This window comes from Caenorhabditis remanei, chromosome IV (genome assembly GCF_010183535.1).
Source record: "Caenorhabditis remanei strain PX506 chromosome IV, whole genome shotgun sequence".
In the NCBI taxonomy this organism is placed as follows: domain Eukaryota; kingdom Metazoa; phylum Nematoda; class Chromadorea; order Rhabditida; family Rhabditidae; genus Caenorhabditis; species Caenorhabditis remanei.
In genome coordinates this window covers 5,270,979-5,342,889 of record NC_071331.1, presented here as the reverse complement: position 1 = coordinate 5,342,889, position 71,911 = coordinate 5,270,979, and the positions used below count along the sequence as shown (strand labels likewise).

Sequence of the window (71,911 nt, the reverse complement as noted above, 5' to 3'; positions counted from 1 at the left end):
AATTTCGGAAGCTGTGAAATCTTTGCTCAAACGCTGTCCGGACATAATAAGAAGAGCTATTTGGATGACTGGTTACAACACTGAAACGGGGAAGTTTGAGTACAGGTAATTTGATTTATATTAATCCAGAAAAAAAAGAATCAACTGTTATCCACTCGGTTTTGAAACTAGTCATTATGAAAGGGAAATTTTAGAACAGGGCATCTAAAAATCCGACGTTTGGATAGTCAAACATCGATCCACAGTACGTTGATGAAAGTTTTACAGCTCTTCTGCTCGAGCTCTCGGAGAAGGAACGTCCAGGTCACAAGAGATCCCAAGTCGTCCGGGCCAAGCACCTCCTACCCAATCAAAAAGCAAACTAGAAGCAATAAACACTTCAAATCCTGTCAAAAGCCAACAAAATGGATCCTGCTCGAACGGAGTCGGACCATCAACCTCAGCCGCAGTTCCAGAAGTCCCACAATCTTCTGGAGCGCCGAAACTTGGATCAAGATTGCCCAGACGACCAGTCAGGGAAGACACGTAAGGGTTTTCTGTATTTAAAAATTTTAAAGATTTCTCTATTGAAAAAAACAAGTAATACAACTGTAATATTCATCGTCGTGTTCTCTGTAGAAACTTTGCTACGATACTGATACAGGAAAACGTACAGTATTGCTCATATTAAGTTTTGCTTTTTTCAGTTGAAAATGCCCCACTTTGAGAATGTGTCATAGTAAAACTAACTGCCCCATTTTTTGTAGTTGGCAACTTTTTTGTATGGACACCTCCTAGACAGTTACATATCGCCAAAGTAGTTTTCCCCTCAAATCGTCCAATTTCGGTGCAAAATAGTGCGATTTTTGAGGTTTTATCTAAAAATGACCATAACTCTCTAGGGAGTGTCCGTTCAAGAAAGTTGTCAACTACAAAAATGGAGCTTTATTTTTGATCTGTACGATTCATTAAAAACCTACTTGAGGGGACAATCCGAATTACCATGACACATTCCAAAAGTTGGACATTTTCAACTGAAAAATACCAAAACTTAATATACTTTTGAGCGGTACTGTATTATCCCGACGCGAATGCGGGAGGAATATTATCTGCTTTCCTGTGATAAAGAGAAAATCGAGATTATGAGAGAGAGACGCAGAGTGTGCAATTTAAAGGCGCTCACAATTATGAGCGAGGGTCTCACCGCGAACAGGGCGGCGAACAGAGAAATTTGAATCATTCTATGTGTGTTTCTAATGATTTGTCCCTCGTTACTTTTTGACTTTGAAGAGCTTTTCAATTTTTTTAGTACAACAATTCTTACTTGTCTTCCTCGACTCGCCAAAATGTTATCAAGGACTAAACAATTTGATTCAAAAATTGAACAGAAAAAGAAGAGACAAAATTTTTTAGTGTTTTCAGTGACGCTAGGACCACAGCTACCGTAAATAGGACACCGAACGTCATGATCTCACCGATAAGAACAGGGACAGCTCCGGTTCCAGCATCAATGAGCAGTCCAAGTCCTTCCGATAACCGACAAAATGGAAATTCTCTGAATGGTCTACCAGATGTTTCAGTCGCTTCACAGTCTTCTGAATCACCGATAATCAGATCAGGATTGCCCGTCGAAGCAGTCAGGTAAAATTTTTCAAATTTTGAAATGTTGAAAGCTGGTTGAAGTCCAAAAGTAACCCATGGGCGTGAAAAATTTTGAACCAAAAATATGACATTTTTGTTTTCAGTACCGCTAAGAAACCTGCTGGAAGTTCGACCCGGCTTCGAGGACGGAACAGCGAGTTCCAGCTACTGTAAATGGGTCACCACTCATCCCGACTTTCCCAAATCCGACAGGAAGAAACGAAACAGCTCCGGGAGCAGCAGAACCTGCAGTGAATAAGAAACGGGGACTCAATTTGGAAGCGTCCAGTCCGCAAAAGGAAAAAATGATGTAAAAACCAGGCTAAACATTTTTATTTTTGATTCCAAAATTTGAAAAATGATACCAAACCTGAAAAACAAAAACAAAAGATACTTTTCAGTCGCGCTTGGCGCCCATCTGGATATCAACTACCTCCAGCTGCCGTATATGGGACACCAAATCTAGCAAGAATAAATCGGACACTTCCAGTCAGTTGCCAACCAAACGGGAGTTCGCAGAATGGAGAAGGTGCATCAGGTACTTCGTCAAAATCTTCAGAGCCAACTACCAGCTCATCAAGCCATGCTTCAACTTCAAAGTCGAATGGAGTCAATGAAGCTCCTAGAAGCGTCGAACCAGTAGTATATAATTTTGGTAATTACCAACAGCAATGGGACGGAATAGAGTAAGGATTTTTTGTTTCTTTAGAATCAGAGGGACCCAACAAAACGTTTTCTTGTTTTCAGAAAGCAAAAACCTTCTGTATCTCGTCAAGAAGCAATGAAATCATCTCCGATTCTCTCGAATGAAGAATCTAGAACTGTCTCAGAGGACTCTCCACTTGTAGTAGATTCTGGTGATATTGCTGCGGCTCAGAATTCAGCAAGCTCATTCAACCCCGAGCCAGAACCGGAGCAAGATCTACCAAGGTTGTTGCTATTACAAACTGACAAGTAAGTTTTATAAGTGTATTTAGCAGGACCCTGAAAAATACTAATTTTCATTCTTTCAGTATCGAAACTAACTCTGCTGATAGTTCTGACTCACCTATGGACCAGGCTGATGATGCTAGAGGATCAGAAATTCGGAATATCCCAATCTCGTCCAGGAAACGACAAAATGCAGATTCCTCGCCTGCATTCATTGTCCCAAACCTGCCTCCCAAGAAATCGAACCCATTGAAACGACCAGCTGATGAGGAGAGGTAAGATTACTTCAAATTTTAGAAACAACCGTATTTTTTGTGTTTTCAGTGGAGACCGAAACTCATCATTGCCTTCGAGAGGTGCTGGGAAGCGAAAGGTGATCAAACCACGCGAATTCACACCTTACGAAGACAGGTAAGAATACAGAATTACGTCTCAAAAGACCACCATTCTTTTTCAGAAAAGGAAAATACGAGACAGGAGAGAGAAGTATGGAGGGTATGCTTGATAAGTTGAGAGAGCCGAGTGTTTTGATTTCCCGTGCATCATCACCGGATTCACAAGCACCTGTGCAACCGGTCTCTGGACCACCACCGGCAAAAAGGGGTAGAGGAAGACCACCGGGAAAAAAACAAAGGCAAGTGTTGAGAATCATCAGAATTGCTGAAAGTTTTTTATAATCTTCAGACCCCCAATCGTTACTGCTCCAATACCTCCTGCACCACAAGAGGAACAAAGAGAGTGAGTATTCCTTCATAAAAAAGTGGAAACTCAAAATGTTTCATTTTCAGACCATCCGAAGATAGCTGCATGCCATCTTCCAGATCCGTGACTCTATCAACTGCTGAAGATCTATTTCCTCACAACTTCACAATGTCTCGTGTCGTCGTTGCAGCTACGGATGGAGCACTTGGAAAAACTCCCGCAGATAAGAGGCGCGGAAGACAACCAAAAAGTGCTCAAGTTGACGTTTCACCGCGGTATCCAGTTTTGGCGGACGATCCACGGTAAGGTTCCCACAACTTTTCTGAAAATTTAGTTCTCAATGCTTCAGAAACCGTTCTTCCACCTTGACAACGGAGTCAATTGCATCTCATCAAGTTGCAAACCCGATTCTCCCGAATGAAGAATCTGGACCCTCTCCACTTTTAATAGATTCTGATGATATTTATCCGTCTCTGAATCCAGCGCACTCCTCCAACCCAGAGCCAGTACCGGAACCAGACCTACCAAGGTTGTCTCCATCAGAAAATGACAAATAAGATTAACAAGATTCAGAAAAATACCAACCTTCATTCTTTCAGTAACTCAACTGGAATTTCTGACTCATCTGACAAACAGGAGCAACCAGCAGGTGATGAGCAGGAATCAGAAACTCAGAGTATCCCAGGACCATCCAGCCCACCAACATTCGCTGTCCCAACAGTACCTCCCAACAAGTCGAATCCATTGAAACAACCAGCTGAAAAAGACAGGTCAGATTTCTTCAAAATTTCAGGAATAACCGTCATTTTTACGTTTTCAGCAAAGACACAAACTCTACAAAACTTACAGAGCCAAGTGCTTTGACATCACATGGATTGGAACCGGTCCTTGGACCACCACCAGGAAAAAAGGGTACCGTAAGACCTCCACCGATAATCATAGCCCATCCAACCTCTCCAGAGCCACAAGAGGAACATAGCGAGTGAGTTTTACTTCAAAAAAAGTGTTAACCCAAAATTTTCACTTCCAGATCATCCGAAGATATCAGCATGCCACTTTCCAGTTCTGTGGCTCCAGCAACCGCTAGGAATCGAGCACTTGAAAAAGCTCGAGCTGCGAAAGTAGCTAAAAAAGAAAAAATAGGAAATAAGAAGCTCGGAAGAAAACCGAAAGTCGATCCAGCTCCTCCAGCAGAAGCAGCACCGGAGAATCCAACTTTGGTGAAAGATTTACTGTAAGGATCACACAATTTTTCTCGAAATTTAGTTCTCAATGCTTTAGAAACCGTCCTTCCACATCGACAGCAGAGTCCATTGTATCTCATCAAGGAGCAAACCCGATTCTCCCGATTGAAGAATCTAGACCCTGTCCACTTTTAATAGATTCTGATGATATTGCTCCGACTTTGAATCCAGGACACTCCTCCAACCAAGAGCCAGTACCGGAACCAGAGCTACCAAGAACGTCGTCACCAAGGTATTTTTACAAGTTTAATAGGAGCCTAAAAATATCTTTTCAGTGTCGAAACAAGCCCTGCTGGAAGTTCTGACTCAATTCTAGAACAGGAGGAATCTGCAATTGAAGTTCCGGGATCAGCAGCTCAAAACATCCCGAGCTCATCAAGAAAACGGAAAAATGAATACCCCTCTCCAACAGTAGCTTTACCAAAACTGCCAAAGCCGAGTACTTCGACATCTCATGGATTGTCACCGAATTCACAACTTCCTGCAGCTACGGATGGAGCACTTGGAAAAACTCCCGCAGATAAGAGACGCGGAAGACAATCAACAATTGCTCAAGTTGACGTTTCACCGCGAAATTCAGTTTTGGCGGACGATACACTGTAAGATTCCAAAACTTTTTCTCGAAATTTACTTTTCAATGTTTCAGGAACCGCCCTTCCACCTCGACAGCAGAATCAATTGTATCTCTTCAAGAAGCAAAAAAACCATCTCCGATTCTCCCAAATGAAAAATCTAGACCCTCTCCACTTTTAATAGATTCTGATGATATTGCTCCGACTTTGAATCCAGGACACTCCTCCAACCAAGAGCCAGTACCGGAACCAGAGCTACCAAGAACGTCGTCACCAAGGTATTTTTACAAGTTTAATAGGAGCCTAAAAATATCTTTTCAGTGTCGAAACAAGCCCTGCTGGAAGTTCTGACTCAATTCTAGAACAGGAGGAATCTGCAATTGAAGTTCCGGGATCAGCAGCTCAAAACATCCCGAGCTCATCAAGAAAACGGAAAAATGAATACCCCTCTCCAACAGTAGCTTTACCAAAACTGCCAAAGCCGAGTACTTCGACATCTCATGGATTGTCACCGAATTCACAACTTCCTGCAGCTACGGATGGAGCACTTGGAAAAACTCCCGCAGATAAGAGACGCGGAAGACAATCAACAATTGCTCAAGTTGACGTTTCACCGCGAAATTCAGTTTTGGCGGACGATACACTGTAAGATTCCAAAACTTTTTCTCGAAATTTACTTTTCAATGTTTCAGGAACCGCCCTTCCACCTCGACAGCAGAATCAATTGTATCTCTTCAAGAAGCAAAAAAACCATCTCCGATTCTCCCAAATGAAAAATCTAGACCCTCTCCACTTTTAATAGATTCTGATGATATTGCTCCGACTTTGAATCCAGGACACTCCTCCAACCAAGAGCCAGTACCGGAACCAGAGCTACCAAGAACGTCGTCACCAAGGTATTTTTTACAAGTTTAATTTGAGCCTAAAAATATTGTTTCAGTGTCGAAACAAGCCCTGCTGGAAGTTCTGACTCAATTCTAGAACAGGAGGAATCAGCTGTTGAAGTTCCGGGATCAGAAGCTCAGAAAATCCCAAGCTCGTCCAGAAAACGACAAAATGCAGATTCCTCGCCAGCATTCGTCGTCCCGAATCTGCTTCCCAAAAAATCGAACCCATTGAAACGACCAGCCGAGGGCTCATCAAGAAAGCGGAAAAATGAAAAAGACCCCTCTCCAATATTAGCTGTACTAAAACTGCCAGAGCCGAGTACTTCGACATCTCGTGTATTGTCATCGGATTCACAATTTCCTGTGGGACCGGCCGCTCCAATGTGTCCTGCGCCACAAGAAGAACCTAGAGAGTGAGTATTACTTCCAAACAAAATGAGAACTCAAAATGTTTCATTTTCAGACCATCCGAAGATAGCTGCATGCCATATTCCGTGACTCTGGCAACTGCTGACAATCTTTTTCCTCAGAACCTCACAATGTATGGGAACTTATCCCGTGTCGTCGTTGCAGCTACGGATGGAGCACTTGGAAAAACTCCCGCAGATAAGAGGCGCGGAAGACAACCAAAAATTGCTCAAGTTGACGATCCACTGTAAGATTCCAAAAAATTTTCTGAAAATTTAGTTCTCAATGTTTCAGAGACCGCCCATCCACGTCGTCGAGTCATGCAGAACCAATTGTTCGAATAGACAGTCATCGTGAAGAGCGAGATTTGGCATTGTCAGATATTTACAAAATTTTTGGAGAAGAAGAACAGGAGTCCGACAACAATGAGGTACGGTGTTGAGCTATTTTAAAAAAATTTAGATTTTCATGATAAATTTGTGAAAATTACTGAAAATCGTGAAAATTACTGAAGACACCTTCAGACAATCTTAGTGGTCTGAATCTTAGTTTTTGAGCCGTTCATTTTTTCTAAAAATTTGATATTGATACTTAAACAGCTACTGAATGTTTGGTTAAGCAATTTATCGAAAGATTACTTCATATCAAACATAGAATGCTCAGTTTCAAAAATGTTTAAAAAAAACAAACGGAAGAACCACTTAATTCATTAGACAGTCTACAAAAAAACAGTTAAATTATGTACATTTTCTAAATTAATCAACTTTCTATAATAATTAAACAATAATAATTTTGAAAATTGTATTAAAAATAATCTCAAAATTTTGCAGACACCAAAAATTGAAACTTCCAAAGCACCCAAAGCAGCCAAAACATCCAGAAGAACTTCAGCGCCCAAAGATGTTTCTGTAGATTTGGTGACATTCCTTCAGAAAATGACACAAATTGTCATCCAGCCGATCCCAGTTGAAGTGTTAGCAGGACTCTACTGGGTACAGACACCAAATGTTGAAGTAGAGGGGATTCAGAGAGAGTGAGTTTTTGATTTTAAAAAGTTTGAAAAGTCAACTTATGTTTAAATTTCAGTATCGAAAAAATCTTGAACTCTATGTTCAACTTGGACATAGATGCCAGCACCAAGGCGCTGATCCTCTACATGACCCAAGCCCCTGTTCCCAAAAGACTCTTCGCTCAAATTTGCAAAGAAGAAGCGATAACTCTCCAATTTGATCACGAGAGGAAAATCTTCCAATGCCAAACAAAATCGATTGCCCTCACGCGTAATGTAAATGTTGAATTAGAGGAGTGGGATCCGACAGAGATGGAAGAGATGATGACGTTCATGCTCACAGAAGCACAAGCAAATGGGCAACTCACGTTGAATGATATTTGTAAAATGTATCAACAGTCGGTAATGAATGAGCGGAAAAAGAGAGCGGCTGAGGATGTGAGAATCAAGTGAGTCCATTTTTTCTCTAATGCTCTAATACTAAAAAAACTACCGTTAAAATTACGTATACAGTGGCAAAATTTCTGTGAGACATTTGAAAAACGGTCCAGGCAAACTTGTCAACCGGACCAAAACGTAACTCGCTTAAAACTCAATATTATGAGCTGAAAATAAACCTGAATGTAGATCTCAACGTGATCTACAGTACCGCTCAAAAGTATATTAACTTTTTGTTTTTTGACCATAACTTATCTCAAATAGGTCCGGTTGAGCTGAAACTTTGGGAAAACATTTCATGTAGAGTTTTCGATATATTTACACAAAATCTGGGTAAAAAATCATCTTCCAAAAGTTTTTTGCACAATTTTCGAAAATCTCGAAAATGCGAAAAATGGCATATTTTCGTTTAAATGACCAGTGTATCAAAAACAGGTTGTAGAAACAGGGTTTATGATACTTTTCTGTTAGATACAGACTAGTTCTTCAATTTTTGAGTACTGGTCCGCGAACCTAGGCATGCTTTCTATGTACCCCATTCCGGCAAAGTTAGGTGGTTGAGACAATTGGAGTTGTGAGGTTCAAACTACTGTGAAATAGTTTTTTTTTGTACAAAACGGTGTAGGTTTGCGTTAAGCTATTTGAAAAACAATGAAGAACAATTTAATAATACCCCGATTCTGATTAAAGCCCTCAATCAGTTTTTGGAGACGTTCAAATGTCAAATAGGGGGCCTCTGCAATACAAATCTGACACGTTCCGGAGTCAAATTTCATACTTATCTGAAACCTTCAATACCAAAACTTTAAAGACTTATTATTTGAGTATTTGTCAATATTCTGAACCATATTCTGAACCGCTTATTTTGTTGGAACGTATGTATACACTAGAAAGTAACAACGCGGTATCCATGTTATAACTGAAGCTTTTGCCTACAGTATGAAAACATAAGGCAACGTAAGTTAATACATTTTTGATTGTTGGAAATCTATGAAAGTCTTTTTTTCATGTAAAAAACTAAAAAAAAATCAGCTAGACACTATTTCTCGAGAAAAAAAGGAATTATAAAATATTGAGTTTTTTGAAAAATTATGTACTAGATTGCAGAGAGTCGGACAGCTTCCAATTACGAATTTGTGCTTCAGAATATGGTTCAGAATATTGACAAATACTCAAATAATAAGTCTTTAAAGTTTTGGTATTGAAGGTTTCAGATAAGTATGAAATTTGACTCTGGAACGTGTCAGATTTGTATTGCAGAGGCCCCCTATTTGACATTTGAACGTCTCCAAAAACTAATTGAGGGCTTTAATCAGAATCGGGGTATTATTAAATTGTTCTTCATTGTTTTTCAAATAGCTTAACGCAAACCTACACCGTTTTGTACAAAAAAAAACTATTTCACAGTAGTTTGAACCTCACAACTCCAATTGTCTCAACCACCTAACTTTGCCGGAATGGGGTACATAGAAAGCATGCCTAGGTTTGCGGACCAGTACTCAAAAATTGAAGAACTAGTCTGTATCTAACAGAAAAGTATCATAAACCCTGTTTCTACAACCTGTTTTTGATACACTGGTCATTTAAACGAAAATATGCCATTTTTCGCATTTTCGAGATTTTCGAAAATTGTGCAAAAAACTTTTGGAAGATGATTTTTTACCCAGATTTTGTGTAAATATATTGAAAACTCTACAATAAATGTTTTCCCAAAGTTTCAGCTCAATCGGACCTATTTGAGATAAGTTATGATCAAAAAACAAAAAGTTAATATACTTTTGAGCGGTACTGTATGTGTCTGAAATAATACGACTAATTGCTAATGTCACGCGGGTCGGGGTAGAATGGATAAAGTGCCAAAATCGCTCACGAATGACCCAAAAAGGCATTTTACCCCGGCCCGCGTGACATTAACGACTAGTCATCCGTCCCGTATCATTTCAGAGACATACAGTACTGGCCATAAAGAATGTGACACTTGCAGTTTTTAGTTGAAAATGGTCAACTTTGAGAGTGTGGCACGGCCTCCCTGATAGTCTCACAATATTCATTGTTTATGGATTGTATAGATCAAAAATATAGCTTCATTTTTGTAGTTGACAGTTTCTTTGTGCAAACACATCCTAAGAAGTTACAGGCAGTCAATGTAAACAGCTCAAAAATCTCTCCCTTTTAGTACTGTAAAACGGCAACAATTGCGAGAAATTTTTTTGACGATTGATAACTTCTTAGGATGCTGCCGTACAAAAAAGTAGTCAACTAAAAAAATAAAGCTTTATCTGTGATCTATACAGTCCATAAATAATGAATATTGTAAGACTATCAGTGAGGCCGGCTCACACTCACAAAGTTTACAATTTTCAACTAAAAACTGCAAGTGTCGCATTCTTTACTGTAGATCTCGCTGACATTTTTGGTTCTTTTTTTCGGCTCGTAATGTAGAGTTTTGAGCGAGTTGCGCTCCTGTCTCGTTTTTCAACTGTGTTCTAGAAAACTTTTCGTGTTTCTAAAGATAATAAAAACTCTCAAAAACTTTGTTAGCCAGTGTTTGTTTTCAATTAGAATCATAAATCTCAGTTCAACCAAGTTACGTTACGGTCCGCATTTGGTCCGGTTGATCGAAAAGTAGGAGTCCAGGACATTTCGAAACCTGACGTTCCTAAACTATGACTGGGATTTCCTGTTCTATTTCACCTGAATGTTCCGTTTTTATTAGTTTTTTAGTGTCGAATTGTTTCGAATTTTGTATCGAAATGTCTAGAAAGACATGTCGGCATGTCGTTACAATACAGTTTTGGGTATGTCTTGAAACCACAAAAAAGTAAATTACTTTTCGATTATCTAAGCTTTCAAAAAAAGTCACAGTTTCAAAATGGCAGTAATAAAAGTTGGCGATTTTCTGTACCACTAGTCTTCCTTACTTTCAGAGTAATCTCCTGCGTCACATGCGCCACCCCCACCACGTACAACTTCATCAACATCGCTGCATCGTTGATAATCAATTTCAAAATCCCACTGATGGATGAAGTGAAAGAAGTGTAAGTAAATAAAAAAACTGCCTATGAAACTAAAAATTTATTTTTCAGCATATTGAGTGGAGGTGAATTCCAATTGGATGATAAAGGGTACCTGCGTTTCTATAAAATGGGCCAGTTTGTGGCAGGCCAGGTGAATGATGTAAGTGATCTTAGTGAATTTAACATAAAACTGTTTTAATATTTTAGATGATGACAAACCCTGTTATCAGAATGAATTTGGAGAACTTGAAAGGGTTGATGAAAGCGTTCCACGATGGAATGGTGGAAGCAAATCTGGAATTTTTGAAAGATTTGATGGAAGAAGTCAACGTGAGAATGGAGAAGTTGGTTGGTGCGGAGGTAAGAATTAAAAATAATAAATAAATGAAATAAGTACTGAAGTCAAAAATTACAGACCATAAAAATAATGGAAGTGAGACAATCCCTGTTCGATGCAGTGAGAATGGTCAGACGGGAGGCAACGGAAGAATCAACTGATGACAACTCAATTTGTGTTGCAAAAGTTCTTCGGATCCTTCTGGCTACCGCCAACGTACTGACGGGATCTTTGGCTAAGGAGGTTCAGGTGATGGTGCAGAAGGTGGTGAAGGACTATGAGGTACATCCTGAGGTGAGGAGTTGTTTAGTTAGAATACAACATGTTGGAACTTTTTTTTCAGAAAATTCCGCAAGAAAAGGTGCTAGTGGCTCTTCGGGCAGTTATGAATCTCCGAAATGAATAAGGATTTTTGTACAACATCATATATTTTATTAAGTTAGTTATAATTAAATAATTTATTCATTTTAATTGTCTTTTATCGCTCTGTTATGTGTATATCAAGCCAGGTCAAATCATCTCATATCGATCGTCATTCTTATATTGTACGGGTTTTTTTGCATTACGTGTATATATATATTTCTCTGTCTTTCACGATTCATAAAATCCCCAATTTTGAAACTCGATTGTTTTTTTTTCATATTTTCTATTTATTTTTCTTGTTTTTTTTCTAGGAAACAATTTGTTTTTGTTATGATGTTTGTTTGTTTGTTTTTTAATCTGCATTCATGTTTCATTTTATTATCATAGTCATTAATAAAAATGTATTTTAATTTATTGATCTCCTTCTATTTTCCATCTAGATAGGAATTTAAAAACATATTGGACGGGATAATTGATATAAATATTGGAATACAATCCAATGACTGTTGGAAATTTCAACTTGAAAGTTCTGTTTCAGCTGGTTGACATGAAGCCTAGTATTCAGTATTACCGATATAAAAAGAATTGAAATATAAATGCACATACTATACGACAGAAAAAGAAAAACCATAGTTTGGAAACAATGCAGTATGGACAATATTAATACTTCTCATTTGTAAGCAGTCTGAAACGGACTAAAAACATTTGGTTCGAATCCTTGATGGGTTCAGGTGTAACCTTTGAAAATTTGGGTTCTCAAATTTCCACAGAATATTTCTCTCAATTTTCAGTAATAAAGACAAGTTTCAGAAACATGCATCGAATTATATGCTTAAGTTGACGGCATTGAGAAAGATACTAATTGAAAGGCAGTTTTTACTCAAATAAGTGTTAAATTTGAAACATACTTGTATAATTGGTCACCACCGAGTTTATGTGTGTCCTCAGTCATTATCGGTTTACAAATTCTAATTTATTTGGAATTTCGCGGAATGGTGTCCTAGTTAAAAAGATGAAATGCCGTGTTTTTGAGCTTTGCAACTGAAAAAGAACTGTAAATTATGTTTTCTGCTCCGAGACTATTTCGAACAAATTATACTCTGATGTTAATACCATCCTAATGTTAATACCATCCATTCATCTATTTTTATTATTGCAAGCTCTGAAAACAGTAATTTTGAAAAAAACACTTCGCATTCAATTTTATTACATTTCTCAGGGGTTTATTGTTCAAGATTATTGGTTAAAACATATATAACTTTTCCGCTTCAACTGATACATTTTTCTCCACGGTAATGAGAACATTGCTGTATTGTTTCTTTGAATGTTACACCCAGTAAACTTGTTTCATGAAACTTCACCACACAACTTATAAACAATGATTACTGTGAGAAGCTACACTAAAGAAGCTCAAAATTAACAGTAATTAACTACTTTAGAACCAAAATGTACTGTTTTGTACTGAATAGATGTAGTTTTAAAATTTCAGTTTCAAAAGTGCTTCACAATTTCCTCGTTCATGAGCTTTCATGGTTTCGTTGACTACTTGTTGGGGAGTGTTATTTTTTTCAAATTGAGTGATCAACAAAAAATCTGTCAGTTTTTGAATAAGAGCCAACCATGATATGCTTGAAGTTTTGCTTGAAGTTCCCCATTGAAAGACAACTTTCATTCAAATAAATATCAAATTGGAAACATGCTTTTTTGATTGGTCAATAGCGAGTTTAAGTATATCTCCAGTCAGATATAGTTGCAACATCTCTACAAACAGAATAACGCGAATAACATCCTCCATTCATCTATTTTTATTATTTCCAGCTCTGAAAGCAGTAATTTGAAAAAACCCTTTGAATTCAACTTTATTACATTTCTCAGGGGTTTATTGTTCAAGATTATTGGTTAAAATCTAAAAAAAAATGTTCCGCTTCAATTGATACATTTTTCTCGACGGTAATGAGGTGCAATGTTATGATTCTTTGAAACATCTTTGTTAAATTGTTCGAGTTTATGTATGCCATCAGTCTGATATAATTAGAAAATTTTTACAAAGTGTTTTTTAGAAAACGAATAGAGACGCTTAACACCAACATGCAACAAACTTTATTATTGCAAACTCTGAAAACAGTAATTTAAAAAAAAAACCCCTGAGTTGTTGAGTTTTGCATTCAAATTTATTACATTTTTCAGGGGTTTCATTGTTCAAGATCATTGGATAAAACATTTAAAATTTTCCGCTTCAACGATACATTTTTCTCCACCGTTTTAAGATGCGATATTAATTATATGTGAGGATGAAACAGAAAATTTACAGTAATGACCAAGTTTCGAACCAGTGTGTAAGTAAATTTCCCGGGAAAATTTTCTCGAAATTTCCCGTGAATAGTATCGAGACTTCTCGAAAGTATCGATGCTTTCTCGAGAAATTTTCAGTGATTTCTCGATACTTTCTCAATACTTTCGAGACGTATCGATACTTTTCCCGGGAAGTTGTACTTTGTCAAATAGTGCGTCTTTTTTCTTCAGTGTGCTTTGAAACTAGACGTTTAGAAACCGGTCATTTTGCAACCGAGCATTTCGAAACCGGCCGTTTCGCAACCGGACGTTTTGAAACGGTTGCGTATGATTATTTCTGTTTAAATCAGACTTACAAAATCTCGGACCGGATTCAAAAAATGTGCACAAGTTTTTTCCGCAAGATGTTTTCTTCTTTTGCTATTCTAAAGATCAATTTTTAATTATCTGCTAATTTACCATGTGCTTATTGTTAGGTTTTTAAGTACAATTGTTTGAACTGAGAAAAATTACACTGTAAGAAAAAGTATCTAACAACACTCGTTTTTTTAATTGTAATAAATCTACCATGAAACCATACAAAATAGTTTGAAAACCATAATTATTTTTCAACTCAGAATTAACTACCAGTTTTTGAATTATTTCCTATTCAAAATCACGTTCTCAGTTTGTCCAATTCAGTTGCAATGCAGAAAAGTAAGAACTCGATTATGTAATGATTCAGTTATTAATTAGTGAAAAGTTATTCGTGTTTCTGGTTTTCTATTTAAACTCAGTTTTTTTCGTTTAAGACATTCCCGCCCCAGCAAGTCAATGGTTTAAAGGAGTAACAGAATACTCATATATCAGTTGTCCGCTATAAGAGCGCTCCACCGAAACTGAACACATAAAAGAAAGAAAACAAGAACAGAAAAAAAGATGCCCAGTATTCGAGAGAATTTCGTTGTGGCGTTGCTGTAAAAGCTGTGGCGCATTTATAACAATGAATCAGATGTGAATCTCGAACTTATTTTTCTATGACTTCTTCGTATCTTCAACAAAACTGAATACCCTCCAAAGACACTAATGTTCACATTTTCATGAAACAGATATATAGACAAAAATGTAACGACTGCATTAAAATTTCGACCCAGTTGGTTTTTCCGTTATCCTCAAAATTTCCCGTAACTTTGGTGTTTTGTTTGCATTATTTTCTAGCATAAATGTTCAAGGCATGCTCAGGTAAAATGAGGTTACAAAGTTTTGAATACATAAAATTTCCCAAATTTTTCAAAATTCTAAACATGTCATACTGTCAACTTCCAACTAAAATCGGAACTGTGAAACTGAAACTTTTCTTTTGAAAAATTTTAAGAAAACAGATCGTCAAAAATATGGATAGTAAATAAATTTTCCTGTTTCAAAAATGAGAGAGTTGGGTGCAAGAAGTGACTTTTCCCATATGTACTTCTCAAAAAATAGTGTCTATTGCTGGATGGTTTAGCTACGATGCATATGTCAGGAGTAGATGTTTTTAATCTTCCAACTTTCACGGTGAATCAGAAACAGTTCCATTTTTTAGAATCTCTGATTTTTCACGTGTCATAGGCTAAGAACGATTTGTTTTTTTAAGCACTCTTGATAAAAACCACATCAAAAAAGGATGAGTTTATGCTAGTTGAATATTTTCGAAACACTGATATGTAGAAGGCACCAGAAGTTAGTTGGACCAAAAAAACTGAAGTCACTGGCTTTTTGTTGATTTATTCGTTCACTGAAACTGTAAACTAACTATATTTTTTTTAACTGGAGAATGACATGCATAAACTCTGATAATGGAAGCTGAAACTTCGCGAAAGATTATGAATCTTATTAGAAAACGTTTGGTCGTTCACTGAAAACAATTAAAAAATAAGAATGAAACAGAAAAAAATTGATAACTGATTTGAAATGCATGCAAGCCGCAATTGAAACAAATTTTGCACCTCAAACTGAAAACTTCAAATACTTTCTGTTGAATCATCTCTAATATTGCAGAGTATCAAAATTAAAAACAGTTTGAGGATATATAACATAAAAAATCTATTCATGCAACAACATGGGGTGGAAACAGACCAATTTTGGCTTGACCAGAATCTCTAAATGACACATCAATATGAATAGCAACAATAAATTCCTGAATGAGGCCACTCCTGAATGAAGAATAATCAAGACTTTTAGATTCTCAGTAACCGAAAAAAAGTTTACCGTTTTAGTTCATTGAGATACCGCATCATGTTATAAGGAGATGTTGAATTGATAAATTTGCTCTCAGTACTGGTAATTTAATCTGCACAATTTAATCGGACACTAGATATTCCAGTTTCCAATTGCATATTGAGGACTGGCAGCGTTTTGTTAGCTTTAAAGGTAAGCAGTTGACAATATTAGCTCCGACCAACATTTTGTGAAAAAACGAGAGTTTTGTCGCGTCCCTAGCTCCATCATATTACGCTAGTGACACGACTCATAGGGACACGGTCACCAATTCACCCAAACAAGCTCAATACGGAACAACAACAACTCCAATTCAAACTACCGTCAATGTTGTCTCTGCGTCTCCATCGCCGAAGCACTCTCTCGACGCAGCGACACACAGGAAACGGATGCGACAGTAATCTGAGCGGGTCTCGCCGCGCGCTCTCTGCGCTCTCTGCGTCTCTCATTATCATCCCCTCTCGCCCTTTCTCACCTTTAACCCTCACTTCTTCCTTTTGTTGCCGCCGCGAGTGCCGCTCTGAGGAGCGGACTCAAATACAATTGTAACCCTTGACCGTTGACTAGCCATCAATAAAGATGTCAATTGAATCACTTGTTACTGTTGTCTAACTAGCAAAGCATTCAAAGGTCTACAAAGCGCTCTCCGGATTCCGGGAATTCCAGTTGTTTTTTCCAAATTAAGAACCGCGTCGCTTGCAGTTTAAGCTCCGCCCAGAACTTCATGCGCTTGCGTGTTCCAGCCCGCGAATTTTTTTTTTGAAAATCCTTGTCGAAACTTTACTTTTTCGACAGTATAACTGTGATTTCTTGCTCTATTTCACCTTAATGTTCCGTTTTTATTAGTTTTTTAGTGTCGAATTGTCTCGGATTTTGTATCGAAATGTCTATAACGACAACGGCATGTTTTTATAATACAGTTTTTTAGTACCTCTTGAAACAGCAAAGTTATTTACTTTTCAATTATCTAGGCTTTTAAAAAAAGTCACAGTTTCAAAATTGCAGTAATAAAAGTTGGCGATTTTCTGTACCACTGATTTAACTTAATTTTTTAGAGTGATTTCGTGCGTCACATGCACCACCCCCACCACGTACAACTTCATCAACATTGCGGCTGGGTTGATGATCAACTTCAAAATCCCACTGATGGATGAAGTGAAAGAAGTGTAAGTAAATGAAAAAACTGCCTATGAAACTAAAAATTTATTTTCCAGCATATTGAGTGGAGGTGAATTCCAACTGGATGACAAAGGGTACCTGCGTTTCTATAAAATGGGCCAGTTTGTGGCAGGCCAGGTGAATGATGTAAGTGATCTTAATGAATTTAACATAAAACTGTTTTAATGTTTCAGATGATGACAAACCCTGTCATCAGAAAGAATTTGGAGAACTTGAAAGGGTTGATGAAAGCGTTCCACGATGGAATGGAGGCAGAAATCTGGAATTTTTGAAAGATTTGATGGAAGAAGTCAACGTGAGAATGGAGAAGTTGGTTGGTGAGCAGGTAAGAATTAAAAATAATAAATAAATGAATTAGGTACGGAAGTCCAAAATTACAGACCATAAAAATAATGGCAGTCAGAGACTCCCTGTCCGATGCAGTGAGAGTGATCAGACGGGAGGCAACAGAAGAATCAACTGACGAAAATTCCATTTGTGTTGCAAAAGTTCTTCGAATCCTTCTGGCACCCGCCAATGTACTGACGGGATCATTGGCTAAGAAGGTTCAGGTGATGGTGCAGAAGGTGGTGAAGGACTATGAGGTACATCCTGAGGTGAGGAGTTGTCTAGTCAGATTACAACGTGGAAAATTTGTTTTTCAGAAAATTCCGCAAGAAATGGTGCTTAGAGCTCTTCGGGTAGTTATGAATCTCCAAAATGAATAAGGATTTTTGTACAACATTATATATTTTATTAAGTTAGTTATAATTAAATAATTTATTCATTCTAATTGTCTTTTATTGTTCCGTTATGTGTATATCAAGCCGGGTCAAATCATCTCATATCGATCGTCATTCTTATATTGTACGGGGTTTTTTTGCATTACGTGTATTTGTATATTTCTCTGTATTTCACGATTTCTAAAATTCCCAATTTTCAAACTCGATAGTTTGTTCTTCACTTTCATATTTTTATTCATTTTCTTGTTTTTTTTTCTCGGAAAAAATTTGTTTTTGTTATGTTGTTTTTTGTTTGTTTTTTATTCTGCATTCATGTTTCATTCTATTATCATAGTCATTAATAAAAATGTATTTTAATTTATTGATCTCCTTCTATTTTCCATCTAGATAGGAATTTAAAAACATATTGGACGGGATAATTGATATAAATATTGGAATACAATCCAATGACTGTTGGAAATTTCAACTTGAAAGTTCTGTTTCAGCTGGTTGACATGAAGCCTAGTATTCAGTATTACCGATATAAAAAGAATTGAAATATAAATGCACATACTATACGACAGAAAAAGAAAAACCATAGTTTGGAAACAATGCAGTATGGACAATATTAATACTTCTCATTTGTAAGCAGTCTGAAACGGACTAAAAACATTTGGTTCGAATCCTTGATGGGTTCAGGTGTAACCTTTGAAAATTTGGGTTCTCAAATTTCCACAGAATATTTCTCTCAATTTTCAGTAATAAAGACAAGTTTCAGAAACATGCATCGAATTATATGCTTAAGTTGACGGCATTGAGAAAGATACTAATTGAAAGGCAGTTTTTACTCAAATAAGTGTTAAATTTGAAACATACTTGTATAATTGGTCACCACCGAGTTTATGTGTGTCCTCAGTCATTATCGGTTTACAAATTCTAATTTATTTGGAATTTCGCGGAATGGTGTCCTAGTTAAAAAGATGAAATGCCGTGTTTTTGAGCTTTGCAACTGAAAAAGAACTGTAAATTATGTTTTCTGCTCCGAGACTATTTCGAACAAATTATACTCTGATGTTAATACCATCCTAATGTTAATACCATCCATTCATCTATTTTTATTATTGCAAGCTCTGAAAACAGTAATTTTGAAAAAAACACTTCGCATTCAATTTTATTACATTTCTCAGGGGTTTATTGTTCAAGATTATTGGTTAAAACATATATAACTTTTCCGCTTCAACTGATACATTTTTTTCCACGGTAATGAGAACATTGCTGTTTTGTTTCTTTGAATGTTACACCCAGTAAACTTGTTTCATGAAACTTCACCACACAACTTATAAACAATGATTACTGTGAGAAGCTACACTAAAGAAGCTCAAAATTAACAGTAATTAACTACTTTAGAACCAAAATGTACTGTTTTGTACTGAATAGATGTAGTTTTAAAATTTCAGTTTCAAAAGTGCTTCACAATTTCCTCGTTCATGAGCTTTCATGGTTTCGTTGACTACTTGTTGGGGAGTGTTATTTTTTTCAAATTGAGTGATCAACAAAAAATCTGTCAGTTTTTGAATAAGAGCCAACCATGATATGCTTGAAGTTTTGCTTGAAGTTCCCCATTGAAAGACAACTTTCATTCAAATAAATATCAAATTGGAAACATGCTTTTTTGATTGGTCAATAGCGAGTTTAAGTATATCTCCAGTCAGATATAGTTGCAACATCTCTACAAACAGAATAACGCGAATAACATCCTCCATTCATCTATTTTTATTATTTCCAGCTCTGAAAGCAGTAATTTGAAAAAACCCTTTGAATTCAACTTTATTACATTTCTCAGGGGTTTATTGTTCAAGATTATTGGTTAAAATCTAAAAAAAAATGTTCCGCTTCAATTGATACATTTTTCTCGACGGTAATGAGGTGCAATGTTATGATTCTTTGAAACATCTTTGTTAAATTGTTCGAGTTTATGTATGCCATCAGTCTGATATAATTAGAAAATTTTTACAAAGTGTTTTTTAGAAAACGAATAGAGACGCTTAACACCAACATGCAACAAACTTTATTATTGCAAACTCTGAAAACAGTAATTTAAAAAAAAAACCCCTGAGTTGTTGAGTTTTGCATTCAAATTTATTACATTTTTCAGGGGTTTCATTGTTCAAGATCATTGGATAAAACATTTAAAATTTTCCGCTTCAACGATACATTTTTCTCCACCGTTTTAAGATGCGATATTAATTATATGTGAGGATGAAACAGAAAATTTACAGTAATGACCAAGTTTCGAACCAGTGTGTAAGTAAATTTCCCGGGAAAATTTTCTCGAAATTTCCCGTGAATAGTATCGAGACTTCTCGAAAGTATCGATGCTTTCTCGAGAAATTTTCAGTGATTTCTCGATACTTTCTCAATACTTTCGAGACGTATCGATACTTTTCCCGGGAAGTTGTACTTTGTCAAATAGTGCGTCTTTTTTCTTCAGTGTGCTTTGAAACTAGACGTTTAGAAACCGGTCATTTTGCAACCGAGCATTTCGAAACCGGCCGTTTCGCAACCGGACGTTTTGAAACGGTTGCGTATGATTATTTCTGTTTAAATCAGACTTACAAAATCTCGGCCCGGATTCAAAAAATGTGCACAAGTTTTTTCCGCAAGATGTTTTCTTCTTTTGCTATTCTAAAGATCAATTTTTAATTATCTGCTAATTTACCATGTGCTTATTGTTAGGTTTTTAAGTACAATTGCTTGAACTGAAAAAATTACAGTGTAAGAAAAAGTATCTAACAACACTCGTTTTTTTAATTGTAATAAATCTACCATGAAACCATACAAAATAGTTTGAAAACCATAATTATTTTTCAACTCAGAATTAACTACCAGTTTTTGAATTATTTCCTATTCAAAATCACGTTCTCAGTTTGTCCAATTCAGTTGCAATGCAGAAAAGTAAGAACTCGATTATGTAATGATTCAGTTATTAATTAGTGAAAAGTTATTCGTGTTTCTGGTTTTCTATTTAAACTCAGTTTTTTTCGTTTAAGACATTCCCGCCCCAGCAAGTCAATGGTTTATAGGAGCAACAGAATACTCATATATCAGTTGTCCGCTATAAGAGCGCTCCACCGAAACTGAACACATAAAAGAAAGAAAACAAGAACAGAAAAAAAGATGCGCCCAGTATTCGAGAGAATTTCGTTGTGGCGTTGCTGTAAAAGCTGTGGCGCATTTATAACAATAAATCAGATGTGAACCTCGAACTTATTTTTCTATGACTTCTTCGTATCTTCAAAAACAACATCACTAAATACCATTCAAGGACACTAATATTCACATTTTCATGAAACAGATATATAGACAAAGATGTAACGACTGCATTAAAATTTCGACCCAGTTGGTTTTTCCGTTATCCTCAAAATTTCCCGTAACTTTGGTGTTTTGTTTGCATTATTTTCTAGCATAAATGTTCAAGGCATGCTCAGGTAAAATGAGGTTACAAAGTTTTGAATACATAAAATTTCCCAAATTTTTCAAAATTCTAAACATGTCATACTGTCAACTTCCAACTAAAATCGGAACTGTGAAACTGAAACTTTTCTTTTGAAAAATTTTAAGAAAACAGATCGTCAAAAATATGGATAGTAAATAAATTTTCCTATGTTTCAAAAATGAGAGAGTTGGGTGCAAGAAGTGACTTTTCCCATATGTACTTCTCAAAAAATAGTGTCTATTGCTGGATGGTTTAGCTACGATGCATATGTCAGGAGTAGATGTTTTTAATCTTCCAACTTTCACGGTGAATCAGAAACAGTTCCATTTTTTAGAATCTCTGATTTTTCACGTGTCATAGGCTAAGAACGATTTGTTTTTTTAAGCACTCTTGATAAAAACCACATCAAAAAAGGATGAGTTTATGCTAGTTGAATATTTTCGAAACACTGATATGTAGAAGGCACCAGAAGTTAGTTGGACCAAAAAAACTGAAGTCACTGGCTTTTTGTTGATTTATTTGTTCATTGAAACTGTAAACTAACTATATTTTTTTAACTGGAGAATGACATGCATAAACTCTGATAATGGAAGCTGAAACTTCGCGAAAAAATGTGAATCTTATTAACGTTTGGTCGTTCACTGAAAACAATTAAATCATAAAAATGAAACAGAAAAAAATTGGTAACTGATTTGAAATGCTAGCCGCGATTGAAACGATTTTTGCACCTCAAACTGAAAACTTCAAATATTTTCTGTTGCATCATCTCTAATATTGCAGAGTATCAAAATTAAAAATAATCTTTTGATGAATAACATAAAAAATCTATTCGTGCAACAACGTGCAACAACTACATAAAGAGTTTTTGCAAGTCATCCACAAGCACTAGGTAGTGCACTGATGTTTACTTTTTAACAAAAAAATGAAACTGTCGGTATCACCACAACGATTTATCCGATAAGATACCTTCTGAAGTTAATGTGATATTCACTAGTACAAATTATTTCTTTCTCAAACTGAAAACTTCAAATATTTTCTGTTGCAGCATCTCTAATATTGCAGAGTATCAAAATTAAAAATAGTCTTTGGATCAATAACATAAAAAATCTATTCATGCAGCAACATTACTGGTGGAAACAGATCAATTTTGGCTTGACCAGAATCTCTAAATAACCTAAAAATTTGAATGCAGTCTCTTGTTGAATATATACTTTTAGATTTTCAGCAACCGGAAAAAAACTTTGCAGTTTCCGTTCATTGAGATACCGCATCATGTTTTAAGGAGATGTTGAATTGATAAAGGCGCTTTATCTCAGTACTGGTAATTTAATCTGCAAAATTTAATCCGATACTAGATTTTTTTTTTCCAATTGCATAATGAGCGTTTTGTTAGCTTTAAAGGTAAGCAGTTGACAATATTAGCTCCGACCTACGTTTTCTGAAAAAATGAGAGTGCCCCCTACGAACCTAATTTCCAATTGTCTGTTCGTTTTAACTTTTATTATTTCAAATGTATGGTGCTCCCGCCGGCAAACTGTTCAATCCAACGTTTTACAATTTTGTCACTGTTTCAAAAACATAACTAGTACTCACCCGACATACCAACTAGTATTGTTCATTGCAAATATTTTTGCGGCGCTGCTAAATTCTATTTTCGATCTACCTTTCCAAACGAATAACCAAGTAAACCCCACCCATAGATAAGATTTCATTGAAAACGTAATAAGTTATTTACAGAGTAATTTTTGGTACCTTGGACTTTTTCTTTTTCCTGGGATTCTGCGTCGTTAAAACAACCATTAGAACATTTTGAAACTTCAAAAATACTCTTCTCCCCTTTGTGTTGTGATATAGAAAAAACGAGTAATCTGTAAATTGTAAATGTAAAGTAAATTGAATTAATTGTTTTTTTTAATTAAAAACAAATACCGTTTCAAGTTAATTTTTTTACAACAAACTGTAACTCGGGATAATAGGATGTCATTTTGTTCTCTTGTAAAAATAGTTTCCTTAGAAATGTTTGCAAACTCGAGAAGAATGTTTGAAAAGAAACGAGAATTTTAAATTTTTTTCCTTGATGTTTCTTTTCTGACAGTTTTTCAGCGTGACATCAGTGTCTGATATAAGAAAAACTTAAACAAATGTTCGGTTTTTTGAAAATTTCATGAAAGTGCGATTAATTATTTGACTGGCTCGTTTTGCAAGGATTGAAGCAACTTTTAATTCTAGTGAAAAAAATTATTTATGCGTTTCATGAAACCGATTGTTTTACAATTTTGTAAAGAAGGAAACATAAATTAGTCATTATTAGTTTTTTTGCTAGAAACCAATAATTTATTGTTGCTACACTTGAACGAATTTTCGAATGAAATTTTGGGTTATAAATTGAACATATTTTTTAAACATCTATTTATTATAAAAACAGAGAAAAAGATTATCGAAAAAATTTAGTCTTCCCAAACCAACATTCGAAATTTCAGCTCATTTGGCAAATGAATAGAAGCCTTTGTCCAATCACGCCTAAATACTGTACATTTCTTCTTCCTCCAATCCCATGGAGTACTTAATTCCCTTGAATAGAATATCCTTGTCAATCACACTTCCTTTATCAACGTCTATATCCAGCTGTCCCAGTCTTCCATTTGATCCGTTCATCCATAATTTCAAAAATCTATTTAAATCTTTCGGTGCAAACTTCCAATACTTGTTAATTCTGATCTCTCGAGCATTCATCAAAAGCACATCATCCAATTTCACAGAGCATCCCGTACATAAAAACAAATTAAACCAATTTTGTCAGATGTTAGGTTACCACCACACATTGCGGAAACTGTTAGTTTTACTGTTATACAACCACTGTGAAACTGTTAAATATTCAAAATTTCTATATCGTTTAGTTTGCGAGTATTTCGGAATGCTGTTAGCTTTCCAAAACAGATCCAGATCTATATTAAAACATTTTAATTACAGTAATATTTTTTGATGTTCGTTGAAAGCGTTGTTTTGTGAGATCAAATTATCTACATAGTCTACAAAAATTATATGTATTTAGGTTTTTGGATTTAAGAAAGGAGTTTGCAAAAAAACCCAATTCTACAAGATTTCTCTGATACTTTAATTGTTTTTTTTTCCAAGTTTTTTTCCAAGAATATGGTCATTGAACACTAGAAGGATCACTCAATAAAACGGTATCATGAAACTGCAGAGAAATTAGAAAGAACAGAAAAATGTTCGAGAATGATATGCCACAAGCAATAAAATAAATGGAAACATTTTGAAACTGTAGAAAATGGGTGAAATCCGGAAATTGGGTTTCATCAAGGTAAAAAAAACCCGTCGGACAACTATAGTGAAATTGTTAGTAATTACAAAATCATCAATTACTGCATTTGTGGTACTGAAGTCTAGGCAACTAGTTGTTGCGCAACTTTTCCAACTGGAGCTTCATGTAAAAATTAAATCCTTAAAAACACATTGAAACCGCGACAATTTTCTTCCACAAGACAATAATTTATTCGACGAGATCAGAAAATACATTGTGACAGAGGGTTACGATTTTTATAATTACAAACTTGTCATTTTTTCATTCGATGTGTAGATAAAGTAGAGGAGGACAGAAGCAAAACGAGATATGATTCTACACAACTGGACAGAGAGAACTGGACAGAGAGATATTGAGACAGGGAAAGGAATGATGAGGTCTGAAGTTAGTGACAGTAATCTAGGAATAAATTATCAGTGGAGCGCACTTGCATGAAATTATGACGGATAGAATTGGTTATGATTGTGATTATGAGTATGGTGATGTTGTTGTTGTTGCTGTTGTGGTTGGAGCATCATTGCTGGGTGAGACATATCAACGAAATGGAGGTTATGCTGTTGGTGGGAGTTGTCGTGTGGATGGAAATTAGTGATTTGGTTCTTGAACGCAGGTCCCAGAAGAGTTTCCACGTCACCAGACATTGAATCCATGCCAGAGACGGTGAGGATCTGTCCGAGATCGTCGGCCCTGGAAAATTGAATGTTCAGTGGAGCGTACTTGCACTTCTGCTTTTTGCCAGCTGCTCGCCGCGCTCGTGTAGTAATGGTCAGCATGGATGCCTTTGATTCCCCCGAACGCATAACTATTTAAAAACTTACATCTCCATCATCGAATTCTGATGAACCTCTCCTGGCGACCAATCCAATTTACTTTGAATCGAGAGTGGTGATGGAGAGTCAGCGCCGAACATCGACGGAGCATTCGACATTCTTCTGAAATTCCTGGAAAATTTTTGAAATTTTTAAGCTATTAGATGGGGTTAAGGCTTACCCGTTAGTTTTCGCAACCATCACAATTTCACTCTGGATGTAGCCTCCCGGACTATCTGGGCCAATAACACGATGACGTTCCTCGGACTCGAAGTAGCGGAGCATCTCTTCCTTATCGATGTGGGGATACATGTATCTGAAAAAAGAAGAATGCAACTGCGCTCTACTGAGAAAAATGATTATACCTGATATCCCTAAGCTGTGGGCATGACGCGATTCTGCTAGCCAGGGAGAGCTGATCCAGATCCTTGGTGGTCAACGGAGCCAAATGGAACGGAACTTTCTGTCCCTCCTCATCACAAACGAATCCAATGGAAACCGCTCCAGTCTGGGTGTCGGAGAATCTCAGAAGGAATGAAGAGTGTGGTGACATCATCATGCTTTGAGAAGCGTCGTGCTTCGAAATGAATCCAATACACCATCCCTCATCCCAGTACTTCAAAAGTTTCTGTTTAATCAACTGCATAATTGAGAAAAACCATTCCCAGAAGGAGAACGCGAGCTCGTCACGCATCGCTTGTTTGGCGAATCGATGGAAAGTAATTGGCTTTTGATCGGCTACATTTGGCATCAACATTTTCTCACTGAGATACGCGAGGTCTGACTCTGAAAGTGGGCGACGGGCGCCAGTGAATAACTGGAACTTGTTACGGAGCATCAGAGCAAGATTGTCCCATGTGACAGCGGTGACATCAGTGGCATTCGGGTTTCTGCTGATTGAGGCAAAGGCACGGTGCCAGAGAATGGCCACTTGGGCGTCACAATCTTGGGAGCCATGGACTGTGACCATAATTGGAAGAGAGAGAGTCCACACGTCGAATTGCTCCTCCTAGAAATCAAAAGTTTGTGGTACGCACCAAAAAATCCAAAAAATTGTTTTAAAAAGTCAAAGTAAACCACCAATCACAAGTGCACTATATCGAGAACATTCAATTATTTTTACCATTCTCACTCCACTCGCCTTGCTCAAATTGCCCATTTGAAATGGAGTGATATAGAAGAGCAACGCGTATTTCTGATCGGTCGCCGCTTGCATATTGGCTGCACATTTCATATCGGACGCTCCTTTTGGTGGCGGCTTTCTATGGGCGATGCGGGTGAGCTTGGAGTTGTTGAACTTGGCTGCAAGATGACCTCTCTCGTCCATTGTCAGCTTCTCGAAGTCGTTGGAGATGGTGCCGACGGTCTTGTTGTTGCGGCTGGAAATATTTCATGACTTATCACCTCTGACATCGAATGCAATAGGTGCTAAAATTAAAGCAAGCTTAGGAAAACTGTCTGAAACAGTATTCAGTGCTGTATTATTTTTACGTAAAAATTCTTTTCAATTATTTTGTTACTGTTTCTATGTATTTCGGCTTTTTCTAAATTAAAATTTTGAATTCACTACTGAGAGATCCAATCACAGCACCCTGCGTTTTTCAGAATTCCGATTTGAGTATACAATGAAAAATGCAGTACATTGAAAGTCAATGAGACCGAGAAACTCATCAGAATTTGAAAAAAATGTGTTTGCCGAAACGGAAAAAAACGTTATTTTGGATGGAATACTTATAGGAGATCGCTAGAAACGTTTTACGGTTTCGAACAAATTTTAAAATAATTGTGAACTTGATTTTGATTAGTTTGCCTCTATTAAAATTTGTGTTCAACGTAAGAGATAAAAACCTAGAGCACCGCATGTGTGTGGTTGACTAACTTTCATATTACACAGGAGTTGTCTACCATTATAAGTGTACTATTTTAGTTACGTATAGCACTGGACGTGACAATTCAAATTTCATAAAAACTTTCTGAAACGGTATTCGAACAAAAAGGTAGATAACATTCAGTGCTGTATTATTTGTACGTAAAAATTGTTTCAGTCAGTTTGTTACAGTTTCTATTTCAACATATTACTATGAATTTTTAAAGTTCGATGTTGTGCGTTTGGGTTTTGCTTTGAGAATTTCGATTTGAGTCTACAATGAAAAAAGCAGTAATTGAGAGCAACTTGTGAAAAATGTGCATGGCGAACCCCACTGAGAAACTTAATAGAATTTATAAAATATGTGCTTGCCGAAACGGAAAGATATACATGGAATACTTATAGGACATCAGTAAAAACGTTTCACTGTTTCGAATAACTTTGAAATTGTTTGCGCATTTGATTTTGATCAGTATCAATGTTTATAGATTTCGAGTTAATATAAGAAATGAAACCTAGAGCACCGTCTTGTTGTTAGTTGGCTTATTTATTCCTCAGGAGTTTTCTATTGTCATACAAATTTTGATTTTTATCAGTAAATACATCTTTGATCATCTGTTAATAGCGCAGGAGATAAAACGTAAAGCACCATGTTTCCAGTTGACAAATTTATTCTACAGTCATATTTCACCGTTTCAGTTATGATCCACTTATTAGTCTGAAAATAAAGATACAAGTTTTAAAAACTGTCTGAAACGGTATTCGAGCAAAAATTGATATGATCACGAGTTGTACTAGTTTTGAATGTTTTTCAGTTCTCATGTTTCCGTTTCAGTTAAGGCATTTCATAAATGAATTTCAGTTGGTTCAGTACTCCCACGTGTCTCGTTGATCTTGTAAGAACTTTTTTATTAAAGTTTTCAACGAACTATACGCGGTCAGTGTTGTCAAAATTGCATATAACAAATTTACTGTGAATTTCATTAAATCTTTGAGAAAATGCTATTGCCAAAACCGTAAAATTTACACGGTATATTTATAAGCTTATAGGAGCTGTAACTGTTTCAAACAACTTCTAAAATATGTTTGCATTCGATTTTAATCAGTTGCAACTTTTTTTACGATCAATATGAGACTATGTTATGGAACATACGCTGTTTCAGATAAATGTTTTAAAATGAAAGTAACGAAAGCTTCGATTGGCGGGATGGACGTATTCCAAACTTTCAGTGATAGATGACGAAAACCCAGAATAAATATGAACCACAGCACAAAAATGTCATACAATTTATAAGCACTTTCATGTTTTCGTTTTAATTTTGTCATTTTATGTATCAGTTCAACTTGGTGTCATTGGTCTGAGAATTGTACACTGTAAATTCAAGTAACTGAGAAATTCAACACGATTTGCAAAAAAATAGACTGGAGAAACAGAATAATTTGTTGGAAACATTGAAAGTAGTGTTACATGCAACTTCCATATTCCGTTTCAAAACTTCTGAAAAATAGATCCCAATAATTTCTAGATAATTAGTGTCGACGTGATGCTAATAAAAATTTAGTGTTCAAAAAGTTGTAAAAAGTGTTAGAACTTTGAAATGAATTGATAACAAAAGAGGCACAAAAAATACTGAAAGAGAGAGAGATAATTTTCTTTTCGTTTTCAAAAAAGTTGTAATTAATAGTAAAATGGGTTAGGGCTATTTGGTGTCTTTCATCCCTACAACTTTTTCTCGAAATTCAGCGCACTCTATCAGCCCAGTGGGAGAAAGGGAGCCGGCGATGGGCTCGGGGTTTTGAGTGTTTTTTGAAATGTAATTATTGTTTTCAGAGCTCTTCAAATTTGTCACTGTGAAAGTACTCTATCTGGGATCCTTCTACGTACTGTGAAGTGTAAATGATGAATTATATGTTTTTATATAGACAATTTTCAGGGAGAAAATAATTATTTCCATGAAGTCCATCATCTCAATTTCACCGGTGGCGACACTGATGTGAGGTTATGTTTTAGAAAGCTCATGTTAGTGCTAACTATTGGATTTTCAAACAATTGTTTTTGATTAAAGCTATTCAGAGTTCAACTGTTTTCAAACCAACGCCGGTTTTTGGAGCAAAGAAGTAACCAGACTTTCAGATAGAAAATTAATTTTCTAGTGGACAAGCCGATACTCCGTGGCCTGATTTACCTGTAAACCTTAAAAAATAAAATAAAACTTATTGCAGCAAAATTGAGACAACAACCCAGTTGAAGGAAAAGAAGGTAAGTCTTTACAAGAACTTCAAGATGATTACTAATGAGAGATTAAAATAAATATTGTTTTTATGTAATTTTAAAAAAAATTTAAAGTTTCCTTTGAATTTTTGCTGTTTTTAGCATAATGTAACTTCTCTTATTTTCGCTCGCACTCCTATTATTTACTTGGTCCGTGTATGAAACCAAGCAATGTTTCTTATAATCTTTAAACAAAGTAAGGGAATAACAAACATTTATATTTTGCTTCTGTTTCATAACGGTTCTAAAAAACTTCGTATTTCATTTTTGTCGATTACTTGATTTGCTATTTCAAAATAGAATTTTTGTTTCATATTTTTGCAAGCACTTACAAGTTTTCTCACTAGTCAGTTCTTAGTATGTTCTTCTTTGGCCCATTTTCATAGACCAGTGTCTTGGCATATCAGGAAAAACAATTGCTCTAAGTATATCATGATTCATAAAGGTTTCTTCAGAAGATTAACGCTGAAACTGAACTTTTCTCATTGACACGATAATTTTCTGCTTCAAAAAGTTTTGAATTTCTACGAAACCAGAAAAAAGTGGTTGGTTCGAGAGAGATATCTTTCATTTTCTTCAAAATAAACATACAATGTTTTAGTTTCAATTTCATTCGCTTTATCATGTATTGTGTTTTATGCTGTTAATATGTTGATACAGAAGCAAAGATCATTTGAATGATTCGATTGAATGGCCAATGAAATGGAATGATGAGTTAGTAACCGGCACCATAACTCGATTGTCTACCAAATTGGAGACAACTTGAAACATTCAAACATCCACGTCTTACCGTCTTAAACTGCTTTCAGAAATAGTAAAAATGTCTATTTGAGGCAATAAAAAGTTGTTCCTTGTTTCAGCTATGGGCGTTTCTCTTGGTTGTTGTGAACAAGCATGTTTTTATATTCGATGGTACTATTGGATTTCTTTTCTTTTCAACAAGTTAAAAAATTGCCATTACAGTAATTTTTTTTAATATGTCCGTTGGTTTGTTTTGTGAGATCAAATTATCTTCTTACTACTACAAACATTATGTCCAGGCTTCTCGACATAAAACGTGAAATAGCAACAAAAAGAAACACAATCAAAGTTGTGCCCGGATTTTTATACTTTTAATGTTACTTTCCAGAGTGACAATGTGTAACGATAAGGCTTATGACTCGGAAAGGGAGGCTAGGTGTTTACAATTCACATTTAACAGATGAAAAGCAACGATCTCATAGTAAAAGTGGATAAGCGAGCAATTGGTAAAAGGTAATTCTGAAACTGGCTATAAAAATATGTCTTAGAACATCCAAAATGCACATGTGTTATTTTTTTTTTCTAATGATGATTACTTTTTTAAAATCATAGTGTCAGAGAGGGATCATGACTGAATACTTCAGGGATGGCATATTGAAAGATGGCATATTGAAACTCTACAAAAAATGAGTAAAACTAGAAAGTTTTCTTTTACAAGAATGAAATAAAACTAACTTTGGTGACGTGAGAAGGAATAAATGGATACATTTCTACACTGTCACAGGGAAACTCTCACTAGGGAAGGCCTCCAGGTGACCGTGGAGTTATGGGTCGTGAAATGTTCACATTTTCATGAAACAGATATATAGACAAAGATGAAGCGACTGCATTAAGCTTTCGACCCTGTTAGTTTTTCCGTTATCCTCAAAATTTTCCGTATCTTTGGTGTTTTGTTTGTATTATTTTCTAGCATGAATGTTCAATAAATGTTCAGGTAAAATGAGGGTACAAAGTATTGAATACATCAAATTTCCCAAATTTTTCAAAATTCTATAGTGTCAGATAATGTCATGCTGTCAACTTCCAACTGAAATGGGAACTGTGAAACTGAAACTATTATCTTGAAAAATATTGAGAAAACATATCGTCAAGAATATGAATAGTAAGTAAATTTTCATATTTTCAAAAATGAGAGAGTTGGGTGTAAGACTCATAAGTTTACTCTCGAAAGTGACTTTTCCCATATGTACTTCTCAAAAAAAAAAGTGCCTAGCTTGATGAGTTCGATGAGAAACAGTTCGATGTTTTAGGGTCCCTGAATTTCTTCGCGTGTTACATATTTAGAACGAGTGCCCAATATTTGTTACTCCCTATAGCAACCTGAACAAGAAAGGACGAGCCTACGCTGATTGAACATTTTCGAAACACTGATATGTAGAAGGCACCAGTAATTAGTTCGACCGAATAAACGAAAATCACTGGCTTTTTGTTGATTTATTTGTTTATTGAAACTGTAAACTACATTGTAAAACTGGAGAATGACATGCATAAACTGTGATGAAGAAAGCTGAAACTTCGCAAAAGATTATGAATCTTATTAGAAAACGTTTGGTCGTTTACTGAAAACAATTAAATCATAAAAATGAAACAGAAAAAAAAACTGGTCACTGATTTGAAATGCATGCTAGCCGCGATTGAAACGATTTTTGCACCTCAAACTGAAAACTTCAAATATTTTCTGTTCCATCATCTCTAATATTGCAGAGTATCAAAATTAAAGATAGTCTGTGGTTGAAAATCTATTCATGCAACAACATCACTGGTGGAAACAGATCAATTTTGGCTTGACCAGAATCTCTAAATGATCTAAAAATATGAATAGCAACAATAAATTCCTGAATGAGGCCACTCCTGAATAAAGAATAATCAAGACTTTTAGATTCTCAGTAACCGAAAAAAAGTTTACCGTTTTAGTTCATTGAGATACCGCATCATGCTATAAGGAGATGTTGAATTGATAAAATTGCTCTCAGTACTGGTAATTTAATCTGCACAATTTAATCGGACACTAGATATTCCAGTTTCCAATTGCATATTGAGGACTGACAGCGTTTCGTTAGCTTTAAAGGTAAGCAGTTGACAATATTAGCTCCGACAACTATTTTGTGAAAAAAACGAGAGTTTCCCCTACGAACCAAATTTCCAATTGCCTGTTGGTTGTAATTTGTATTATTTCAAATTTATGATGCTCCCGCCGGCAAACTGTTCGATCCAACGTTTTACAATTTTGTCACTGTTTCAAAAACATGACTAGAACTCACCCAACATACAAACTAGTGTTAATTGCACATCTCTAGTTTGAAACCTGCCTCTCATACTCTACTACAACTATTTTCATTAGAGCTGGGTATTATGCTTTCAATAAAAGTCCTTTCTGCGACGCTGAGAAAGGGGCGTGTCTCAGCACAGCCATTCTTGCAAATTCTTTTGCGGCGCTGCTAAATTCTATTTTCGATCTACGTTTTTTCAAAATTAATTATCAAGTAAGCTTCGTCCATAGATGAGACTTTGTTGAAAACGTAATTAGTTATTTACAGAGTAATTTTTGGTACCTTGAACTTTTCCTTTTTCCTGGAATTCTGCGTCGTTAAAACAACCATTAAAACATTTTGAAACTTCAAAAATACTCTTCCCCCCTTTGTGTTGTGATATAAAAAAACGAGTAATCGGACGCGTTGGATTAATTTTTTTAAAATTAAAAACAAATACCGTTTCAAGCTTATTTTTTTTACAACATAACTGTAGCTCGGGATGATCGGACGTCATTTTCACCATGTTCAGTAATGACGAATCTTCAATTAAAAATAATGTTTTTAGTAGAAAAGTCAAAACTTCGTAGACTGAGTTATCTTTAAACCAAATTACACTTCTCTAATAACTAAATAATATTAAATTTTTTGCAAAAAAATCCATGGCAGAAACCAAATCAATTGAAAAATTTTTTAAAATAAAATAAGTATTGAATGTTTTTCATGTAATAATAAATTCATGTTTTAAAATACTCTTTCTTTTAAATTTTTGGCTGTTTTTAAACGGCATCATAACTCGACTGTCTACCAAATTACGATTGCTTTATCACATATAGATATAATAAAATCATAAAGACAATAAAATTTCTGATCAATATTTTTTTAAATGATATAAAAGAACTGCTTATCATTATAAAAGTTACCCCGGTGGTTTATCAGTATGTTTTTTTTTATCAAAAAAGAAACTCAAAAACCTAATTTCTGATGATTCATGGTTACTTGGAGCCCAGGAGATTAACAAATTATTCATTGGATAAAAAAAATACAAATGTTTAGAAACAGTGGTAAAAATCAAGTTTAATGTTATCGCTTTGAACATAATTGTTGTATTATAATAGTTCAAAAAGGATTCAAAGCATTCAAACATCCACGTCTTCAACTGTCTTTAACTGTCTTTAGAAATAGTGAACATATTTATGAGGGGCAGTAAAAAAGCATTTCATTTTTTAAGCTATTGGGGTTTTATATCTAATCATTCCGTTTTTGTGATCAAGCGACTACGTTTGGCTGAATCATTGGATTTGTTTCGTATTCAACAAGTTAAAACATTTTATTTACAGTAAAATTTTGTGCACTATGTTCGTTGAAAGTTTTGTTTTGTGAGATCAAATTATCTACATAGTCTACAAAAATTATATGTATTTAGGTTTCTGGATTTAAGAAAAGAAATTGCAAAAAAACACAGTTCTACAAGATGTCTCCGAATTTTGATACTTTAATTGTTTTTTTCCAAAGTAGCAAAGTGTAACGATAGGGATCGTGGAAATGACTAAATTCACATTTGACAGATGAGAAATAAAAATGTTAAGAAACTGCAAAATCTGGAAAAATAGATGCAGAAGTTTCGCCAGGGAAAAAGTGTGACAAATAAAACATTCACTGCTTCATGTGATCCACTAATAAATTATTATTAGAATACAAACAATAGTTCGGCTTTGTTTTGACAATTGAAAATTAAGTTTAAGGATGCATAATGAGATGTGTTATTCATATTGCGAATCTTACTCTGAATTCCAGACGGATTTTGAAACAACAATGGAAAAGCGAACAAACGGCAAAAGTAATTCTGAAACAGACTGAAAAACAAACGTCCAAAAGTGTTCAAAATGCCAACTTGTTGTTGTGGGTGTATGTCTTTTAATATTATGCATCTTCTAATTCTTATTGAAAAACTAGAAAAAGATTCGGATATGCAAAATAGTTTATGACTTACAATGAAGACACTAAATTTAAAAAATTTACATGGCAAGCATCCATCTGTGAAACTGCACAAAATAACAATTTGTAAAATGATATTTTTAGTCACAGTGTCAGAGAGGGATCATGACTGAATACCAGGGATAAGACAATCAATCAAATAGGTATTTCATGAAAGCAACTGTGGATAGGCGTACAAACGGTAAAAGGCAATTCTGAAACTGACTGAAAATATGTCCTAAAACATCCAAAATACAAATTTGATGTTGTATTTTTTTCTAATATTCTTTAAACTGGGAAAATTTTCGAACCATATATGATATGCAAAATAATTTTTGGCTTTCGTGGTATGACAATCAATTATGAAATTTTCACCTGGCAACAGTCCATCTATGAAACTGTGCAAAAAATAACTAAGATAGTTACTTTAAATTACTGTGTCAGAGAGAAATCATGACTGAATACTTCAGGGTAAGACAATCAATCAAAGAAGAATATTGATACTCAAAAAAGGTAAAAATTAGAAAATTATGTTTCATCATTTGATAAAATATTCACACTTTTTTAATGCGTATTAAATTGTAAACTTTTTTCATAACTGAATTTTATAGATTCCTATCATCTGAGGTCCTGAAGTAATAAGGTGTTTTTTCGAAATTATTTTCAAGGAAGGTGTTGTGAACCGTTTGATAAGAGGACCATCATTTAACAAGCGGCTTTACAATTTCACACGTTATTGGTACGGATGAAAGAGAACTGACACACGACTTCATTTTTGAATTAAACTACACCCGGACACAGTAACTTGATTGAAAAACTTTGAGAAAGTAAAATCCTGCAGCAATCGTTTCCACGAGGGATCATTCTACAAAAAGGTATCATGAAACTGCAACGAAATTATAAAAAACACTGAAAAATGTTTGACAGTCTTGTCCAGTACGACATGCCATTTTCAAATAAGGTTCCAAAATTGAACAAAATTGAATCGTCTTATTGACACTGTGATACAATTCCATAAAAGAAGACATTTTGAAACTGAAAAAAATGGGTGATATCTGGAAATTGGGTTTCATCAATTGACAAAATAGACAATTTTAGAAAAAAACCCGTTGGATCAACTATTATTACTGTATTTGTGGTTTTGAAGTCTAAGTGATTGCATTGCTAAAAGCCTGGATCATGAAACTCTGCAAAAATGGAAAAAATGAATCATTTCAAACAGAAGTTAAAGCCCTATTTTTACTGGAATTTCACGTAAACCTCAAAAACTTAAAAACACATTGAAACCGCGAAAATTATCTTTCATAAGACATCATATGGTTTTTTTCTTAACTGACACTGTCAGACCATGAAAGAAGACATTTTGAAACTGAACAAAATGGGGGAATTTTAGAAATTGTGATTCACCATACAACAGATAATACACGTGAAATTATTAGTAATTATTAAATAAAGAGACGATCAAAATTCCAGAGTAGTTCTGATTTTCAATTTTTGCAGAGGACTTGAGACAACTTGAAAATTCTGAAGATTACAACGTATCGATAATGAAAGAAACTAATTCACGATATCATTTTGGAATAGAACTACATACAACCTAAAACAGAAAAATAACGTAATATATTAATGGTACCGACGTCTAGTACTGCATGGCTAACATCTTGGATCACGAAACCGTTCAAAAATGCAAAAAATTAATTATTTCAAATCAAAATTGGAGCGTCTGTAAAAAATTGGAGCTTCGGTAAAAAAAAAACAAATTAAAAACACATTGAAACCGCACCAATTTTCTTTCACAAAACAATAATTTATTCGACGAGATCAGGAAGTACATTGTGACTGAGAGTTACGATTCTTATAATTATTACAAAGTTGTCATTTTTTCATTCGATGTGTAGATAAAATAGAGGACAGAGGAGGACAGAAGCGAAAAGAGATATGATGCTACACAACTGGACAGAGAGAACTGGACAGAGAGATATTGAGACAAGGAAAGGAATGATGAGGTCAGAAGTTAGTGACAGTAATCGAGAAGAAATTATCAGTGGAGGGCACTTGCATGAAATTATGACGGATAGAATTGGTTATGATTGTGATTATGGGCATGGTGATGTTGTTGTTGTTGCTGTTGTGGTGGGAGTATCATTGCTGGGTGAGACATATCCACGAAATGGAGGTTATGCTGTTGGTGGGAGTTGTCGTGTGGATGGAAATTAGTGATTTGATTCTTGAACGCAGGTCCCAGAAGAGTTTCCACGTCACCAGACATTGAATCCATGCCAGAGACGGTGAGGATCTGTCCGAGATCGTCGGCCCTGGAAAATCGAAATGTTCTGTGAAGTGTACTTGCGGACCATCTCTCTTATGCCGACCACTTGCTTATCACCGCTAGGGGTCCGATTTTCTCTGAACGCATAACTTTTTTAAAGCTTACATCTCCATCATAGAATTCTGATGAACCTCTCCTGGCGACCAATCCAATTTACTTTGAATCGAGAGTGGTTATGGAGAGTCTGCACCGAACATCGACGGAGCATTCGACATTCTTCTGAAATTCCTGGAAAATTTTTAAATTTTTTTAGCTATTAGTTGGGGTTAAGACTTACCCGTTAGTCTTGGCAACCATCACAATTTCACTCTGGATGTAGCCTCCCGGACTATCAGGGCCACCAACACGATGACGTTCCTCTGACTCGAAGTAGCGGAGCATTTCTTCCTTGTCGATGTGGGGATACATGTATCTGAAACAAGAAAAATGCAATTGCGCTCTACTGAGAACTATGACTATACCTGATATCCCTAAGCTGTGGGCATGACGCAATTCTGCTAGCCAAAGAGAGTTGATCCAAATCCTTGATGGTCAATGGTGCCAAGTGGAACGGAACTTTCTGTCCCTCCTCATCACAAACGAATCCAATGGAAACCGCTCCAGTCTGGGTGTCGGAGAATCTCAGAAGGAATGAAGAGTGTGGAGACATCATCATGCTTTGAGAAGCGTCGTGCTTCGAAATGAATCCAATACACCATCCCTCATCCCAGTACTTCAAAAGTTTCTGCTTAATCAACTGCATAATTGAGAAAAACCATTCCCAGAAGGAGAACGCGAGCTCGTCACGCATCGCTTGTTTGGCGAATCGATGGAAAGTAATTGGCTTTTGATCGGCTACATTTGGCATCAACATTTTCTCGCTGAGATACGCGAGGTCTGACTCGGAAAGAGGGCGACGGGCGCCAGTGAATAGCTGGAACTTGTTACGGAGCATCAGAGCAAGATTGTCCCATGTGACAGCGGTGACATCAGTGGCGTTCGGGTTTCTACTGATTGAGGCGAAGGCACGATGCCAGAGAATCGCCACTTGGGCGTCACAATCTTGGGAGCCATGAACGGTAACCATAATTGGAAGGGAGAGAGTCCACACGTCGAATTGCTCCTCCTAGAAATCAAAAGTTTGTTGTACGCACCAAAAAATCCAAAAATTGTTTTTAAAAGTCAAAGTAAACCACCAATCACAAGTGCACTATATCGAGAACATTCAGTTATTTTTACCATTCTCACTCCACTCGCCTTGCTCAAATTGCCCATTTGAAATGGAGTGATATAGAAGAGCAACGCGTATTTCTGATCGGTCGCCGCTTGCATATTGGCTGCACATTTCATATCGGACGCTCCTTTTGGTGGTGGTTTTCTATGGGCGATGCGGGTGAGCTTGGAGTTGTTGAACTTGGCTGCGAGGTGACCTCTCTCGTCCATTGTTAGCTTCTCGAAGTCGTTGGAGATGGTGCCGACGGTCTTGTTGTTGCGGCTGGAAATATTTCATGACTTATCACCTCTGACATCGAATGCAATAGGTGCTAAAATTGAAGCAAGCTTAGGAAAACTGTCTGAAACAGTACTCAGTGATGTATTATTTGTACTTAAAAATTACTTTCAATTATTTTGTTACTGTTTCTATTTCGGCTTTTTCTAAATTAAAATTTTGAATTCACTACTGGGAAAATCTATTCATTAAACCCTGCGTTTTGATAATTGCTTTCAGAATTCCGATTTGAGTCTATATTGAAAAATGCAGTACACTGAAAATTAATGCCACCGAGAAACTCATCAGAATTTGAAAAAAATGTGATTGCCGAAACGGAAAAAAACGTTATTTTGGATGTAATACTTATAGGAGATCGCTAAAAACGTTTTACTGTTTCGAACAACTTAAAAAATAGATGTGAACGTGATTTTGATTACTTTCATATTACACAGGAGTTGTCTACCATTATAGGTGTACTATTTTAGGTCCGTATGTAGCACTGGACATGACAATTCAAATTTCATAAAAACTGTCTGAAACGGTATTCGAACAAAAAGTAGATAACATTCAGTGCTGTATTATTTGCATGTAAACATTGTTTTAGTTAGTTTGTTACCGTTTCCATTTAGGCATTTGATTAGGCATTTGATTACTTCCATTTAGGCATTTTGATTATTATTGATTATGTATGAAGTTTTTTAGATTCAGTACACTCAGTGATCTGGAACAGTACTTTATGTAATTGATTCTTCTTCGAGTTTCCAACCTTTTCACTCATAAGAATTTTAAAAAAAAGTGACCGCCGAAACAGAAATGTTTGCACAGAACTATCAACTTATAGGAGATAACTAGAAATGTTTTACTGTTTCCAATGAAACATTTTTTCGTATGATTTTGATTAGTACCAATCGTTTAATTTTAGTTAGTGCCTAGACCACTACGTTTCTAGTTGACAGATTTATTCTTCTATTGTCATATAAGACAGGCCGAATTTGAAAATTTCAACTTTTGAAGGAGAAGTAGCGGTTATCTCCCTAAAGATGTGAAATTATCACAGATTTTCTTAGCATATCAGAATTTATAAGAAAAATGGAGATAATCGCTAAATTTCCACATGTATTGGCTAAATTTCCACATTTTCGAGAAACCCTGAGTTTCGCGGAAATCAGATAATAAAATCAGGTTAATGCTGAAACTCTAAAACCAGTCATCCCCAAAATAAAAAACAATGTTTACAAAATCAGTTTATTCACGTGAAAAAAAAAGTTCAATCATAAAATCACAGATTGGATGCGGGGAGGAAATCTGGGGAAATATAAAAAACACAAAAATTGAAACGTGAACAAAACAAAACCGTGAACTAATCGTGGATTCCCATTCTGGATGCTCGCATCCAGAATGGGGAAATTGAGAAAAACTAGAAAAGTTATAGGCGTGAACTATAAAATGTGGATCCACATCTGGTTTCACGAAATGGATGTGGGGAAATTTAGAGAAGACCAAGTAGAAAGACGTTGAGAATCATGGGGCTTTTCACAGAAATACTCTTGTAGACCTCTGAATATACTTCCGTCTAGCCAACAGTGAATTTACCATTGTAAGACTTCTGAAATAGAACATTTAGTTACGAGAAAGGTTTTCTAACAACTAACCTTTTGTAAAAAGCCTTTGTCTCAGCAGTGCTTAAATTCAAAAACTGTCAAATATCCATAAATTCACGATTAAATCTGAAAACGTATTGAGAAGATTATATCCGTCACCTGCTTTTTCGAATAGTTTAGGTTATAGAGTCGACAACAATGTATCCAGATAAAAATAATTGAGAAGTAATAGAATATCCACACACGACGACATTGAAACTTGGTAAAATGAATAAAATACAACAACAGGAAAAGGTCACGTGGATTTTTTACTGCAAAAAGCGAGGATTCGGGTTTATCCATTATTATTCGTGACCTTTTCCTGTTGTTGTATTTTATTCATTTTACCAAGTTTCAATGTCGTCGTGTGTGGATATCCTATTACTTCTCAATTATTTTTATCTGGATACATTGTTGTCGACTCTATAACCTAAACTATTCGAAAAAGCAGGTGACGGATATAATCTTCTCAATACGTTTTCAGATTTAATCGTGAATTTATGGATATTTGACAGTTTTTGAATTTAAGCACTGCTGAGACAAAGGCTTTTTACAAAAGGTTAGTTGTTAGAAAACCTTTCTCGTAACTAAATGTTCTATTTCAGAAGTCTTACAATGGTAAATTCACTGTTGGCTAGACGGAAGTATATTCAGAGGTCTACAAGAGTATTTCTGTGAAAAGCCCCATGATTCCCAACGTCTTTCTACTTGGTCTTCTCTAAATTTCCCCACATCCATTTCGTGAAACCAGAATGTGGATCCACATTTTATAGTTCACGCCTATAACTTTTCTAGTTTTTCTCAATTTCCCCATTCTGGATGCGAGCATCCAGAATGGGAATCCACGATTAGTTCACGGTTTTGTTTTGTTCACGTTTCAATTTTTGTGTTTTTTATATTTCCCCAGATTTCCTCCCCGCATCCAATCTGTGATTTTGTGATTGAACGTTTTTTTTTTCACGTGAATAAACTGATTTTGTAAACATTGTTTTTTATTTTGGGGATGACTGGTTTTAGAGTTTCAGCATTAACCTGATTTTATTATCTGATTCCCGCAAAACTCTTGGTCTCTTTAAAATCTTCAAAGCATGTGGAAATTCAGCAATATTTCTCATATTTATTGAATTTCAATCACCGCCTTGAAATGGTTGGGAATCCACAGATTAATTGAAAAAAATGGGAGTTCTTGTTTAAAAGATAAAATTTTCAAATTCGCCTTGTCTTATATTATACCGTTTCATTTATATAATTTCAAGCCTTGAATATAAACGTAGTATTGATGCTGCTGGCCAATTAACAGAAACAATTTCAATTCGATAATAAAATTTTCCTGGCAAACTTCGCCATACAACCTAGCGATCAACAAAAATTATTTCAGCATGTCTCAATGAACCACAGCACAAAAATCTTGAACTAATTCTAAGCATTTTCAGCTTTCATGCTTTCGTTTCAATTTTGTCATTTTATGTATTAGTTCATTGAGCCGATACTGTCACTGGTCGGAGAGTTTAGATTTAAGTTTTAATAACTGTCTGTAACGGTATTCCAACCAAAAAAAGATAAAATTCAGTGTTGTTAGTTCTGAATGTTTTTCAGTTCCCATGTTTCCGTTTTACTTAAGGCATTTCATAAATGAATTTCTGTTTGTTTAGTACTCTATTGGGGACCAATTGGTCTTGTAAGAACTGTGATTCACATTTTCATAGAATTCCATTGAGGATTCCACCAAAAATTGAGAAAAACTATTGCCAAAACCGTAAAATTTACATGCTATATTTATAAATTTATAGGAGTCGTAACTGTTTCAAACAACTTCTAAAATATGTTTGCATTCGATTTTGATCGTTTATAACTTTTTACGATCAAGATGAGACTATTTTATGGAACATACGCTGTTTCAGATAAATGTTTTGAAATGAAAGTAACAAAAGCTTCGATTGGACGTATTCCAAACTTTCAGTGATAGATGACGAAAACCCAGAATAAAAATGAACCACAGCACAAAAATGTCATACAATTAATAAGCACTTTCATGTTTTCCTTTTAATTTTGTCATTATATGTATCAGTTCAACTTGGTGTCATTGGTCTGAGAACCTGTAAACTCAAGTAACTGAGAAATTCAACACGATTTGCAAAAAAATAGACTGGAGAAACAGAATAATTTGTTGGAAACATTAGAAACTGTTTCAAACAGCTTTTTAAAAATGCGTGTATTTGATTTAGATCAGTGCACGGTTATTTCCATCTCGATCAGAATGAAAGTGTCACATGGAACACACACTGTTTCAGATATATAATTTGTAATGAAAGTAATGAAATTTTTGATAGGTTAAATAGGTTAGATGTCGCCATAATACAAAATGCCCCACAAAAAAGTGATTTTCAAAAAAATTCCAGTACACTTTTTGAATCGCATTTTTGGTTTTCTACAATGATACGTTTTTACAGAAAACTATTCACCGAAATTTGTAAGCAAAAACTTTTGACGTCCTAAATATACAGTCACGGCCATAATCTTATTCCGCAAGGGTTTTTGAGCCCTAACTTCTTTAAAATTGGTCGGATTGCCCTGAAACTTTGAGGAAACATTTATTGTAAAGTTTTTGTCATATTTAATGAAAGTTCAGGGTGAAAAATCATGCTTCACAAGTTTTATGTAAAATTTTCAAAAATTTCGAAAACTCGAGAAATCACATATTTTCATTTCCATGACCGGTGTATCGAAAATAGAGTGTTTCATTAGTGTCTATGATAGTTTTTTAATGTAAACAGACTTGATGTTCATTTTTTGACCACTGGACTACTACTCTTGGCTTGCTATCCATGTCTCCCGGCTGTCAAAGTTTGGTAGTACTAATATACGGAGATTTACACTTCAAACACCTGTAAAACTTGTATTTTTGTAGAATACAGTATAAAAGTTTACCAATGTATTGAAAATAATGTGGAAAACATTTATGTAACATTTTTACCTCGATATGAATCCCTAAAAACAGTACTAGCCATGAAGAATGCGACACTTGCAGTTTTCAGTGGAAAATTGTCAACTTTGTGGGTGTGACACGGCCTCCCTGAAAACCTCACAATATCGATTGTTTATGGACTATACAGAACAAACTTTTAGCTTCATTTTTGTAATTGACAACTTTTCTGTACGGGCACATCCTAATAAGTTATCAATCGTCAAAGAAATTTCTCGCAATTTTTGCCTTTTTTCAGTGCTAAAAGGTGAAATTTTTGAACTGTTTACATTAACTGCCTGTAACTTATTAGGATGTGCCCGTACAGAAAAGTTGTCAATTACAAAAATGAAGCTAAAAGTTTGTTCTGTATAGTCCGTAAACAATCGACATTGTGAGACTATCAGGGACGCCGTGCCACACCACAAAGTTGACAATTTTCAACTCAAAACTGCAAGTGTCGCATTCTTCATGTGTCGCAAAATTTTACATAAAACTTGTGAAGCATGATTTTTCACCCTGAACTTTCATTAAATATGACAAAACTTTACAATAAATGTTTCCTCAAAGTTTCAGGGCAATCCGACCAATTTTAAAGAAGTTAGGGCTCAAAAACCCTTGCGGAATAAGATTATGGCCGTGACTGTAAAAGTTATTTTGCAAAAAAATGTTCTGCATCGTGCAGTTCATTTATGTGTTCGTGCTACAGAGCGTATAGTCGTCCAGATAAACGCAGTACTTTAATTCAAAAACACTATTTCAGTTAGTGTATCAACTCATTCCAGTGACGATCTCATTTTCACAGATCACTGTTTTAGTTTGCTCTAATAAACAAAAAGACGTTTTTCAGTTAATAGTAGCTACAATTAAATTCATTAAAATCACTCACATCTCTTTATGTGAATCATAGTCGGCACTCATTTGCTTGGCTTCATCCTCTGCAATGATTTTGACAGAGACATTTGTGTTACTGAGTTGTTGACGAATTCCAAGTTTGTCACCAATCAGGAGACGTACCTGAAATCGGTTTCAATAAGTTCATAAAATTACGGCGCTTTAGGTAAAGCTGATCTGCATATCAGTTTTTTTACTAACCTCCGTAACAAACTTGTGTTGAGTCTTCAACACGGGCTCCGGTTGAACCGACACAATGAAGCTTTGTGATACCAACATGAACAACAACTTGTTCATCTGCTCACTGATCACAGTCAACTTTTCGATGGTCGACTGTGCCAAACCGTCATTGAGCTGTGGAGCACGACGGAGCAAGTCACACATCCAACAAGCGAACATGTTCAACTGCCAGTTGTGCTCTGCGAGGAACTCGAATTCCATCTGGATCTCATCCAAAAACGAATCACGCTCATCGAATGGGACACCGATTTGGGCGAGCTTCTGGGCATTCTTCCAGTTGAATAGCTTATCGGTGATCAGTTGGGTTTGGAGCCCAGTGGCAATATTAGTGCCGTCATGCAGTTTTTGGACGATTTCACTTCTCTTCTGACCCAATAACTCGTACAAAGTGGTCGCTCGTTTCTGCATCTCTGCCATTGACTGCTTCGCGGCGAACGCTTGTTCGGCTCTCTGATTCTGCTCGAGCTGTTGAATAGCCACTTGCAGTCTTTGAAGTTCACCGAGTTCGTTGACGAATCGGCCTTGGAGATCTTTATTCTCTTCCCAGAGATGGTGGCATGCCTTTGAGGTATCGGTGAGAGCTGCTTGCAGCTCCTGGGTCGATGGGCCCATCATCTCTGAAAAATTAGATTATTTTGGTGGTGGAAGGATTGACTCTAATGGAATTGATAAGCTATTCGGTTTTAGCAAAATATTAATTCAAAAAAACAGAAATTAATATTAATCTTATATTCTTAGAAAGGATTGATTCAGAGTGAGCAGTAGAAATGATTTTGAAAAAATGTCAGATGGTTTATGTTTCAGATATTACTTTTAACTTAAAAATTTTGTCAGAGAAAAGTGTACAATGGATATTTCAATGCAATTCAGGAATGCGGATTCGAATCCTTAGAATATCGAAGACTATTAGCTGATTTATCATTTATTTACAAATGCTTAGTTACAAAGGACGTCGAAATGCCGAATCATCTGTTCTATACTTATCCGAAGCTGAGCCATTTAAGGAGACACAAATACTATGTCAGAACTACTCTCCCGAACAAATATAAATGTTTTTCCCAATATCTATCCATTCGATCCCTTGCTTGTTGGAATTCTCTTCCTGAGAGTATTTTTATCTCTATCCCTACACCTGATTGCTTTAGAACTCGGCTTCGTGCCCTTCCATTACAAAACTATCTTACTCTTAGCGATCTTAATTACTAGTTCTTATCTGCTCAGCTCTCTACCCTTGTCTCATACCCTCTCTCCCACCGTATTGTATTCACCACTCATCACATTCCGGTTTCTTGCCTCATTACCCAACAAAACAGCCCGGTCTCTTCTACGTATCCTTCTTAATCTATCCTTGTATTATTATCTTCTGCAATTGTTCCCGACCATCCACCACCCTACATAAACCTCAAAGGTGATCGGAGTAGGAATGCGAAGTAGCTTTAGGATTCTCACAGCAATCCACTTGGACACCTTGTCTAAGGCTCTGAGCACCCAAAAGCGAAGGCATAATATCTATCAAAGTAGCTCTGTTGTTGGGTCGGCCGCTGCCAGGCTTCCCCTACCAACGAGTGAAATGATTGTCTCAGACGTTGTCTTACCTTCCTCCGGTAAAATCGCCCTATTTCTTCTCCATACAATCTCATTAACTGGTGGTCTGGCCCAATTGCTCATTATCTACGCCCCCTCGCTTCCTATATTATTTATCTTCTACCATACCTTCATTCTTCTTCCTATCTGTTTAAATCTTCTATAATTATCGTACAGTTTACATTCTTCTTAGCCCCTTCACCTCTATTCATGTATTTCTCCGGTTATCTCCCTTTTACTGGTGTAGCATAAGTGGCATGTTCCCTCCTACAATAAATAAATACAAATAAATAAATACAAAGAGATATTAAAAAACCATTCGAAGAAAGAGCAAAGTATTGTGGTAAAAGCATTCGCGAAAAAACCTATTCTGAAAAAATAAAACAGCAGTATCAATTATTCCCACTCAATTACCAGAAAAAACTAAACTTTTTTCTTTAAATTCTTTCAAAATTCATTGAGTATGAACTCATCGGAACAAAATTTGTTATGTTTCTGTGAATAGACTTGAGGAGGATTTAAAAACAATCTTACTACCGTTCTCCCAAGGTACAATAGTTAGCATAGTTAGTTGAAATGGGATGAATCGTTAGTGGAAAGAATGCTTTTTTTTCTAAATAGAGATCAGGGATCAGTCAGCAAATTAAAACAATTCACGAAATAGAAGCTTTCCTGAAAGCATTTGAAAAACTTGGATCATTTCACTTGACAATGCTCCGAGCAAGTGAGATAATAATAGAAGTTCACAAAATGAAATAGGCCTCAATAGCTTCGAACCACTATATGAAAAAATCAAACAAATAATAACTACATAAAGAAACAGGGACTAACATATTTAGTAAAAATTATTTCTGAATTTTAAATTTTAGTCAGAAAACCTGGAATAGCAAGACAGGTGGTTTGAAAGAATGAAGGAGTTTGATGTATCAACCCCAGTTTTTTTCCTTTCGAATTTCAAACCTTCCAATTTAAGAAAAACAATGTTTCAATTGGTCATCATAGTTGGATTTATATTGTTGCAGGAATTTAACGAATAAAATAATGGAGTCTCACTTGAAACACCAAAACAAGGTTCGATAAAATCAAATTCAAGAATTGAGCTATTATTTCAAAAAGTAGCTTAATGTTCTAGGCAATATCTCAGGGTCAGTAAGTTCTGTGGAAAAAAATAGACTGGTCACGGGCCGGGCCGGGCCGGGCCAAAATCAGAAAAAATCTCGGCCCGCTCGGCCCGTTTTGAAACATTTTGTGTTTTTGAACTTTTTTTTTGGAAATTTCAGGTATGCATGACAATTTAAGCATTTTTACTCTTTTTTTCGGAAAATTTCAAAAAAAATTGGTAAAAATGGGTACCCATTTTCGAATCCGGGCCAAGAGAAATTTCGGCCCGGCCCGATTTTTGACAAGTCTGAAAAAAAACATTTTTTTAAATAAAATCCATTGAAACTTAAAATGTGTATCATTAACAGTTCAAAATTGATTCATGACATTTTCAAACATCAAAAATGAAAGTTTATAAAATACCAAATTTGTTTTTAAATTTGTTGAATATGGATTTCCAGAATAAAGCCTGGTCCTACTCACTTCTCCTCAAAAATTGTAGACTCCTTTCTAAGAACTTCCTGTGTGTTCCTCAGAAACCCACTGACTAGCTAGAAAAACATGCTAATGGAAAAATAGATCAGAACATTGAGGAGAAATCTACTTATCAGACAGAGAGCAGTAGAAATAAAACGAAATTAGGAAAATATCGTAGAGAAAGTTGGAGTGGAGCGAAAGAGGAAAATACTAGAAATATAAGAAAATGCAAAAACCATACGTAGAGTTTGAAACAGTTGTCCAAAAATCTTGTAAGACGATACATTTCGCAAATTTACCAATCAGGTATGTTTTCTTAATATTTCTAAACTTTCTGTCACGGAAAATATTTCGAAATTTACTGATTAGCATCAACAACATACAACTGCATGAAAAAATGAATCAGGTAACACAGTAAATGAAGAAACAGGGACAAAAATTTTTTAAACCGAACAAAGTATTCCATAATTTTAGTTTAAAAACTGGAATAGCAAGATCGGTGGTTTGAAAACTTAAAATTTCAGAATTGTTGACATGCCGATGTCAGGATTGATCACCCTAAAAGAGATAGAAGTTTCAGTAGAACTTGAAACATTAAAAAGTTATCATGTAAAGTGATCAACCCCAGTTAAAACAAGTAATAAAAGACATAATGAAACAGTGACAAATCTTCGAAAACCGGGAAAAACAAGGTTTCAGAACAGATCGGTGACACTAAAAATTAAAAAATGAGGTGTTTGGAACAGTATAATCAACCCCAGGTTTTCTCACTTCGAATTTCGAAACTTCCTATTTTCAAAGAAAAAATGTTTCAAAATCTTTATGAAGTACGGTACCCAACCCATCTCATAATGGTCATAATCCCCAGTCGGAAAGCTTCTAGAATGCTATCAAAAAAAATTTCGAAAAGTCGAGCGATTGCTCAGAAAAAAATACCACTGTTTAATGTAAACCTTATAATTGGTCATCTTAGTATTGATATTATTTTCATGTGTGCCACAAAGACACTGCATTTATAATTTTAGTATGAAGATTACCGACACCAAAAGAAAGTTTAAAAAATAAATTGAAATTTGAGGTACCGTTTCATAAAGTCGTTTTAAGTTCTAGAGAAAATCTTTGTGTCAGTAACTAATTTTTTTCTAAACATGCCAATGGAAAAATAATCTGCTTATTGAAATTTGTAGCAAAAATTCAGAAAATGTTTTTTAATGAAGAAAAAACATTGGCTTGGGCATGCTTAAGAGAGACTTTCTCTAGTGATCAACCAAAGGCCAACAGCCCATGGAACACATCGGCCAAACGCAATTAGCTCATTTGGTTTTTTAATATTATGGGTCCCCATGATGATGTTATGAAAAAACCGTACAGCTTTTTAGGCTCCGCCCCTTTTGACATATAGAAAAAAATCGTGGGAGTGAAAAAATTAATTTTTTCCCTTCAACTGATTTTTGGACAAAAAGTTTAGAAATGAGTTTTAGGCGTGTTTTTGAACATTTTTTGTGTTGACAACTTTCGAAAAATCTTTTGGTATCATTTGAAAAAAAGTGATTTTTTGAAAAAATGTTCAGTTTTTCGCATACCCCCAACAATTTTTCCACGGGATGTAAAAAGTTTTTTATTGCAGTTTAATTGCCTTCAGACCGTCCAACTTCATGCCAATTTTTATCCCGAAATTCCGGCACCTTTTTTTTCTATGAGCAAAAATGTGTGTTTTTTCACGAAATTTTCACGTACCCCCCTCCATGGAGAAAAAATGAAAGTTTCAAAAATGCAAGAAACTTTGTATATAAGTTTATCTGATTGTAATTAAAATGTTCACAAAGTATAAAAACCTATAATACAGGTTCTCCGATGTTATGAGACCTCGAAAACTCAATATCACTATATTCAGATGGAGCTGTAAAAATCAGATGTTTTACAGAATTTCATCAATTTATAACTTTTAATATTATTTTATTTTCAATTTTCATAGATTTTCATCATTTTTCTAAGAAAGCAAGTTATCAGTCACGTTTTTCTCTGCTCGGTGATCCAAGCCTATCAGTGCACAGATACAATCAACTTGTTGCAGACATGCGTGGAGTGTAAAGATCTACGTAAACTTATAGTAAAACTCTAAATAAAAAAGTACTAGTGATAGAAATGCAAGTAGAGTCAAAAGAAGAGCAGAAAACTACGTTGCAAAAGAAAGAAAAATCATGACGTTGTAACAATTTTTCACAGTAATCACCAATGGGCAACTAATGAATCGTTTGCCTATATCATTGCCACGTAATTGCCAATAATAATGTCATTTTCAAGTAATATGGAATCTTAGCTTTGAACCATTTTACTGCCGAGAAAAAGGTATCGTAGAGAGGATACAGAAATACGAAAAAGTTCAAGAATCACCGAGCAGAGAAAAACGTGACTGATAACTTGCTTTCTTAGAAAAATGATGAAAATCTATGAAAATTGAAAATAAAATAATATTAAAAGTTATAAATTGATGAAATTCTGTAAAACATCTGATTTTTACAGCTCCATCTGAATATAGTGATATTGAGTTTTCGAGGTCTCATAACATCGGAGAACCTGTATTATAGGTTTTTATACTTTGTGAACATTTTAATTACAATCAGATAAACTTATATACAAAGTTTCTTGCATTTTTGAAACTTTCATTTTTTTCTCCATGGAGGGGGGTACGTGAAAATTTCGTGAAAAAACACACATTTTTGCTCATAGAAAAAAAAGGTGCCGGAGTTTCGGGATAAAAATTGGCATGAAGTTGGACGGTCTGAAGGCAATTAAACTGCAATAAAAAACTTTTTACATCCCGTGGAAAAATTGTTGGGGGTATGCGAAAAACTGAACATTTTTTCAAAAAATCACTTTTTTTCAAATGATACCAAAAGATTTTTCGAAAGTTGTCAACACAAAAAATGTTCAAAAACACGCCTAAAACTCATTTCTAAACTTTTTGTCCAAAAATCAGTTGAAGGGAAAAAATTAATTTTTTCACTCCCACGATTTTTTTCTATATGTCAAAAGGGGCGGAGCCTAAAAAGCTGTACGGTTTTTTCATAACATCATCATGGGGACCCATAATATCAAAAAACCAAATGAGCTAATTGCGTTTGGCCGATGTGTTCTATGGTCAGTTCGAGAAATACAGACATTGTCTCTTAAACAGTAACAAGCAAAATATAATTATGATAATATCGCAAAGAAATTTAGGAGACATTCCACTCATACTATACAAATTACCGTAAATACTGTATTATAACGGCACCTGTAATAGAACGGCACCTGTATAATAACGGCACCCCGCCTATACTCAGGATTCATAAATATGATTATCCCGGTGGTATTTCTTGGTTTTGATTAGAAGCAACGTGCTTAGTAACTTGTAAATTAACAAATAGAACGTCCAAAAATGTTTTTCCGTTTAATTTTAATGTTTCTGAAAGCACAACATACAACGTATCGATAATGAAAAAAACTAATTCACGAAATCATTTTGGAATCGAACTACATACAACCTGAAACAGAAAAATAACGTAATATATTAATGGTACCGACGTCTAGGACTGCATTGCTAAATTCTGGATCACGAAACCGTGCAAAATTTCAAATCAAAATTGGAGCTTCAGGTAAAAATAAAACAATTTAAAAACACATTGAAACCGCACCAATTTTCTTTCACAAGACAATAATTTATTCGACGAGATCAGGAAGTACATTGTGACAGGGGTTACGATTTTTATAATTATTACAAAATTGTCATTTTTTTATTCGATGTGTAGATAAAGTAGAGGACAGAGGACGACAGAAGCGAAAAGAGATATGATGCTACACAACTGGACAGAGAGAACTGGACAGAGAGATATTGAGACAGGGAAAGGAATGATGAGGTCAGAAGTTAGTGACAGTAAGAAATTATCAGTGGAGCGCACTTGCATGAAATTATGACGGATAGAATTGGTTATGATTGTGATTATGGGTATGGTGATGTTGTTGTTGTTGCTGTTGTGGTTGGAGCATCATTGCTGGGTGAGACATATCAACGAAGTGGAGGTTATGCTGTTGGTGGGAGTTGTCGTGTGGATGGAAACTAGTGATTTGGTTCTTGAACGCAGGTCCCAGAAGAGTTTCCACGTCACCAGACATTGAATCCATGCCAGAGACGGTGAGGATCTGTCCGAGATCGTCGGACCTGGAAAAATGAATGTTCAGTGGAGCGTTCTTGCAACCCTTCTCCTTTTTGCCAGCTGCTCGCCGCGTTCGTGAAGTAATGGTCAGCATCGATGACTTAGACTCCCCCGAATGCAGAATTTTGTAAAACTTACATCTCCATCATAGAATTCTGATGAACCTCTCCTGGCGACCAATCCAATTTACTTTGAATCGAGAGTGGCGACGGAGAGTCAGCGCCGAACATCGACGGAGCATTCGACATTCTTCTGAAATTCCTGGAAAATATTTGACATTTTTAGCTATTAGTTGGGGTTAAGGCTTACCCGTTAGTCTTGGCAACCATCACAATTTCACTCTGAATGTAGCCTCCTGGACTATCCGGGCCACCAACACGATGACGTTCTTCGGATTCGAAGTAGCGGAGCATCTCTTCCTTGTCGATGTGGGGGTACATATATCTGAAATAAAAAATAATGAAACTGGGCTCTATTGAGAACAATGACTATACCTGATATCTCTGAGCTGTGGGCATGACGCAATTCTGCTAGCCAGGGAGAGTTGATCCAAATCCTTGATGGTCAACGGAGCCAAGTGGAACGGGACTTTCTGTCCCTCCTCATCACAAACAAATCCAATGGAAACCGCTCCAGTCTGGGTGTCGGAGAATCTCAGAAGGAATGAAGAGTGTGGAGACATCATCATGCTTTGAGAAGCATCGTGCTTCGAAATGAATCCAATACACCATCCCTCATCCCAGTACTTCAAAAGTTTCTGTTTAATCAACTGCATAATTGAGAAGAACCATTCCCAGAAGGAGAACGCGAGCTCGTCACGCATCGCTTGTTTGGCGAATCGATGGAAAGTGATTGGTTTTTGATCGGCTACATTTGGCATCAACATTTTCTCACTGAGATACGCGAGGTCTGACTCGGAAAGCGGGCGACGGGCGCCAGTGAATAGCTGGAACTTGTTACGGAGCATCAGAGCAAGATTGTCCCATGTGACAGCGGTGACATCAGTGGCATTCGGGTTTCTGCTGATTGAAGCGAAGGCACGATGCCAGAGAATGGCCACTTGGGCGTCGCAATCTTGGGAGCCATGGACGGTAACCATAATTGGAAGAGAGAGAGTCCACACGTCGAATTGCTCCTCCTAGAAATCAAAAGTTTGTGGTACGCACCAAAAAATTCAAAAATTGTTTTAAAAAGTCAAAGTAAACCACCAATCACAAGTGCACTATATCGAGAACATTCAGTTATTTTTACCATTCTCACTCCACTCGCCTTGCTCAAATTGCCCATTTGAAATGGAGTGATATAGAAGAGCAACGCGTATTTCTGATCGGTCGCCGCTTGCATATTGGCTGCACATTTCATATCGGACGCTCCTTTTGGTGGTGGTTTTCTGTGAGCAATGCGGGTGAGCTTGGAGTTGTTGAACTTGGCTGCAAGATGACCTCTCTCATCCATTGTCAGCTTCTCGAAGTCGTTGGAGATGGTGCCGACGGTCTTGTTGTTGCGGCTGGAAATATTTCATAACTTATTAGTTTGCCTGTAATAATAATAGGTGAAAATGTTCTTAATCTTTGGAAAACTATCTGATTCACTGCTGTATTATAATATTTGTACGTAAAAATTATTTTCAATTATTTTGTTACTGTTTCTATTTCGGCTTTTTCTAAATTAAAATTTTGAATTCACTACTGGGAGATTCATTCACTCCACCCTGCGTTTTGATAATTGCTTTCAGAATTCCGATTTGAGTATATGAAAAATACAGTTCATTGAAAATTGACACCGAGTAACTTATCAGAATTTGAAAAAATGTGATTGCCGAAACGGAAAAAAAACGTTATTTTGGATGGAATATGGAGATCGCTAAAAACGTTTTACGGTTTCGAACACATTTTAAAATAATGGTGAACTTGATTTTGATTAGTTTGTATCTTTTTTGAATTTTTGTTCAACGTAAGAGATAAAAACCTAGAGCACCGGTTGACTAACTTTCAAATTACACAGGAATTTTCTATTGCCATTTTAGGTATACTATTTTAGTTACGTATAGCACTGAACATGGCAATTCAAATTTCATAAAAACTGTCTCAAACGGTATTCGAACAAAAAGTATATAAAATTCAGTACTGTACCATTTGTACGTAAACATTGTTTTAGTTAGTTTGTTACAGTTTCTATTTCAACATATTATTATGAATTTTTAAAGTTCGACATTCCGATGTTGTGCGTTTGGGTTTTGCCTTGAGAATTTTGATTTGAGTCTACAATGAAAAAAGCAGTAATTGAGAGCAACTTGTGAAAAATGTGCATGGCGAGCCCCACTGAGAAACTTAATAGAATTTATAAAATATGTGCTTGCCGAAACGGAAAGATATACATGGAATATTTATAGGATATCAGTAAAAACGTTTCACTGTTTCGAATAACTTTTAAAATGTTTGTGAATTTGATTTTGATCAGTATCAATGTTTATAGATTTTGAATTAATATAAGAAATGAAATCTAGAGCACCATCTTGTTGTTAGTTGGCATATTTATTCCTCAGGAGTTTTCTATTGTCATACAAATTTTGATTTTTATCAGTAAATACATCTTTGATCATCTGTTAATAGCGCAGGAGTTAAAACGTAAAGCACCATGTTTCCAGTTGACAAATTTATTCTACAGTCATATTTCACCGTTTCAGTTATGATCCACTTATTAGTCTGAAAATAAAGATACAAGTTTTAATAACTGTCTGTAACGGTATTCCAACAAAAAAGATAAAATTCAGCGTTGTTAGTTCTTAATTTTTTTTTCAATTCTCATGTTTCCGTTTTACTTAAGGCATTTCATAAATGAATTTCTGTTTGTTTAGCACTCTCATTGGGGACCAATTGGTCTTGTAAGAATTATGATCCACATTTTGAAGGAATTCCATTGAAAATTCCACCAAAAAATTGAGAAAATGCTATTGCCGAAACCGAAAAAATTACATGGAATACTTATCAACCTATAGGAGCTGTAACTGGTTAGAACAACTTCTAAAATTTGTTTGCATTCGATTTTGATCAGTTGCAACTTTTTTACGATCAAGATATGTTATGGAACATACGCGGTTTCAGATAAATGCTTTAAAATGAAAGTAACGAAAGCTTCGATTGGCGGGATGGACGTATTCCAAACTTTCAGTGATAGATGACGAAAACCCAGAATAAATATGAACCACAGCACAAAAATGTCATACAATTTATAAGCACTTTCATGTTTTCGTTTTAATTTTGTCATTTTATGTATCAGTTCAACTTGGTGTCATTGGTCTGAGAACTGTACACTGTAAATTCAAGTTACTGAGAAATTCAACACGATTTGCAAAAAAGTAGACTGCTGAAACAGAATATAAAAACATTGTAAACTGTTTCAAACACCTTTCTAAAAATGTATGTATTTTATTTAGATCAGTGGGCAGTTTCCGTGACTTTCTCCAATTAAAAAAGGAACGTGCCACCACGATAATTCAAAGTGAACCTACGCAAATGCGCTCTTTTGAGAAAAATCGCTTACCTAAATTTTTTTGTTCAGACTGAAAAACTTAGACAAGAAATAGTTTTAAGGAGAAGTATAATCGAGAAAGGCCAATTTTTTGGAAAAACAAAAAATATTAAAAAATTGCAATTTAGGCGTCAAATAATATTACCAAAATGTAGTCTCAACAAAGCGCGTTTGCATAGGTTATGATTGAATTACCGTGTGCCACATGAAACACAGGCTGTTTCAGATATGTAATTTAAAATGAAAGCGGTGTAATTTTTGATTGGTTGGTAAGGAAACCAAATCATTTTCAAAATTAGTTTTTCTGTATACTGTTTCCAGTAAACATTTTGAATAGCATTTTTGGTTTTCTGCAATGACCACCTTATACGGGAAATTATTCACCGAAGTTTGTAAGCAAAAGCCTTTGACGTCCTAAATATAAAAGTTATTCCAACGAGTTTCAAAAATGACGTTCAGTGTTTAAAAAAAAATTACAGTAAAATGTTCTGCTTCGTGAAGTTCATTTAAGTTTTCCTACTACAAAGTATATAGTCAGTAGTAAGGCTTCCATTCGGTCCAATTTTTGACCGACCTGACCGACCGCCGACCCGACCGACCCCCGACCGACCGATCGCCAACCTACGCGCCATAATCGACGACAATTTTTGAAAAGAAATCCAGCTGAAAACAGACATTTTTCCGGGCAAGGATGACGAAAAATGAAATTAATTTGGAATAATTTGAACAAAATTAGTACTTCCAACATTTTTTAATACCAATTTTCGGTCATAGTACAATTTTTAATGACCACAGGTTTATTTTTCCGATTTTCAAAAATCACTCGAAAAAATTTATGAAAAAAATAAACTAAATTTAAACTTCCGCCGATAAATACGCAAACACTTCACGCACAAATGCGGACCTCGGTCGGCAAGGTCGGTCGGTAGTCGGTCGGGTCGGCGGTCGGTCGGCGGTCGGACCGAACCCGACTGGACCGAATGGAAGCCTTAGTCAGTAGTACTTTATTTCCGTTTGTATATCAACTCATGATAATGAAAGTTCCTTATCCGGAAGTCGGAAGTCGGGATTCCATGCAAGTCTTCTCCACGATTACCTTTATTATCTCACGTTAAAGTTTTTATCTCATTTTTACACAAATCACTGTTTCAAATTGGCCAATTAACTCAACCTAAATATTATTTTTCAATTTAACGCCCGTATTTATTTTTCGAAAATCTGTAATAGAGGGATATGACCTTCTAATTTTTCAAGCACTGTCCTTCTAGTAAAAAAGTACATCAATAAAAATTGTTTTTTTTTTGTTTTTTAGACGCGCTTTCAGAATTGAGAACTTTGCTGATAACTCAAATAACTCACATTTCCTTATGCGAGTCATAGTCGGCACTCATCTGCTTGGCTTCATCCTCTGCAATGATTTTGACAGAGACATTTGTGTTACTGAGTTGTTGACGGATTCCAAGTTTGTCACCAATCAGGAGCCGCACCTGAAATCGGTTTCGATAGGTTAATAAATTCAAGACGTTGTTTATGAATCTAATCGATATATCATTTTCAGAATTATTTACCTCCGTTACAAACTTGTGTTGAGTCTTCAACACGGGCTCCGGTTGAACCGACACAATGAAGCTTTGTGATACCAACATGAACAACAACTTGTTCATCTGCTCACTGATTACGGTCAATTTTCCGATGGTCGACTGTGCCAAACCGTCATTGAGCTGTGGAGCACGACGGAGCAAGTCACACATCCAACAAGCGAACATGTTCAACTGCCAGTTGTGCTCTGCGAGGAACTCGAATTCCATCTGGATCTCATCCAAAAACGAATCACGCTCATCGAATGGGACACCGATTTGGGCGAGCTTCTGGGCATTCTTCCAGTTGAATAGCTTATCGGTGATCAGTTGGGTTTGGAGCCCAGTGGCAATATTAGTGCCGTCATGCAGTTTTTGAACGATTTCACTTCTCTTCTGACCCAATAACTCGTACAAAGTGGTTGCTCGTTTCTGCATCTCTGCCATCGACTGCTTCGCGGCGAACGCTTGTTCGGCTCTCTGATTCTGCTCGAGCTGTTGAATAGCCACTTGCAATCTTTGGAGTTCACCGAGTTCGTTGACGAATCGGCCTTGGAGATCTTTATTCTCTTCCCATAGATGGTGACATGCCTTTGAGGTATCGGTGAGAGCTGCTTGCAGCTCCTGGGTCGATGGGCCCATCATTTCTGGAAAAATTAGATGGTTTTGGTGGTGGAATGATTGAAATACGAGTAATTGAGAACTGACAAGTTATTCAAATTTATCAGAGATATTGGAATCCAATTGGACAGAGCAAAGTATTATGGTCAAAACATTCGCGAAAAAGCCTATTCTGAAAAAATGAAAAAAAAACCTATTCTGAAAAAAAAATCAGTATCAATTATTCCCACTCAATTACCAGAAAGAATTAAACTTTCCCTTGAAATTCTTTCAAAATTCATTGAGTATGAACTCATCGGAACAAAATTTGTTATGATTAGAATATTGAGGAGAATTATGCTTATCTGGAAAAAAGCAGCAAAAGTAAATTGAAATTATGAAATTATCGCGGACAAAATCGTAGTGCTGCAATAACGTATTTATTAGCTACCATAACAAAATACAAAAAACTATGTAGAATTTGAAACAGTTGCCCAAACCTCTTGAAACTGTTACATATAAGGAGATTACTTGCATTAGAAGAAGATTTGATAAAATTATATTTAGCTACTGTTTCAGAAAGCAGCTTAGAGTTCTAAACAATATCTCAGGGTCAATAGAAAAATTGAAAGGGGATCATATTCTAAGAAAATATTGGTTCACTAAGTGTGTATCATTAACAGTTCAAAATTAATTTCTGCCATTTTTAAATATGTCACAATGAAAATAATAAGACGTTTACAATTTCTCAACTTCTTTTTACCTAGCTTTTATGGATATCCAGAATGAAGCCTGGTCCTACTCACATCTCCTCAAAATTTGTAGACTCCTTTCTAAGAACTTTCCTTTTCTGTGTGTATGTTCCCGAGAATCTCACTGACTAACTAGAAAAACATATCAAATAGATTAGAACATTGAGGAGAAAATCTGCTTATCAGAAGAAAGCAGTAAAAGTAAAATGAAATTATGAAAGTATCGAACGAATTAGCTGCCATTTTACAACGAATTAGCTATCATAAGAAAATGCCAAAAAATTATGTAGAATTTGAAACAGTTGTCTAAAAATCTTGTGACACGATAGCGACAGAAGTCATTTAACGCAAACTGAAAAAACTGTCCATAATATAATTCAGTAACTTATCAATCAGGTATGTTTTCTTAATATTTCTAAACTTTCTGTCACGGAAAATATTACGAAATTATTGTCGAAATAAAAAAAGTGATACCCAGGTGTTTGCGGACTTAATGCAAAATTATTAAAATTAGCATTGAGTCCGCAAACACCGGGTATCACTTTTTTTATTTCGACAATAACTGATTGAAAAGAAACATCAACAACAGTCAACTGCATGAAAAAACCAATCAGGTAATACAGCATGAAAGAAAGAATTCACACTTGTAGCAAAAAAGTCAGATAGATTTTTTTCAATAAAGAAAACAATTGATCTTCAGCAGCTCCAAATTTTTTAGACTACGTAGTGAGCAAGCTGAAACCATAAAAATTAAAATATAATTAGAATCATTCTGCAGAGAAGTTCAGTTCAGGATGAAGAAAATAGATTTACAAATCAGTCATTGTTTCAGTTAGATAAAAAATTAGGTTTTTCCATTATTCCAAATTTTTACCAGCCCGGATGAAGCGATTTTTTCTCAAAAAATTGTTTTTTTTTTCAGCAGTAATTTTTGAAAAATGTCTTTTTTTGAGAATTTAGAGATATAATTCGAGTAAACTGACAAATATAAGTAGTTCTACAGTGAGTTTAGTGATGAAGAAAACTTGAAAATTATTTTTAGGGTGTCAAAATTCAAACAAAAAATCCCCCAGTCTGGCTCGTCAAATGTAAATGTTTGAAGAGATAAACCAAGTAATGAAAAAAACAAAATGAAACAGTGACAAATGTTCAAAAAACTGGGAGAAAAACAAGATTTCAGATTTATGAACTGGTTGTGAAAAATCAATCACGTGCCAGATTGGTGACACCAAAAATTATAGAAGCAGTCTTGTCACGGGCCGGGCTAAACTCAAAAATATTCTCGGTTCGGCCCGTTCGGCCCATTTTGAAACATGTTTTGAAAATTTGATGTTTTTTCCGAAAAAAGTCTAGTTTTCAGCTGGAGCTTAATCAAAACTTGAATATGTATGATAATTTAAACAATGCTTCTCTGAAATTTCAGAAATGTTTAAAAATTTTGTCAAGAAATAGGAACCCATTTCAATTTTTGACAAGCCTGCTTTTTTTTCCTTTTTTTTCAAACTATTTGTTACGGAAAGCATTTCGAAATTCACACCCTACGAACTGTATCAAAAGATAAAGCAAGTTATAAAAAAACAGAATGAAACAGTGGCAAATGTTCGAAAAACGGAGAAAATCATAAAGATTTCATATGTTTTTTTTTCAATCTCTGTTGCAGACATTACACATATAATTTCCGAGCCAAACTTTCAACTGTATAAGAGATAAACCAAGTGATAAAAAATAACAAAAATGAAACAGTGGCAAATGTTCGAAAAACTGGGAGAAAAACATAAAGATTTCAGAACATATCGGTGACACTAAAAATAATAAAACGATTATTTTCTCATCCCTCAAATTTCAAATTTCAAAAAAGAAAGTTTCAAAATTCTTACGAAACACCTCATGCCCCACCCATTTTATACATACTCAACGTCTGAAAACTTCTAGAACACCATCAGAATACGTTCGCCTTCCCAAGAACTGACTAGTCAGAAAAACACGTCAAGAAGTAACAAAAAAAGACGTGAAAAACAAGAATTTCTTCGTTTTTTTCTCCTTTTTTTCGTCCAATTTTCCCACAACACGAAGAAGAAAAAAGACGACGATGACGAAGCATGGAGAAAATTCGTTTTCGCTTGAATAGGAGAGGAGATGGAGAAAAAACGAACCGAAAAAAGTAAAAACTAATGAGAAGTAAATGAGAGTATATGAATAAGAGAGAGAGGGAGAACGAGCCACTTGGAAATGAATAAGAGGGAGAGAAAAAGAGTAAGACGGGGAGCCGAGGAGCAGGAGCACAAGACATATCCAATGAGCCAACGCGAAAATAGCATGTAATTTGGAGAGACGCAGACATTTAGACGGTTTTACACACCGACGAGGAGGGGAGACCCGGTGTATTTGTGTTGTGTGCTCGGAAGTGGGGAAGGAGAGAGAAGAAAAAAGAAAATAGTTTGGAGATAAGAAAGAAGAAAACTATGAGAGAGAGAGGGAGAGACGCAGGTGTCGGAGGCTCCGCCCACTTGGTGTCTTATCAGCTGATTTGATAATGCAGTAGAATGGCTTGAACACAGATTGAGATAGGATTATGTGTATAGAATAAATATATCACATGCAATAATAAGGGGGACGTGAAAGTTGAGGGGAGGAAGAGGTGTTGACGAGGAAGTTTTTTTTTCTTTTTTTCTAGAAATAGGCGAGCAAGAAGCAAATTGAGGAGGTGCTAGTGTTGGAAGCAAAGTTGTCACCGTTCGGGGGTTTAAATTTTTTGAAATAAATTTTGAACGATATAGACAACAATGAAAAAACGAGACAAAAATGACTGTGAAATATTAGATAAGGTGCTGGAACAGTAACTATTTTGGGAGAATTTGGAAAATTGTGGTTTTTCACATAGTTGTCAAGGCCGGGCCTTGTCATCAAAATTTACGGCCCGGCCCGGAAAATTGGCGCCAAATACGAAAATTTAAATTTTTTCAAAAATTTTCTAAAAATTCAACAAAAATGGTCACATTTTCGATTAAAATTGAAAAAGTTTCAAAAAAAATTAGGGAAAAAAGGATCATTTTTTGAGGTCGGGCCTTCGGGCTGGGCCGGGCCTTGAAAATTTCCTACCGGCCCGGTTCGGCCTTCGGGCCTGCCCGGGCCTTGACAACTATGAGTTATTCACGTCAAATTTTTTGGTAATGAACTTTAAGAGAAATTTGTACTTTTTTGCAAGGAAATGTTTTTGACGCGACGGTCACGCCCACTTCCATTTCAGCGCTGTGTTCAATTAGTAAACAGTGCCGCAAGGGGGCGGAGCTAGCGTTCCTTGCACAGAAAAATTTGAATTCAGGTTAAATTGGTCTCTTTTTCATGTTTAATAAATTTAAATCGTACTTACAACGGCCAGGACCGGGTTTCTGTACAGAATTTTTTAACTTTTGATTTTTTTTTTGTGCAAAAAGTCACATGTTTCAAATTTCGATAAAAGTACAGAGTTTTTTACAATTTTTGATTGAAAGCTCTTCGAATTTATCTTGAATTTCATTGCCTCGTCAAAAATTCAGGAGGAATTTTATGCGCGGCGGTTGCGTTTAAGCTCCACCCACACCTTTCATCTGTTCGCTATTTTCGGTTTTTTAAATTCCATGCCAGTGATTTTTTCGATAATTTTTTGTGTCAAGAACAATTTTTTCGGTTTCAAAAACTCACTTTCACAGCAAAAAAAAATCATTTTTATTAGGCCTGTTCAATTTTTAAATGTTATTATCACGACACGCTTTTTACAACCGCGCTCTACCGAAACCGAACAAAATAGTGTGCGAAATTGAGAGTTAGAGAAAAAGAGACATTTTTCAAGGGGATTTCGGTGGAGCGCAGTTGTAACATCTGTGTTGAACTAGTATTCCTTTGAATTTTTGTGTTGATGCTTTTTTGCTTTTTTGCACATGCCTGGGGCTGAAAAATCACAGAACAGACATTCCGAAATGTTGATATACCGTCAGACAGGCAGACATCTGGATAAGAGTTGTACGGATTCCAGATTTCAGTTTTCCGGGATTTTTCTCATTCCGGTTCCGGACTTTTCAAATATTTATTCCGGTTCCGAATTCCGTATTTCGGTTTCATGAAATTTCATTCCGAATTCCAGATACGAAGGTAACATTCCATACAACTACAGTTCAATCTTCGAACACACCAGCTTATGAATGATAAAAAGTCTGTTGATCTCTTTCATTTTTAAGAAAAGTTTTTTTTGATCAAATACGTCATTATTCTTGTAATGGAAAAAATCGGTTAAATTTTTTAAAACTGTTTCCAACTTACGATTTGTCAAAGACAAATTTGAATCCTGTTGTAGCTGGCCATCTTATAAACATATACTCGATTTTTGACGTCTGGTCAAACGGTTTTCACATACATTGTCAGCAAAAACAAAATCTTTTTCAGTGGTAACTTTCCTGAAATTTGTTTTGGGGTACATTCTACATAACAAAAAAAGTTGCCAACAAGAAAAGTTGAGATCTGGGTTTCTACAATATGTACAAGAAATATTTACAACAAGCTCCCAAACCAAATTTAACTATTTTCTCTGAAAAGGACAATATCTTTCTGGCCAGTACCTACTGTAACTGGTTGCATCACCATGCTTTTGTATTCTCTCATAAAAAAAAAGGTCCGAAAATAATTGCTGTTAAAAATGAATAGCTTAACCCTAGGAAAGTATGATTATCAGTACTGATTTATGGAATCAGCAAATAAAACTGATATGAAACATTATTTTTTCGAAAAATTACTTGAATGTATAAATTTTTCATGTCAGGACAGTTTTGTTGTTCTATTTTGTTTTCCACTCGTATCCAACATACGGAACTGAAGAGATATATTTCTTCCTGTTTCCGACTCAAAGCATCAATCTATCAAATAAAATCCTGCCAATATTCGACAAATCCAAAATTCAAATATTTAACATTAATTCCGAATTTTCTTGTATTCATACGGGCACACACAATTTTTATTCTCCATTTTTGGTCAGAATTTTAAAAATATTTGATTTCATTGCGTAAAAATAACATTTTCAAATTTGGCATGTCCTATATCATTGCAGTCACCTTCTTTTATGAATTTGGCTTTTTTTCAAAATGAAGCAAAGGAATTAGCCGAAATTCATTATGATACCACTAAAGTTTGACTAACTCCCTATTAAATCAGCTCTCTGGGAAACAGAAAAAAATCATATGAAATTTCGATCTAGCCTTGTTCTGTTATAGCGTTCCTAGTCAGTGTAAATAAATGACGAAATCAGTTTAAACTGATAGTCATTTATACTATTCACGTCAACTAGTCGAAAGGAAATGATTATCGATATAGTCATAATCATTTTAGAAATGACGAAAACGATAGTCGATTCAACTGTTTCGTCAAAACTTTTAAAAAATAGTCGAAATAGTACAAACGTAAATAGCCGAAACGTGAGTATTCAGAGCAGAAAAAAGGAAGAATGTTAGAAAATTTTTAAAATGAAAACTCATTTTCTCAGTCATTTACGTCGTTTTAATAGTTGTTTTTGTATCGGAATTAATCATTTACGTCGTTTTGATAGTTGTTTTTTCATTTCCGATAGTCAAATTACACTGTGTTTTTTAAATTATGATATTTTGATTATCATTTTACGTCATTAATTGCATGACGAAAAATGACTAACTAATGACTAGGAACTCTATTCTGTTAGTTCTGGAATTAATTCAATAAGAGGAACTGTTAGTTATTAGGTATTAGTTTTGTTTGCCGCCCCATTTTCAATTTAAAAATAAAATATCTAATCTAATTTTTTTCAACATAGAGTTTTGGAATTTGCAGTTTCGAACAAATTTCAAAATTTTGATCTCAGTGTTCGTGCAGTGCTTGAGGGGAAAACTATGACTCGATTGCAAGAAAAGTTTGTGTAAAAAGTATAAAAACTACTTTTTAGGTACAATTTGAAAATATCCCCAGGATTTATTCATTTTGAGCTCAATTTTAATCAGATTTCTCTGAATTCGTTGAATATTCAACATAAACCGATAAGATTTTGTAAAGCAATAATTGGAAATCTAAAATCGTTTCCAGAAAAAATTAATTCTGCGATTCTTCAAAAATTTTAACGTTTTATTGAAACATGTTCAGTTTGAATATTTTTTTCATATAATTTGATTGCCGACAAATCTGTTCCTAGATATGTAGCTTAAATTTTCAGGTTGAACATAATTTTGAAATCACAGACTTACTTTTGTGGGCAAAACAGATCAAACATGCATTATAGTAGTTCAAATCAATAAGATCGACTGATAGAGTGACATTAAATAAACTTCACTTCATATAAACTGAAACTGAAACTGTTTTTTAATCCCCTTATCAGAAATAAAACTGAAAACTATGTTTAAAAAACTATTTCATACCAGCAATAAATAATGGTGAAATTTGATTTATTTCAGTTTTCCGGGATCATTCGAAAATTTTTAACTATAACATTTCATAATTAAGCTTTACAGTATTTCGAGGTCAATTATTGCTGAACAATAATTTTGATAAATTGTTTTAGTGATTAGTAATAAACTGACAAGAAGCATTCTTTACAAACTTCAGAAATATTGAGACTTAGAATCAGAAAAATTATTTAAACGAACTACACGAATTTTCCTAAACCCACTTATAACAACTGTTTTATCATGTTGTCTTTTGAACTGAAGTTGTTCAGGAAGTAATATTTTCGATGTGGTTTTAATTATTTTAAATCACTATGTCTTTCCTTGGGAGTTCTAGTTAACTTTTCAAATCACCGTAAAAACTGTATCATAACGGCATTCCATCTATGCTCAGAATTCATGAATATGATAGTAGCCTCTAGATCAGCAAATAGAACGTCCAAAAAGAATTTCTCTGTTCAATTTTAATGAATTCCTAGAGCCTAACCACAAAATTCCTCTGAGAGCCAGTTGATTTTTTCGCGACTTACCTAGATTTCGCAACTGGTCATTTTGCAATTTTTGCAACCACATTGATTGTTTGGTTCCTCGTTGTAATCAATATTAAAATAGTCAAAATATTTTAAGCCACTCGAGAAACTGATAATATTTTCCAAAGTGCCATATCCGTGCAAGGTTTCCCAAATCTACCTCTAGACAGCCCTACTCATTTCGAACTTTTTCTTCCAGTCACTGTTCTTCTTTTCTTCGTACCAAGTCTGCTCCCAATTCCTATTACTTGTTATTATGTGCCATGTCTCTACTTCTCAAATCCCTCCTTTTCTCACTCTCCTAATTTGTTATCTATTCGTGTCTGCAAAAACAAGTAGTAGTTAGAGAGAAGAGACGGAGATCCATGTGCTGGAAGAATTTCAAGGAATGTGTGCATATATGAAGAGAGCATAGCTCAAAGAGCCTGTGATGCTAATTTGTTATTGTGGGGATGGAGATTGGAAAGAAAAGGTTTGAAAAGAAAGGAAAAACAAATGAGGGGATATGAAAATATTAAAGGATTGTGGTGGAAAGGGGTTAAACTATCTTTTGCAATGGATCTGGGGCGCACATGAAATTGAAATAGCTGAATGGATAAAACAAATTCTGATTGTGACCTGAAACAATTTATTCACTGTTAGTTACAGGAATTTTTCCTTCAAAAGTTAATAATTAATCAACCTAAACATTTTTAACACACTTTTGTACTTTATTCATAAAAAATATGGATCAACAATTATAGTGAAATTGAGTTTCAGGAAATGGCTAAATAGATGATAAAATTGGTACAAGTACTTGGCAAGCAATCAGAAACCTGAAATGTATGATTTCAAACGGATAAAATTTAACCAATTGATCTCGAAGCAAAACTGAGTACCGTGTCCACTGTAATATACTGGCTGTTTATATGTACCTACCAAAGTTTTTGAAAACTAGAGTGGAACCTGTACGAGCAAGAGACAATGAGTGTGCCGATCTATCAGAGTAAATACGGCAATTGGGAACACGAGTCTTTCAATTCTATCCATATTTAATGACAGTTTCACTGACAGCATTTTTTTACAATTTATCATGCTCACTTGCTAAATACAGGACTTTTAGGATATAGGACTTTTTGAAAATAGGAATATAGGACACTGATTTTCAAAGTTATTCAGAAGTCTGTTTGCGTTTTTTTACTGCAAAAGTTTATTTTTCTTCATTGATTGTTAGACTACTATAAAAGACGTCAATGCCTTTTCGTGATAATGAATTAATACAAAAACAGGAAACAACTAAAAATCAGGAGATTCTTGAAGCATAATCAGTCATTTGTTCAAAAGTAGATGGGAATAGTAAAACAGGAAAAAACACTTGACATGTTTTCTCGAGGGGACCATAATTTTTTCCATTTTTGTATTCATGTAACCCTGATGATATGACATTTTTGCAAATCTAGATATTATGAAACAGCACTTCCCACAAACTTTACAAAAGTTCAACTAGTGATTTTGAATCTCTGAAGTGTGAGTTCAACAATACACTGTTTCAAATCCTTTATCAATAAATTCATTGCTTTTGGGAACCGATCAGTCCAACCTAAAGTTTGAACCTAAAGCTTTATGAGTGAAAAAAACGAGTAAGACATAATGTTGTGTTAGCTGTTCAATCAATGATGTGAATGTCTTGTAACAGGAATCTACTAAAAAATTTATTTTCATTAATTTAATCTTTAAAAAATTTTTTTTGGTCATGCATTTTGGAAAAAAGAAATCAGATTCCAATAATTATTATCTAATTATCTACAAAAAGTGTCCCAACTTCCTATTCCCACCCTGTAAACTTTTTCTGTTTCAATTACTCTACTTATTTTTTTTTTTCATGATATTCTAATTCATTCGAAATTACTCGATTGATGGAATTATTTTTTGTGCATACTAATTTTCATGTTATTATTACTGGTGATTTTAATGCTTCGTAAATAAAAACTGTTACAATCAATTGTTTCAATTGGGATGTAAAAACAGTAAATTTTATGGTTGTGGTCAAGACGGAGTTCACAAAGATATCTTTCATAAAGAAGTTTGAAAAATTACGCACAACCGTTTGCAAAAATAAATTAATGAATAAATCACAATTTTGAAACATAATTTTCTTGGAAAAAGTGTCCGTTTCGAATTCTTCGAATTATTACATCTGTAATAGTGGAGAGATTGTACTGTTTATACATAGTTCGTTTTGAAGACAGTTACTGAAAGAAATTAACTGTATTATGGGTTTGTATTGTATTATTAATAAAATTATGAAGTTGGTAGACTTCAGTTTCTTCGGAGTTGATATGAGATATCTTTGCAAAGTTATCTTATAACGCTCTTAAATCTTTTTTTTGTAGTTTCAGCTTCACAACCTAATTAAAATTATAATGCTAAATTTTGAATAAATGAACGTTGTGTTGTGCGAAATCTTTTTATGACTGTTTCACTGACTGCATTTTCTTACAATTTATCATGCTTACTTGCTTATATAGAACTTGACACTAATTTTCAAAGTTTTTGAGAAATCTGTTCGCTTTTTTTGCTGCATCAGATTATGTTTTTTCATTGATTGCTAGACTACTATAAGTGCCATCAATGAATTCAATGACAAAAAAAGACAAGAAATGAAGATTTGTTTGAAGCAAAATCACTTTTCTCGAGGCGATCATATTTTTTCCCGTTTCCTTTAATCCCTGGTGATATGATATTTCGCAAATATAGATATTATGAAACAGCATTTACCACAATTTTACAAAAAAATTTCACTAGTGATTTTCAATTTCTGAAATTGAGTTTACCGATACACTGTTTCAAATCCTTTAACAATACATTCATTTATTTGGGAACCGATCTTGAACTAATTTTTGGGCGAAAATTTGAAATTTTTTGATTTTTTTTCAAAAATGTCGAATTTTTGATTATCCTTCAGAATTCAAGCAAAAGCTAGTTATGCATCTAGAAATGAGATATTTATGATGTGAAATCTTCTAAACATTCAAAAAATTCGGTCAAAAACTAGGTACCATTTCTTGAAGCCAGGCCGAAATTTCACGTTTGGAAATAACAAGAGATTGTCGCCTGATTCCGCGGAAAGCATTTCCTTTCAGTTTGTTACAGCAAGTTTTTTTTTTCAAAAGTATAGCGAAAAATACTCATTTTAACTGAACCAAGCAAAATTGCCATAGCTCTCTAAAATCGTTTCCCTAGAAAACAAAAAACGGTACTGTCACCTTCGAGTGGCGCACTGTTAGGTGTTCGACTCCGAGCACCGTCGACTTAATTTTATTATCATGGTCCATCAAAACAGTTGTTTGATTTCGGGATACGAAACTTGGACAACTGTTATGTTTGCTTTTGAAACACTTTGACAAATTTAGCTTATATCATGAGATGGCTACTGTAACTAGTTTACCTCTTCGGTTTCAGTTTTAAAGAAGTCAGTAAAAGTGGAATTTTATGATAACTTATGTTTTATAGCCACGTCTGTGATTTGCTCAACACAAAATTGGGAAAAACAAACAGAGAATAAGTGATATTAAATGCTGGCTAAGGAAAGATAGATGTTATGAAACAGGTGGAATTCACAAAGCTTGAAAGTATGAAAAATATGATAATTAAAAAATATAATTTGAGTTATCCAAATCATGATATCCTTGAAACTGATGTTTTGTAAACCTACTGTTTCGATGTCCTCACAAATGTAAATAGTTAATGAAAAGTCTGATAATCTTTTAAAATCCCTATTATTTTAAATAAAAACTGTTACAATCAATTGTTCAAGTCGCGTACTGCATACTTCAAAACTTCCTTTTTCTTGGAAAAAGTTTCCGTTTCGAATTATTCGAATTAGTACATCTGTAATATTGGAGACATTGTACTGTTTATTATACATAGTTAGTTTTGAAGACAGTTACTGAAAAAAATCACTGTTTCATGGGTTTGTATTGTATTATTAATAAAATGTTGCAGTTGGTAGACACATAAGTTTCTTCGGAGTTGATAAGATATGTATAGCTTTGAAAATATTGTTAACTGATATCAAATACTGATGGTCTGAAGCTGTTAAAATCTTCTTTTCATTATTCCAATTTCAGAAACTACTTAAAATTATTATGCTGACATTCGAGTCAATCATTCGATTTTAGCTGAAAGTTCGAAAACCGTTCAAAATGTTCAATTTTTGTATTGAAACAAGGATGAACCCCCCGTGTGTGTCCTCATTCCCCCGTGTGTGTCCTCGTCTAGTGCACCCGCCCTCCCTATCCTCTGGTATTGATTTTCTTGGATCATATTCTGACCTATACTATATCTATATTCTGAACTTCTATTCTATATTCGCTGCTAAATATTTATTCCGAATTTGATCATGCTGAATGGTAGGGGACCCCGTGTCAAACGGGCTCTCACTGAAACTGACTCGAATGACGCCCCACCCAAATTTGTTGCCTACGAAGACTATCGTGCTCTTTATGACCATGTTCTCAAGTTGACTCGTCAAGTCAACGAACTTCAAGCCTGCCTCATGGAAACCTGTTCCACTAAAGTAAGTGAACGTCTCTCTAGTGCTTGCCCCATGGCACAGGACCCCCCGGCCATTGGGGAACCTGTCTTCTGCCACTCAAACAACGACGTCTTCTCTTTTTCTTCCTCGAATGGCGATGAGTGCCGTCCTACAAGTTACGCCGAAATCTCTTCTAAAAACCTGCCAAAGCAACTTTCTACGCTTTCCATTGCGCAAGAAGCAGCCAAAATGCTGGACAAAGCGACCCGCGCCGTCATCGAGAGATTCCCGGACTCGAAGGATGATCCAGAACAAGAGAAACGTGACTTGGAATTCTTCTCAACATTCAGCGCTAAGCACGGACTGCCCTCTCCATCTCAAGCCCACCGCCATCCGTCTAAAACTGCATGCCGGCCTCTCAAGTTGCAGTTCGCATCGAATTCTGAGAGAGACAAATTTCTGAATGGATTTTTCAAAGCCAAGAACGCGGATCCGTCACTCTCTTCTATCCAGAGCCGACCAAGAGCTAGGAGAGATCTCACGAGAGAGGAACTGAAGAAATTGTACGAGTCTCGCAAGTTTGTATACGACAACAACTTGAAAGAAAAATCCTCCAAGTTCATCATGGTCGACATTGAATATAAACTCAACAAAAATCCTCGCCCTTTTCTCTAATCGCCTGTCAACTCTCTTGCCAATTTCCATCTCCTCTAACTTCTCACTCTAATTTTTTTTTACCACTTCCTTCTTCCGAAGTTTCCAACCTTTCTTCCTCTTCTCCGGCTAGCCTCATTGAACAGTCTGACATACGAATCGACATAGTGCTCTCTAACGTACGCAGCGTCGCCAGCCTTTCCAAAATTTCCTTAATTATTGATTTCTTTCGATCTTCTGAACACCACCTTCTAATACTTACTGAAACCTTTCTTGATCAATCAGTACCTTCATCTCTTTTCTCTTCTCATGATATAAACATCACAAGGTTTGATCGAGATCCCGCCGTCCATCATAAATCTAGAGGGGGTGGAGTCGCCATACTCTCCAAAACCATCTTTACCGTATCACCAATAGAAATCAATAATTCTTTCCACTACCCCCTCCACAAATCCGAAATACTAGCTTGCATGATTGCTCCTTCTGACTCTTTTTCTGACAAATTTGCTCCTTTTACCCTCTGCACTGTCTACAGACCTCCAGACCTTCATGTCTCTGAATCTGAAGCTCTCATGAATCATCTCAACGTAGTTCTCCCCCTTGACTCTTGTCTCCTCATGGGAGACTTCAATTTTCCCGAAATCTCCTGGGGACTTAACCGTCCTTCTCTCCATAAGTTCCAAAGCTTCTTGAATTCGCGTGGGCTCACCCAACACATCACTTTTCCCACTAGACTCGGTACAACATCCTCACATATCCTGGACCTCATCATCTCTTCTGACGACGTTCCTATCTACAAACTTAAAAGAATCCCACCTCTCCTGAATTCCGATCATCTATCTATCCACTGCGTTTTCAGCCCGCCTTATGTTAATACTATCAGCACCCTCCAAGCGCATAAAACCTCCAACCGCCTAAATTACCGAAAATGTAACTTTAGTGCTTTAAACGCAGCGCTTGCCTCTACCGACTGGGACATAGTTTTTAGTACCCTCCCATCCCCCTCTGATAAGTACGCTAAATTCATCTCTATTCTTTCTAGTTTAGTTCTATCCCACACTCCCACTATACCTCCCACCAAACACCGTGGCCCATCCAATCTTGCCAGACAGCTCAAGCGTGTTCGCTTCTCCTACTCAAAAGCCCTTAAGTCACCCACTCCCGCGCCCGATTTAATGCGTAAATTTCAAACTCGCATAAAGAAAATTCAGCATGACATCAAAAAACAATTATTCCGCCGGGAAAAACATATATTATCCACCGTCCACAGTAGATCAGCGCTTGCTTTAATCAATAAACGGCTCAAATGTAGGTCTACAATTCCCCATCTATCCATTGGCTCAGACCTTATTACTTCAGATTCCTCTAAAGCATCCATATTTGCTGCCGAATTCCTCTCCAACTACAACACTAGCACCCACTCTCCACCTACCTTGGTTCCCAATAACCCCTCTTCTCCCGCCCACCCTCAGTCTTCCAGAGACACTTTTTCCCCTTGGGTAATCGAGCAAGTCATCTCCAAAATTCCCCCAAAATGTGGGTTCTCCCTTCACCTAGCCAATTATTTCATAATCAAAAACTGCGCCACCAGCCTTGCCCTACCTCTCTCCATCATTTATTCTGAATCCCTCGAGTCCTCTGTTGTCCCCAGCGCTTGGAAACATGGGACTATTATCCCAGTTTTCAAAAAAGGGAA

At 35.5% G+C, this 71,911-nt stretch overlaps 6 protein-coding genes across 6 annotated transcripts in view; 2 read left to right on the top strand and 4 right to left on the bottom strand.

Moving 5' to 3' along the window:
* Positions 1-11,570, top strand: part of GCK72_012480 (uncharacterized protein) — a gene marked incomplete at both ends in the record, with an annotated part of 11,773 nt that extends 203 nt beyond the window's left edge. The window contains 30 exons of the mRNA XM_053729148.1: positions 1-105; positions 268-525; positions 1,402-1,620; positions 1,725-1,790; positions 2,022-2,306; positions 2,368-2,574; positions 2,634-2,825; positions 2,875-2,961; positions 3,008-3,190; positions 3,235-3,288; positions 3,339-3,554; positions 3,602-3,781; positions 3,852-4,022; positions 4,073-4,234; positions 4,283-4,486; positions 4,534-4,728; positions 4,772-5,095; positions 5,143-5,346; positions 5,390-5,713; positions 5,761-5,964; positions 6,009-6,368; positions 6,419-6,610; positions 6,658-6,793; positions 7,194-7,396; positions 7,450-7,821; positions 10,738-10,848; positions 10,897-10,987; positions 11,035-11,187; positions 11,243-11,458; positions 11,508-11,570. Coding sequence (XP_053583920.1) covers positions 1-105; positions 268-525; positions 1,402-1,620; positions 1,725-1,790; positions 2,022-2,306; positions 2,368-2,574; positions 2,634-2,825; positions 2,875-2,961; positions 3,008-3,190; positions 3,235-3,288; positions 3,339-3,554; positions 3,602-3,781; positions 3,852-4,022; positions 4,073-4,234; positions 4,283-4,486; positions 4,534-4,728; positions 4,772-5,095; positions 5,143-5,346; positions 5,390-5,713; positions 5,761-5,964; positions 6,009-6,368; positions 6,419-6,610; positions 6,658-6,793; positions 7,194-7,396; positions 7,450-7,821; positions 10,738-10,848; positions 10,897-10,987; positions 11,035-11,187; positions 11,243-11,458; positions 11,508-11,570 — 5,737 coding nt within the window. The remainder of the gene's footprint in view (positions 106-267; positions 526-1,401; positions 1,621-1,724; positions 1,791-2,021; positions 2,307-2,367; positions 2,575-2,633; positions 2,826-2,874; positions 2,962-3,007; positions 3,191-3,234; positions 3,289-3,338; positions 3,555-3,601; positions 3,782-3,851; positions 4,023-4,072; positions 4,235-4,282; positions 4,487-4,533; positions 4,729-4,771; positions 5,096-5,142; positions 5,347-5,389; positions 5,714-5,760; positions 5,965-6,008; positions 6,369-6,418; positions 6,611-6,657; positions 6,794-7,193; positions 7,397-7,449; positions 7,822-10,737; positions 10,849-10,896; positions 10,988-11,034; positions 11,188-11,242; positions 11,459-11,507) is intronic.
* Positions 11,571-17,176: 5,606 nt separating this feature from the next.
* On the top strand, positions 17,177-17,940 carry GCK72_012479 (uncharacterized protein; the record flags this gene model as incomplete). The annotated part of the gene is made up of 5 exons (XM_053729147.1): positions 17,177-17,220; positions 17,269-17,363; positions 17,407-17,558; positions 17,614-17,829; positions 17,878-17,940. The coding sequence occupies 5 exons, from the start codon at positions 17,177-17,179 to the stop codon at positions 17,938-17,940; spliced, it is 570 nt and encodes a 189-aa protein (XP_053583919.1).
* Positions 17,941-23,950: 6,010 nt separating this feature from the next.
* On the bottom strand, positions 23,951-24,163 carry GCK72_012478 (uncharacterized protein; the record flags this gene model as incomplete). Its single annotated transcript, XM_053729146.1, has 1 exon — positions 23,951-24,163. One exon carries the CDS (start codon positions 24,161-24,163, stop codon positions 23,951-23,953), a length of 213 nt encoding a protein of 70 aa, XP_053583918.1.
* Positions 24,164-25,189: 1,026 nt separating this feature from the next.
* Positions 25,190-26,888, bottom strand: GCK72_012477 (uncharacterized protein; the record flags this gene model as incomplete). Its single annotated transcript, XM_053729145.1, has 5 exons — positions 25,190-25,439; positions 25,571-25,693; positions 25,743-25,877; positions 25,927-26,570; positions 26,685-26,888. The coding sequence occupies 5 exons, from the start codon at positions 26,886-26,888 to the stop codon at positions 25,190-25,192; spliced, it is 1,356 nt and encodes a 451-aa protein (XP_053583917.1).
* A 9,904-nt stretch (positions 26,889-36,792) lies between these two features.
* On the bottom strand, positions 36,793-37,172 carry GCK72_012476 (uncharacterized protein; the record flags this gene model as incomplete). Its single annotated transcript, XM_053729144.1, has 2 exons — positions 36,793-37,042; positions 37,162-37,172. 2 exons carry the CDS (start codon positions 37,170-37,172, stop codon positions 36,793-36,795), a joined length of 261 nt encoding a protein of 86 aa, XP_053583916.1.
* A 57-nt stretch (positions 37,173-37,229) lies between these two features.
* Positions 37,230-44,878, bottom strand: GCK72_012475 (uncharacterized protein; the record flags this gene model as incomplete). Its single annotated transcript, XM_053729143.1, has 6 exons — positions 37,230-37,284; positions 37,334-37,468; positions 37,518-38,161; positions 38,275-38,530; positions 44,019-44,146; positions 44,225-44,878. The coding sequence occupies 6 exons, from the start codon at positions 44,876-44,878 to the stop codon at positions 37,230-37,232; spliced, it is 1,872 nt and encodes a 623-aa protein (XP_053583915.1).
* Positions 44,879-71,911: the final 27,033 nt, after the last annotated feature.